General features: G+C 45.3%; 1 protein-coding gene and 1 pseudogene across 1 annotated transcript; one reads left to right on the top strand and one right to left on the bottom strand.

The window, feature by feature from the left end:
* Positions 1-14,580: 14,580 nt before the first annotated feature.
* Positions 14,581-14,663, bottom strand: LOC120938708 (annotated as a pseudogene).
* A 25,923-nt stretch (positions 14,664-40,586) lies between these two features.
* On the top strand, positions 40,587-64,458 carry KLF11 (Kruppel like factor 11). Its single transcript, XM_040348613.1, has 4 exons — positions 40,587-40,854; positions 55,438-55,698; positions 60,446-61,394; positions 63,912-64,458. Exons 1-4 carry the CDS (start codon positions 40,825-40,827, stop codon positions 64,208-64,210), a joined length of 1,539 nt encoding a protein of 512 aa, XP_040204547.1. The 5' UTR covers positions 40,587-40,824; the 3' UTR covers positions 64,211-64,458.
* Positions 64,459-72,089: the final 7,631 nt, after the last annotated feature.

Below are 72,089 nucleotides of genomic sequence, written 5' to 3'. Positions count from 1 at the left end.
AGCATTACAAGTTAAACAGCAATTCTAATGTCATTTTACACTATTTTCACTGCCATATTCTTCCCTCTAATTAGAACCCCCAAACATTATATATATTTTTTATCCTAACACCCTAGAGAATAAAATAGCGATCATTGCAATACTTTCTGTTACGCCGTATTTGCGCAGCGGTCTTACAAGCGCACTTTTTTGGGAAAAAATTACACTTTTTTTAATAAAAAAATAAGACAACAGTAAAGTTATCCCCATTTTTTTTAATATTATGAAAGATAATGTTACGCCGAGTAAATTCATACCCAACATGTTACGCTTCAAAATTGTGTCCGCTTGTGGAATGCCGACAAACTTTTTTACCCTTTAAAATCTTCATAGGCGACGTTTAAAAAAATCTACAGGTTGCATGTTTTGAGTTACAGAGGAGGTCTAGGGCTAGAATTATTGCTCTCACTCTACCAATCGCGGCGATACCTCACATGTGTGGTTTGAACACCGTTTACATATGCGGGCGCTGCTCACGTATGTGTTTGCTTCTGCGCGCAAGCTCGTCGGGATGGGGTGCGTTTTCTGGCTCCTAACTTTTTTAGCTGGCTCCTAGATTCCAAGCAAATTTGTCAAACCCTGACTTACACCAGTGCTGGTGATAATAATGCGCTCGCTGACACCAGTGCTGGGGGATAATAATGTGTTCGCTGACACCAGTACTGGGGGTTAATAATGTGTTCGCTGACACCAGTACTGTTGTTTTTGAAGTTTGAAAGTTTGCATGCGGCCCCCCATGGCATATGAAAACTTGTCTTGTGGCCCTCAGGTAATTTGAGTTTGAGACCCCTGCTTTAGAGTGTGATATGTTGGAGGATACAAGGTAATGATCACTGTAGAAGAGCTTTTGGATGATCACATTGCATCATCTATACATACAAATGGTTAATTGCAAACCTACTGTGGATTATCATTATATATGAGAAGCATATTTTTTAGCACTGGACTAACACGAATGACATTTTTTTTTTTTTTTGCTTATTTGTTATATTGCGCTTTTAATTTAAGGAACTTATACATTGCATGTTTGTTATATAATATATATCCTATATTGGGTGCTAAGAGCTTTTCCATATTGCACATTTTTCATAGATTTTTTATTTTTATTTTTTTAGAGCCATAAAACTTCTAGCGCAGTGTCTTTTTTTTTTTTTGGGCTTATGCGCATTCCAGGTCAGTATCTCAGAAAATATTAAAGCTGAAGGAAAATTCTAAAGTTAAATGCTCCTTTTTGTGTAAGGTAATCCTAAAAATAAATTGTACTTATCTTACTCCTCCATCCCTGACAACTGGTGCTCTGCTCTTCTCTCTGGCACTCTGGGTTGTGGGGGAACCACAGTGCCCTTACTAATAATATACAATGCCTTGAAAAAGTATTCATACCTGTCAGGTCACCCGTAGCCAGGTGACAAGTGCACCCTGTAGGGGTCAGGGATGCACCACAGGGAAGTGAATCCTATGGCCGACTACTGCTAGCAGAGACGAAGCGTGAACCTAAGATCACCCAGGGCGCGGAGTCTAAGACCCAGTCTTGTATTCACCAGAGCCTTTGATGGTAAGGATGGTCTTGGCCGCGACTGGGTCCAGGTCGCATCCCCGAGATTCCTCAAGTCACACTCCGAAGCAGTCAGCAAGACAAACAATGGTGATGGACAGGCCGAGGTCAGGGCAACAGGCAGACAAGGATAACCGTGGAACATGCAAATAGTCAGGGGCACGGGCAGACAGGGAAGTCGGGGACAAGCCAAAACGGTACACGGAAGATGATCGTAGCACTCTGCAACCAGGAACTAGCAATACACTGCAGACAGGAACTGAGCATAGGAACACTGTTGAACAGCACTGCAGACCTGTAGAGCAACGGTTAATATAGGCTTCCTGGGATGGACTAGGGTGGAGCCATACAGGAAGAGGAAGTGATAAAAAGGGAAACCAGAACAGGGTCAGCCTCTAATGGATACATGGAGATCAGGTAACCAGACAGACTTGATGCATATTCATGACAGTACCCTCCCTCTTAAGGCCCCTCCCCCTCCCCAGCCGGGAGCCAGGGCTAAAGGGGAATCCCAGAAGAAACCTCCTCGACAAATGGGGCGCAAAGATCTCAGAAGCAGAAATCCAAGACGCCTCCTCAGGACCAAATCCTCTCCAAAGCACAGGACCATCAGACTGGGCAGAGATCAGAGGAACCCTGAAGTCAGGTTGGTTAGAAGGTGACAGGGCACAGGAGTCAAGCTGGATAGCAGGGAAATTAGCAGAAGACAGAGAGCCCTGAAAACAAGGTAGAAAACCCCATTTGGCCGAATGAGGCAATCTATCCAAAGGATGGATTGAGCCCCTTAGACAGGTTGCAGGAGGGCCTGAACAAGAAAAGGTAGGAGACTCACTGGGCATGGGCCGACCTGGCATAGCTGATGCAGAGGCTGATTGAATAGCATAGTCAGGTGTAGTGATTACCCGAATCGCATCACAAGGCGTAGTGACTGCAGAACTCGCAGACAAGTTAGTCTGGCTGTGCGTTTTAGGGACAGTCAACGGTAAACTGGAGTGAATGATCGGCTCAGGTTCACAGACGGGCTCCTCATCCAGAGTGCTACATTGGCTAGAAAATGCATCAGCCTGACTATTGCAGGACACATTCCGGACACCACTACATGTGGTAGGACGAGCAAAAGATTCTGAAATGGTGGCAACAGGAAGTTTCTCTTTTGGGGCAACCTTGGGTAGGCAAGACGTGGAACAGGAGGGACCCCAAGCCAGGATCTGTCCGGCAGTCCAGTCAATGTGAGGAGAATGGAGTCTTAACCAAGGAAGACCCAAAACGATAGGAGCTGAGGTCTTAGGTAGAACAAGGAAGGATATCCACTCCTGGTGAAGTGTACCTACTGACATCTTAACAGGGACTGTCTGGAAGCGAATAGGACCCCCCGGGAGAACAGTGCCATCAATCGCCGAGACCACCAATGGTGTGGTGAGGGGCAAAAGGGTAAGTCTCATGGACGATGCGATTTCCCAGTCTATGAAATTGCCAGCGGCTCCGGAATCCAGATATGCCGAGACCGAATGAGAAGAAGCACCAAAATGAAGGGACACAGGAAGAAAAAGACGAGAAGGTGAAGGAGATATTTCTGGATCCAATACTCCACCTTCCAGATGTATTGAACCTGAGCGTTTTTCGGGGCGAAGAGGGCAAGTGTCACGAAAATGACTTTTGCCCCCACAGTATAGACACAGGCCTAGAGTTCTGCGCCTGGCACGTTCCTCAGGGGATAGCCTGGTCCGACCCAGCTGCATGGGTTCCTCAGTTGGCAAGGGATGCTCCACGGGTCGAAAAGAGGGGAGCTCAGGCTGACTAAGGGCCAAGGGATGTTGGCGTCGCTTTTCTAGGGTCCTTTCCTGAAAGCGAATATCGATCTGATTACACAAGGAGATCACTCCATCCAGATCAGTGGGGATGGTTCTTCCTGCTAGTTCATCCTTCACTCTATCAGATAGGCCATGCAAAAAGGTTGCGACTAAGGCCTCATTGTTCCAGCTCAGTTCAGCTGAGTGGATACGGAACTGAAGAGAATATTGTCCCACTGAACGGGATTCTTGGCGGAGACGTAAAAGGGCGCTGGCTGCTGAAGAGACACGAGCCGGTTCTTCAAAGATATTCCGAAAAAGTTTTAAGAAAACAGGCAGGCTAGAAACCACTGGATCATTCAATTCCCACAGAGGGGCAGCCCAGGCTAAGGCTTCCCCGGAGAGGAGAGAAATGATATAGGCTATCTTGGCCCGATCAGACAAGAAGTACTGGGGCAGGAGCTCAAAATGAATAGTGCATTGGCTAAGGAATCCCCTGCAGGCTTTGGAGTCTCCAGAAAAACGCATTGGAGGTGATAACTTCAGTGAATGCGACTCTGCGACTGGTGCAACAGGTGCAGCTGCTGGTTGTACTTGGGGTTGCGGATTCGGGGTTCCCAGCGAGGTCTGAAGCTGATCAAAGCGGGAAGCCAGATCCTGAAGGAAACGCATCACCTGATCCTGATTAGCTTCATGCGTCTGGAGTCTGCGAACAATGCACTGTAATGGATCGTCTGCGGGGAGCGGCATGTCGGCCGGATTCATGGCTGTTCAAACTGTCAGGTCACCCGTAGCCAGGTGACAAGTGCACCCTGTAGGGGTCAGGGATGCACCACAGGGAAGTGAATCCTATGGCCGACTACTGCTAGCAGAGACGAAGCGTGAACCTAAGATCACCCAGGGCGCGGAGTCTAAGACCCAGTCTTGTATTCACCAGAGCCTTTGATGGTAAGGATGGTCTTGGCCGCGACTGGGTCCAGGTCGCATCCCCGAGATTCCTCAAGTCACACTCCGAAGCAGTCAGCAAGACAAACAATGGTGATGGACAGGCCGAGGTCAGGGCAACAGGCAGACAAGGATAACCGTGGAACATGCAAATAGTCAGGGGCACGGGCAGACAGGGAAGTCGGGGACAAGCCAAAACGGTACACGGAAGATGATCGTAGCACTCTGCAACCAGGAACTAGCAATACACTGCAGACAGGAACTGAGCATAGGAACACTGTTGAACAGCACTGCAGACCTGTAGAGCAACGGTTAATATAGGCTTCCTGGGATGGACTAGGGTGGAGCCATACAGGAAGAGGAAGTGATAAAAAGGGAAACCAGAACAGGGTCAGCCTCTAATGGATACATGGAGATCAGGTAACCAGACAGACTTGATGCATATTCATGACAATACCCCTTGAAATTTTCCACATTTTGTCATGTTACAACCAAAAACGTAAATGTATTTTGTTGGGATTTTATGTGATAGACCAACACAAAGTGGTATATAATTGTGAAGTGGAAGAAAAATAAATAAATGTTTTTAAAAATGTTTTACAAATAAATATTTGAAAAGTGTGGTGTATTTGTATTCAGCCCCCTTTACTCTAATACCCCTAACAAAAATCTAGTGGAACCAATTGCCTTCAGAAGTCACCTAATTTTTAAATAGAGTCCACCTGTGTGTAATTTAATCTCAGTATAAATACAGCTGTTCTGTGAAGCCCTCAGAGGTTTGTTAGAGAACCTTCGTGAGCAAACAGCATCATGGCCAAGGAACACGCCAGATAGGTCAGGGATAAAGTTGTTGAGAAGTTTTAAGCAGGGTTGGGTTTTAAAAAACATATCCCAAGCTTTTAACATCTCATAGAGCACTGTTCAATCTATCATCCGAAAATGGAAAGAGTATGGCACAACTGCAAACCTACCAAGACATGGCCGTCCACCTAAACTGACAGGAGAGCCGGAAAAGGAGAGCATTAATCAGAGAAGCAACCAAGAGGCCCATGGTAACTCTGGAGGATCTGCAGAGATCCACAGCTCACGGTGCTGTCAGATGTTTTTTCACCTTAATGCATAGGATGCATTAAGGTGAAAAAACATTTACCTTTACAACCCCTTTAACTTTTTGGCTTAAAAGCAAAATGCTTTGTGTGGCAGAAAACTAACATTGCACATCACCCTGAACACACTGGGGTGGATTCAGTAGGCAATTCCGTCTGCGTATCCATAGTTACGCAGCGCAATTGCTTAGTTGCGCCGGCGTAACGACTTTTCTGTATTCAGAAAGCTTGTTACGCCGACTGCAGCCTAAGATATGACTGGCATAAGGCTCTTATGCCGTCGTATCGTAGGCTGCATTCTTACGATGGCCGCTAGGTGGCGTTCCCGTAGTGGTCAGCGTAGAGTATGCAAATTGCATACTCACGCCGATTCACAACCCTACGCGCGCCTGGCGTTCGCATTTTACGTTGTTTGCGTTCGTCGGGTTCCGCGTAAGGCTGCTCCTGCTATTAGCTATTAGTTCCCGCGTCGCGATGTTTGAAAATTACGTCGTTTGCGTAAATGAATCTGCAAAGCTGGGAGAGACATACCCAAAAAGACTTGCAGCTGTAATTGCAGGGAAAGGTGGTTCTAAAAATGATTGACTGAGGGGGGCTGAATACAAATGCACACCACACTTTTCAGATTTTTTTCCCCAAAAATGATTGAAAACCATTTATCATTTTCCTTCCACTTCACAATTATGTGCCACTTTGTATTGGTCTATCACATGAAATCCTAATAAAATACATTTCAAGGCACTGTAGGACTGAGCGCCAAAGAGAAGTGGCTTCGAAGGGGGGGAGGGGACACATCTAGAGGAGAAAGCCTGCGGGAGTAAGGAATAAGGTAAATAAAACTCAGTTCAAAGGTACTCTTGACAAAAGCTGGTATTGGAGTGCAAGCAAGAGCCCCACTACAAGGGTAGTTTCCAATTTTCCCCAGAGTTCAGATTTAAATGCCAAGTTCACCTTCCTTTAAGAAAAAATAAATGTGCATATTTTTGCAGGAGCTTGTAAAGCATTGCACCTGCGATCAGTGTAGCTCAGGGGGTGAGGGTTGGGGTGCTTAGTGGCATATTACATTGTACACCTTAAATATGGGTATAACAGGTAACGTATAGCTAAAGGTAGAGACAGCCTTTACAGCTAGTGTGTGCCAGGCAACTAGCATTGCCAGAAGGGCAGCATCCCTAATGCCGCGTACACACGATCATTTTTCGACATGAAAAAAAAAAACGTTTTTCAAAAACGTCATTTAACCACTTAAGGACCGCCTCCTGCACATATACGTCAGCAGAATGGCGCGGCTGGACACATGCACGTACAGGTACGTCCTGTACTAGTACCCAGCCGTGTGTCGCAGGCGCGTGCCCGCGGTGCGCTACCGCGACCCGGTCCGAAGCTCCGTGACCGGGACCCCGCGGACCCGATCGCCGCTGGAGTCCCGCGATCGGGCCCCGGAGCTGAAGGACGGGGAGAACCGTGTGTAAACACGGCTTCCTCGTTCTTCACTGTGGCGGCTGCATCAATCGTGTCATCCCTTTTATAGGGGGACACAATCGATGACGTCACACCTACAGCCACACCCCCCTACAGTTGTAAACACACTTCAGGGAAAACATAACCCCAACAGCGCCCCCTGTGGTTAACTCCCAAACTGCAACTGTCATTTCCACAGTAAACAATGCATTTTAAATGCATTTTTTGCTGTGAAAATGACAATGGTCCCAAAAATGTGTCAAAATTGTCCGATGTGTCAGCCATAATGTTGCAGTCACGAAAAAAAATCGCTAATCGCCGCCATTAGTAGTAAAAAAAAAAAAAAATAATAAAAATGCAATAAAACTATCCCCTATTTTGTAAACGCTATAAATTTTGCGCAAACCAACCGATAAGTGCTTATTGCGATTTTTTTTATCAAAAATAGGTAGAAGAATACGTATTGCCCTAAACTGAGGAAAAAAAATGTTTTTATATATTTTTGGGGGATATTTATTATAACAAAAAGTAAAAAATATTGAATTTTTTTCATAATTGTCGCTCTATTTTTGTTTATAGCGCAAAAAATAAAAACCGCAGAGGTGATCAAATGCCACCAAAAGAAAGCTCTATTTGTGGGGAAAAAAGGACGCCAATTTTGTTTGGGAGCCACGTCGCACGACCGCGCAATTGTCAGTTAAAGCGACGCAGTGCCGAATCGCAAAAAAGGGCAAGGTCCTTTAGCTGCATTTTGGTCCGGGTCTTAAGTGGTTAAAATGATCGTGTGTGGGCTACACATCATTTTTCAGGTTCTGAAAAACGACAAAAAAAAAAAAATCGAACATGCTGCATTTTTTAACCTAGTTTGGTTGTAAGGTTGTAAAAAATGATCGTGTGTGGGCTAAAACGGCGTAAAAAACCCGCGCATGCTCAGAAGCAAGTTATGAGACGGGAGCGCTCGTTCTGGTAAAAATACCGTTCATAATGGAGTAAGCACATTCATCACGCTGTAACAGACAGAAAAGCGCGAATCGTCTTTTACTAACATGGAATCAGCTAAAGCAGCCCAAAGGCGAATGGAACTTCCCCTTTATAGTGCCGTCGTACGTGTTGTACGTCACCGCGCTTTGCTAGATCATTTTTTAAAAACGATGGTGTGTGGGCAACGTCATTTAATGATGAAGTTGGGAAAACGTAGTTTTTTGGACATGCTGAAAAACAAAGTTTTTTTTCATGCTGAAAAATGATCGTGTGTACGCGACATGATTCTACATCTCCCCCAATAGGACACCTACCACTTCTCAAACTACAGAAAGAGTTTAGGTATATTTTAAAGGTTTTGGGCGATACAAGGTTTTTTATAGAATTATTTTTTCATGTGGTTAAAATTGATTGACTTTTCTCAGCCTAGCTATGGGATCATCTAAAGAAATGATTATTACAACATACATCATACTTGTATAACCTGTATGTTCCCTATTGATGCATGTGACATTGTTTTCCACTAGCTAGAACATTTCTACTGCTCTTACATTCCCAGCTCAGCCAGAACTGATTTGTTCAAAATCCCTATTTGTAAAATAACTTATTGTCCATAAAGAGGCGTAACTAGAAACTTTGTGGCCTTGGTGCAAGAAACCACGATGGGCCCCCCCCCCCGGGCCACCTTCCTGCCGTCTTGGGGTCCCCCCAAGCTGGCGGAACGCTAGAGACCAGTTGCAAATGTGACCTTTGCGACCCTGGGATTTCAGCCACTGGTGTCAGTCCTTTTTTATTTTTGTGGTATTTATTTTTTTTATTTTTTTTACAGTTTTATTTAATAAAACATTTTTTACAATTTAATTTTTTATTATTTTTTTACATATTTTTTAGAACCCCCATTGGGGAGCTTTGGTGAAATATCAGGAGTCTAAACAGATCCCTGATGTCTCACTTTTGAGAAAGAGAAAGGGGCTGAGAACAGATTCTCTACAGTCTCAGCTGCACAGAATGAATAAACAGGAATAGCTCTGTACAGAGCTTCCCGTTCATTCATAAAATGAGGCATAGTAAACACAGTTTACTATGCCCCAGCTATGAATGAAAAAAAAGAGTCAGTGATCAGTACCAATCACTGATGCTATTCATTGAGACAAGGAAGGAGCCGGTAAGTTACACATTTACCAGCCCCTTCCCGCTCTCCATCTTCCATCCGGAAGCCCGGCACCACTGGGGGGGGGGGGGTGTCGAAGAAACAAACAGGGGCCCAGGGCAGCAGGACAGGAATGGGAAAGTGGCAGGAGGGGCATGTGGAGGAACGATTCACTCCATTTCCCTCATGCAGCCGCTGAATGTCTGCAGGAGGGAGAGGAGGAGAAGCGGGCACTCAGTGGCTGCATGGAGGGATCCTATCAAGGCTTACAGGGGGGCCGCATGGGACCCCTGCAGCATGGGGCTAGGTCGCAATGGTGACTCCTACTACCCCTCTACGAACCCCCCTGTTCCATATACTGCCTACTATATAGATACCCATGATGGAGGTATAAGCATAGCCTGGGCTGGGACCATACCTAGAAACTTCCTGGAATTGACCTGGTAATGCCCAAATTTTGATCGGGTTGCTGAGTCATGTAAAACATAACCAAGCGTAGTGGGCATGTTCCACAGGCACTGCATCTGCAGTATTTGTAAACATACAGGCAGTGCCGGTCATTCTTGAGATTCACACATGCTGTGCTCCACAATCACTGAAAGGACAGGAGGGAGAGGTTTTGTGCAAGGGCAGAACAGTCCGGCGGAGGGCGGGAGCAGCTTGAGGTCTCTTGGAGCGTGGCCAACAGTGACCCTTCCTGAAGGGGGAGAGTAGGGGCATGGCCAGCAACAATGTTTGAGCCCAACAGATGAGGGACACCACTGTAGCCCAGGGGATGGCCATAGTGGGTATTGGGCAAGTGGAAGACTAGCTTGGCCAGCGAGGGACCCAGGGAAATATATTACATACATGGTGAGTGCCAGATACATGAAAAGTTTCACCATACTCAATAAAATAAGATTGAACTAAAAGTTTCAGCAAAATGGAAGGAGTTGGTAGATGTGAACCAAGATGCACTGTCAGTGTCACTGGAATGGTGGCCACAGAGTTCCCCCGGCTCCCACCTATTCACCATTTCAGCTTCACTGACAGTGCACCTGACTGCCACCTACAGGTATCAGTTTCCATTGTTTTTTTGCTTCTGGGTCACATATGAGCAGTTCAATTTTTAACGAACGAGAAACACATTAACCTTTAAATATAAGGTCCAATTAGCAGAAGTTTTCAAAATTTTCTTTTGATTCTTTGGCTCAAAAACATCACAACTGATTTTCGATTTGTGCCTATTAATTAGATGAAAAACAAACAAACTGTTCAAATGATAGATTTTTGAATGATTTTTCGTCTAGTGTATGGGCACAATTACCTCTGCCCCCTACTCAGCCCCCAATATCAGGAATTCAAGATTACAAAAGTTCCCAGGTATGGCTAGGATGGAGAAGGCCTCTCTATTCTGTAGCTCACCTTCTATGCCTCTTTATAGACTTTAGGTTATCCTCTTGTTGATCATAAAAATGCATATGTGTGGTGGCAGGGAGGGTGGGCTTAATCCCCATATGCTGCAAATAGGCTTCGATGGTGGTTGATGCTTCTGTGCTGAGAGTGTGCTCAGTGCGCGCTCCCAGCACAGTGACTGAACTGTGACAGTCAGCTCCCAGGCTCCGATTATGATTGAGATCCGATAGGACTGGCTTACGATCATATACCCACTTTTTTCTTTTTGAAAAGCCTATGGCGTGCAAAACACACCCAAAAACTCCACCCAGTGCCCAAAAAATGTGCACACACATCAAGAGTGAAACATAAAAACGTGCAACGGGTGCTACGTCTATCCTCCATAAAGAAGGACCTGACCCTGATCCCCCGGGGCGTTAGGCTCCAGACGGGGACTGAGGTACTTCACATGGTCCGAGCAGCCGAAGCCGACACGGACCCCATTCTTTGGAGGGTCTGCCGAAACAGAAGGGAGACCCCATGAGAGCAGGCAAACTAAGCCAGAGGCCATGTCCACCCAATCCCAAGACGTTCAGGGCTGGCCCAAGGACCGGCACCCTACTAATCACACTGTGACAAACGTGACACCAAACAAAAAAAATACATAAAAGTGACAACACAGGGGTAAATAAAAAGAAAGTGGGGGAGAAGAAAGATGAGGGAGAGTGAAAGTGACCATCGTGCGATACGATGGCCGGCCCTCTGGCCAGGTAACAAAAATTCCTCTGGTCCTAGCCAAAAGGCTCGGCCCTAGAGGCAGGTGTAAAAAAAAGTGTGTATATGGTGAAGTGACCGTGGTGCCCAAAAGCAAAAGTGCTAAGAAAACACTAGTGCAAATAAGGCACCCCTGAACTGCCACTCCAGGGGCACATTCACCATAGGCTTTTCTCACAACCCTGACCAACAGCCCGGACAGTCACAGCCCCCTTCCCTACCAGGAAGAAACGGGAGCTCCGGAAGCTCATGGAGAGAGCTCAATCAAAGAAACTCTCCCCTTCACCTCTTTCGCTCCCCATCTAATTATATCCGAGAGGTACAAGCCTGAAAAATGACCTCCCCTTAACAGTAGGGTAGGGTCGACGTTCCCTCTCGAGAAACTGGCAGGTTTGGGAACTGCATCAAATCCAGGCCAGAAGGCCAGGGACCCGACCCTTCAGCTTTGACCACATGTTTCTCCGTCCCGATCAGAAGGCTTTCACCTCCACGCCAGCAGGTTCTGCATCTGCCACCAGTGGCGGCCCGTCCATAGGGGCGCCGGGCGCCGCCCCCCATCACACAGTCAGTAAAAAAAAAAAAAAAAAAATTTTTTTTTTTAAATCTGTCCCTTTAAGAAAACATTTTTTCCCAAAAAAGGGCCTTATGTCCGCGCGCCGGACGCCGGGAACAGTCCTTTAGGAGTAGCGCCACGTCTGTGCAATCACGGGATTGCAGACGCGGCGCTACATTGGCACAAAAAATATGCCTTTGTGGCGCTCTCCATCGCGCCACTTGCTTCTGGCGCGATGGAGTGTATTGTTATGGCCGGGCGGGTGCATACACTGTCTGTGTGCACCCGCCCGTCTCTGTGCTCGTTCTGACGTCACTGGAAAAACCGGAAGTGACGTCGGGTCAGCTCGAGCTCACTGCGCCCGACCGAGGAACAGGTAAGCCTGCCTGTCTCTACATCGGCTGCCGCTTCACAGCAGCATCCAACCCCTCCCGCGATTGCCACTATCGTATTTCGGCGGCACCCCCCCCCCCGCTTATTCATAGTCTTTTTTGCATTTAATATTCGTCGGCCCCCCCCCCACTTATTCAAAGTCTTTTTTTTATCTAATATTCGGCGGCTGGCATCCACCATCCACCCCCCCTGCTTAATCCAATTTCTTTTTTATATATTTTTTAATATTTTTTTAAAATATCTTTTTAATATTTAATATTCAGCGAAAATAATGCCAGGCAACAACCCCCCCCCCCCCCAAATCAATGTTTTTTTTTTATTTAATATTAGTTTAATATATTAAGATTATTAACAGTTTATTTTTTATATTTGATTCAATTTAACATTAAGTATAAAAAAAGTTTTTTTTTTAATAACTGGGGGTGGGGGGGGGTGGTCTGGTGGGGTAGTGTTACCGCCCGCTGTAGTGTTACTTGTGCTGTAATGAATTTTTACATAGAAAATAAATGTTGTTAATAAATGGGTAAATGAATTATAAAAAAAAGATTTTTCCAATAACGGTTATTAAAAAAATCTTTTTTTTATAATTCATTTACCCATTTATTAACAACATTTATTTTCTATGTAAAAATTCATTACAGCACAAATAGCGGGCGGTAACACTACCCCACCAGACCACCCCCCCCCCCCCCCAGTTATTAAAAAAAAAACTTTTTTTATACTTAATGTGCAGGGAAAATATCGGCCATCAACACCACCCCACCCCCCGCTTGCAAATTGTCCTGCGACTTGGGACTGGAAAGTTGCAGGATAAGTTGGACCCGATGATTTCCAATGAGAACTGTTCATATCTGTGCAACTTTGAAGTAGTCCCTGCATTACTTTTGTCCCACCTTGATGTGACTTGAGGTCCATAGACCTCCAGAATACATAGGCATTGCTTCAAGTCGCTGCAAAATCGCACCAAAAAATTGTGGCAGAATCTTGCGACTTTCAGGCTAATGCAGTCTGAAAGTTGCACAATTCTACTGCAATTCTGATGTGACTTAAAGCAATGCCTGTGTATTCTGGAGGTCTATGGACCTCAAGTTGCATCAATGTGGGAGCAAAGTAATGCAGGGACTACTTTGAAGTCGCACAGATATGAACGGTTCTCATTGGAAATCATGGGGTACGACTTGTCATGCAACATTTAAGTCCCAAGTCGCAGGACAAGTAATTCCTGCAGTCTCTGGTAATCTTGTGCAGTATGTCCGCAGTCTCTGGTAATCTTGTGTAGTATGTCCGCAGTCTCTGGTAATCTCCTGCAGTATGTCCGCAGTCTCTGGTAATCTTGTGCAGTATGTCCGCAGTCTCTGGTAATCTTGTGCAGTATGTCCGCAGTCTCTGGTAATCTTGTGCAGTATGTCCGCAGTCTCTGGTAATCTCCTGCAGTATGTCCGCAGTCTCTGGTAATCTCCTGCTGTATGTCCGCAGTCTCTGGTAATCTTTTGCAGTATGTCCGCAGTCTCTGGTAATCTCCTGCAGTATGTCCGCAGTCTCTGGTAATCTCCTGCAGTATGTCCGCAGTCTCTGGTAATCTTCTGCAGTATGTCCGCAGTCTCTGGTACTCTTGTGCAGTATGTCCGCAGTCTCTGGTAATCTTGTGCAGTATGTCCGCAGTCTCTGGTAATCCTGTGCAGTATGTCCGCAGTCGCTGGTAATCCTGTGCAGTATGTCCGCAGTCTCTGGTAATCTTGTGCAGTATGTCCGCAGTCTCTGGTAATCCTGTGCAGTATGTCCGCAGTCTCTGGTAATCCTGTGCAGTATGTCCGCAGTCTCTGGTAATCCTGTGCAGTATGTCCGCAGTCTCTGGTAATCCTGTGCAGTATGTCCGCAGTCTCTGGTAATCTTGTGCAGTATGTCCGCAGTCTCTGGTAATCCTGTGCAGTATGTCCGCAGTCTCTGGTAATCCTGTGCAGTATGTCCGCAGTCTCTGGTAATCTTGTGCAGTATGTCCGCAGTCTCTGGTAATCCTGTGCAGTATGTCCGCAGTCTCTGGTAATCCTGTGCAGTATGTCCGCAGTCTCTGGTAATCCTGTGCAGTATGTCCGCAGTCTCTGGTAATCTTGTGCAGTATGTCCGCAGTCTGGTAATCTCCTGCCCATTTCGAGTCCTTCATTACTAACAGTGTCATATTTTAGTTTGTTTGCACCGATCTGTAAGGCTGCGCTATATACCATGATTTGTGATGCTGGGGCTATATACTCTGTGCTGTGACGCTGAGCTGTATACTCCTGACATTGAGTGGAAGCAAGTGGAATACAGGGGACGGAGTGGTGGATTCTATAAGGGGTGTGGCTTATGAGAAGTGGGAGGGACCAAATGTGGAAGGGCGGGGTATTGCGCCCCCCATCATAAAACTTCACCAGCCGCCACTGTCTGCCACCACCATCCCTTTCCACCTCGCCGTGTACTAGGGACGGTTAGCATAGTGCCACCTCCTGGCAACTGATAAGAACAGATACTACACTTGATCTTAGCCAAAAGGCAGAGAAACGATCATATACCCACTGTAACAGTCACCCACAGTGATCAGAAGATCTGTCCTGCCTCCTGGCATTAAAACGAAGTTAAAGGGCCACCAGAGGAAGACAGGAAGGAGTTATAGTGATTGTAAGTGTCAAAACAGGACCCAGAAGACTTTCAGTCCCTCCCAAAAAATGAGAATGAAAATGAGAGCTGCTATTGTTTATAAAAGTGCCAGCTCCAGGCTGATTCTGCCTTCATTTCCTAAAGAAGGGGTAGGCAACCTTAAAGAGGTGGAGATCTACCTGAACAACATAGGAGAAATAAAAAGATCAACGGGCACAGTGTCTCCTCACACCTGATTTAAACCTCTAATTACCATACTACCATATCACAATCACGTGCATTGCATGGCAATCATGGGTTTAAATCTTGTGGTTCACCAAACCTTCATGATATAATAGAAGTCTATGGCAATTGGCCAAGCTCAGGAAAGCTGCAGGTACACTGCCCTGCACCTGTGATGTGGGAAAACTGCAGCACATCAGTATGAAAGCAGCCCTATACTATTATGCCCAGTGTATTGCTTCACACTGACCTGAAGATCTCTTCATTCCCGCTGCTGTCACCACTCTGGAGACCGATAGCCGGGATAAGAGGTGGAGCGCAGTTGGTATCACTCCGCATAGGACAGGAGGCAGCACTACAGAGGAGGTATCGCCTTATGCGGCTCTTGCTCCCTTCTCCAACTTTACAAGTAGTCCCTCGGCAGTGCACTCTGTTTGATGCCCTGGGATGGCGAGTCAGCAAGCCTGGACTGCGATCTACCAGTCACCTGGCCGCAATCTACTAGTAGATCGTGACCAGGGCTGGTACAAGGATTTTTCACACCCAAGGTGAAACCTAATTTTGACTCCACCCCCTTTGCCCTACCCCATCTTTTAAAAACAGCACCCATAAAATGCAGCCTCACCAGCGCCCATAAAATGCAGCCTCACCAGCGCCCATAAAATGCAGCCTTACCAGTGCCCATCAAATGCCACCAGTGCCCATCAAATGCAGCCTACCAGCGCCCATCAAATGCAGCCTACCAGCGCCCATCAAATGCAGCTTACCAGTGCCCATAAAATGCAGCCTTACCAGTGCCCATCAAATGCCACCAGTGCCCATCAAATGCAGCCTATCAGCGCCCATCAAATGCAGCTTACCAGTGCCCATCAATGCAGACTAACAGTGCCCATCAATAAATGTTTGTTTGCTTCCATTCAATCTGGGGGCCAGACACAGACACAGTCCTCCACCCCCGCTGTGCCTCTGACGCTATGTGTGAACGGAGCAGTGGCTGCCTGCTGATGTTGAGACTTAGTTGCTTGCTACAGAGAGAAGAGCGTTTGAACACCAGTGGCCGGGCGACCTACGCAGCAGATAGTGCAGCGCTAAAAGTCCAATATTAGAAAGTCCATAAAAGAATCTTCTCTAAAGTGACTGGTGATAAGTAAAATCATGCAGGTGCTGTAGCGTGGAATAAAGCAGAAACACCTCCACCGATGGTAGCAATGGCCGCTCACCTCACAGATATGACCCTCTGTTAGATTAGGTCATATACAGCATTCCCATAAGGGTATCTCCAATAGCAAGGAAAATCCAGCAATGATAAAAAGGTCTCCAAACGGATGGTCAGCAATGAAGCATCCAATCCAAATATAAAAGAAAAAGGCACATAGTGTTTCTCCGTGGAGACAAGGCAATAAAATTTAATAGGTAAAAAAATGCACTTACAGAGCAGGGCACTTAGTCCAGTGCCAAGAAACCTTCAGGTGACTTGAAAAATAAGTCAATGAAGTGGGACATGACAAAAAAACATCCCGAATATGTCCAGGAACCAGGAGACAGACTGAGCAGGTAGGAAGAAATCAGGCTGCAGGATCAGGGTCAGAGTCCAGGAACAGGAGAAGGGATGAAGGCTGTAGGCTGCAGGAACACAGATCAGGGCACAAGGAGAACATACCAAGGCCTTGGTATGTTCTCCTTGTGCCCTGATTTCTTCCTACCTGCTCAGTCTGTCTCCTGGTTCCTGGACATATTCGGGATGTTTTTTTGTCATGTCCCACTTCATTGACTTATTTTTCAAGTCACCTGAAGGTTTCTTGGCACTGGACTAAGTGCCCTGCTCTGTAAGTGCATTTTTTTACCTATTAAATTTTATTGCCTTGTCTCCACGGAGAAACACTATGTGCCTTTTTCTTTTATATTTGGATTGGATGCTTCATTGCTGACCATCCGTTTGGAGACCTTTTTATCATTGCTGGATTTTCCTTGCTATTGGAGATACCCTTATGGGAATGCTGTATATGACCTAATCTAACAGAGGGTCATATCTGTGAGGTGAGCGGCCATTGCTACCATCGGTGGAGGTGTTTCTGCTTTATTCCACGCTACAGCACCTGCATGATTTTACTTATCACCAGTCACTTTAGAGAAGATTCTTTTATGGACTTTCTAATATTGGACTTTTAGCGCTGCACTATCTACTTATATTTACTTTCAGGAATTTTATCAATTGAATCCTAGTGTTCAGCTGCTTGCTTTATGTGTGTTTTATTGCGCTGATTATATTTTTTACATTTATAGACCTACGCAGCAGTGTGCCCTAGGCAGCTGCCTAGTTTGCCTAGCGGTAGCACCGGCCATAATCATGACCTACAGGTTGCCGACCCCCGTCCTAGAGAGTCATCAACACAAAAGAACAAACATGCAGGATGGGAGTACAGACACTTCAGATTTTACTGGCCACATGCTTGTTTTGTGTCAGTAATAAGATCAGAAGACAGCAGCAGAGGGGTAGATTCACAGAGAATTTACGCCGGCGTATCCATAGATACGCCGCGTAAATTCAAATCTGCGCCGGCGTATCTACTTTCTGTATTCAGAAAGCTAGATACGCCGACTTTAGCCTAAGATACGACTGGCATAAGTCTCTTACGCCGTCGTATCTTAGGGTGCATTCTGACGCTGGCCGCTAGGGGCGCTTCCATTGTTGTCGGCGTAGAATATGTTAATTTCATAGATACGCCGATTCACAAACGTACGTGCGCCCGGCGTTTGTTTTTTTACGTCGTTTGCTTTAAGGCTTTTTCAGCGTAACGTTGTTCCTGCTATTAGGAGGCGCAGCCAATGTTAAGTATGGACGTCGTTCCCGCTTCAAAATTTGCATTTTTTATGTCGTTTGCGTAAGTCGTTCGCGAATAGGGCTGGACGTAATTTACGTTCACGTCGAAACCAATACGTCGTTGCGCCGTACTTGGAAGCAATGCACACTGGGATATGTACACGGACGGCGCATGACCGTCAATCACGTCAGGTTATCATACATTTACATAAAACACGCCCCCCCATTCCACATTTGAATTACGCACGCTTACGCCGGCCCCATTTACGCTATGCCGCCACGACTTACGGAGCAAGTGCTTTGTGAATAAATACAATACGCTGCGCCGCTGTATCATTGTGCGCCCCTACGAGAATCTACCCCAGAGTGTGTACTTTTAAAGCTAATGATCTAGTGATCCAGTGTAAAACTTTTCCTCTGTGCGGGAGCTTTCTGTAATAAAGACCAGTCAATGCTGCTCTCTGTCCCTGTGCAGGGTGACTGGTCTTGTCTCCGCCCCCTTCTATAGTTTTTAGCATCTATCCTGTAGTGGCTGGAGCTGATAGACCCCGTCCACAGCCCTGCTCTCCGTACAACACAGTGATGACGTCACTGCTACTTTTACAAGGTAATACTCAAGTTTTTAAATGCATTTAGTGCACACAAAGTGGCTTTATAGCCTTTGTGACCATCAAGGAATTATTAAAATAAAAGTCTGTGTGCCCGGAGTTCAGCTTTAAAAGGAATTAGCAGCTTCTGTATTAGTGGATGTTTTGGCGGAGGGGGCCACAAAGCATAATTGCGGTTAGCTTGTTGTTCATATAACAAATCAGAATGTAACAGTTTGAGAAAAGGAACAAAACATGTTATTCTCCAAGGAAGTGAATTATTATTATGACTAGAAGAATACAATAGATCGTCATCACAATGCATTAGCATCTTGTGCGGTTAGTTGAATGTGTTTTGTGCTTTTACATATGACAGGCGGGGAGATTTGCTGTCTCATGTCTTGTTTGTGCAGAGTGATGATCAGGAGGTGTTCCCGACTGCAAGGTGTTTATAAAGCACATGATCCCAATGCATCATAAGTGTGACTCATAAAAACATCCAGCGGAGGACTGTCTGCCTTGTTTATGACGGGTCCTCTGCCATTCTACACCCTACGCTTCTATTGTACCCACAATACAGCTGATGTACTTTGTATCCAATCTATTCCATTCACTTTGTGCAGATATAGATCCATGCTGAATGGAGCCTCAAGTGACAACACAGAAAGCAATGAAGTAAGGACAGTAATCAGGGCCGCTGATGGGGGGGGGGGGCACCAGTCCTCCTGTAGGGGGCCCAGGCACAAAGGGGGATCCAAACAGCAGGGGGGAATTAGTGTGGGCAGTTACAGAAGGATGCCCTGTGCGGCTCTCTGCAGCAGCTGAAAGCCAGTTTCTTCCCCTCCTGCCAGCTTTCAGCTGCTGTAGGGAGAGACACAGACACATGGCATCATTCCTGTAATTTCTTCCCCAACACTGATTCCCCTCCATGCTCTGCCTGCTTCTGACCCCACCCCCACCCTGTGTGCCCCCTTGTGACTGTGAATAAAAAAAATGTATGTAAAAAAACAAATATAAAAGGGCTAATTCACAGGTTCTCTGTTATGTTTGTGTCCACTAATAATGATTTTAGTGTATTTTTTGTGAAAATATGGTCTTGATATATTGGGGGGGCCCTGCCAGGTAAGCTGTACAGGGCCCTGTGATTTCTAACAGCAGCCCTGACAGTAACATATATATTCTAATTGTGACTGTCCTATCATCCTGGACCACAAACCTTCCTCACTGTGCTATATGTATTCTGCTGTACCATTGGCATGGTTATGTCTTCTTAGTCCTCTCCATAAAATTATCAGAACTTTGGGCCAGATTCACAACCAGCGGGCGCAACGTAACTTTTCCGATTTAAGTTACACCGCCACAAATTGCCCAAGTTAGTGCCCGATCCACAAAGCACTTACCTGGAAATTTGCGGCAGTGTATCCTAAATCAGTCCGGCGCAAGGCGGGCCAATTCAAATGGGGCGAGTCCCATTTAAATTAGGCGCGCTCCCGCGCCGGACGTACTGCGCATGCTCCCGACGCTATTTTCCCGGCGTGCTTTGCGCAAAGTTACGTTGCACCGAGTTTTGTGAATCGCGACGGGTAAAAAAGAGTTGCGGCGGGAAAAATAAAAGATTTGAAAAAAATTCAAAACCGACGTGGGAACGATGGGTATACTTTTGCATGGTAGAGTACCTTTACACTTTTGTAAAGGTACCCTATCTTTGCGACGGCAAACTAACACTTACGGCGACTTAACAAAGGGAAAAAGCTTTGTGGATCTCCGTAAGTGCTAATTTGCATACCCGACGCTGGTTTACGACGAGAACTCCCCCCAGCGGCGGCCGCGGTACTGCATCCTAAGATCCGACAGTGTAAGTCCATTACACCTGTTGTATCTTAGGGCTAGCTATGCTTAACTGATTCTATGAATCAGCCGCATAGTTAGAAACAGAGATACGACGGCGTATCATTAGATACGCCGTCGTATCTTTTTTGTGAATCTGGCCCTTTGTGCTTAAAGTAGAACTATAGGCAACACTTTTTTTTTTCATTATGGATAGAGTAAGGGAGGGTTATAGCCCCTGTCAGTTTATTTTTTACCATCCCTGTCCCATTACAGAGATTTCCCTTCACTTCCTGCCCCATAGCCAAACAGGAATTGAGAGGAAATCTATGCAAATAAAGGAAATCCATTGCAATCCCCCTCCCAGGCCCTCCAGACTAGTGTCCCCACTCAAAAATTGTAGGGCGGGTCTTAAATAGCAAAATACACTACTGTTCCCTTGACGTACAGTTCTATAGCCAAAACAGGAGGTGAAAGGAAATCTCTTCCAAGTGAGGGAATCCCTGGTTGTCACCATCATCAGAACCAGTGTCCCCATGGAAAGATTTCCCCTCTAATACTGTTCTAGGGACAATCCAAAATTTGGGATTTTCTTTGATCTTCACTTTTGGTAATAGCGATAAACAGGACAAATAGACAGGGTGAATCTCCCTAACGGGCACAGACAAGTATAAAAACCTGAGAGGGGTTCTAATTAGTGGTGAACCGAAATAAAAATGTGGGTGCCGAAACCAAAAATACAGGACGCAGTTGCCCGAAAACAGACAGTTATTTTATAATAAAAATTTTTTTTAACTAATGTGGCTGGTGTTTTTGCATTGAAGTCAATGAGACATGATTTTGCGTTGAAGTCATTGGAATGCGATTTTGCATTGAAGTCAAAAGAACGCGACTTTGCATTGAAATCAATGGTTTGCCATTAGATATTGCAAATCGCTTATAACCCTCTTTTCAGCCGATAATTTTTGGGGGCCAATATATTGGTGCATCCCAGGTTTTAATCCATCTCCACTCTATCTGAAAAAAAAGTTTGGCCTTTATTATACTTTAGGAGGACCTAGCATCTGGTATATTTATTTCAGATACTGGCATGCATGTTATATTTAGGTGTAACACTTGCAGGTACTGTATTTATCGGCGTATACCGTGCATACCGTGCACTTTTTCCCCCTTAAAATAAGGGGGAAATCGTGGGTGCGCGATATACGCTGATGCCCGCTTCCCGCGCTCAGTTTGAATGCCTGCGTCGACATATACCGAGTGCAGTACACTCGGCTACATGCAGCCAGGCTCGGCTTCGCTCGTGCTCACGCATAAACGTCACAGAGCGTGAGCACGAGCGAAGCCGAGCCTGGCCAAATGTAGCCGAGTGTACTGTACTCGGTATATGTCGGCGCAGGCATTCAAACTGAGCGCGGGAAGCGGCGATTCAACGAGGAGACAGCGCGGGAGAAGCCGGGAGGACACCACCGAAGCCGCAGACAGACCCGACGAGGCCGCCGATGGACGCCGCGCAAGACACCAAAACTGTAAGTACTAAAATGTTTTTTTTACAGGAATTGCGGGTCCACATTAGGGGTGCGCACTATACGCCGGAGCGCGCAATACCCTGATAAATACGGTATATTTTTAATGTCATTAAAAACGATTGTGTGTGGGCTCCAGAGTATTTTTCACAACGTGAAAAATGGACATTAAAAATTTAGAACATGCTCTATTTTTTCGCGTCATTTTTCATTTTGTCGTTTTTCACGTAGTGAAAACCGGTGGTGTGTGGGCTTTAACGACATGAAAAAAACGCACATGCTCAGAAGCAAGTTTTGAGACGGGAGCGCTCGTTCTGGTAAAACTAGCGCTCGTAATGGAGATAGCTCATTCGTCACGCTGTAACAGACAGAAAAGCACAAAGACTGAAAAGCGCGAATCGTCTCTCACCAAACTTTTACTAACACAAAATCAGCAAAAGCAGCCCCAAGGGTGGCGCCATCCGATTGGAACTTCCCCTTTATAGTGCCGTTGTACGTGTTGTACGTCACTGCGCTTTGCTCAAGCATTTTTCTTTCACGATCGTGTGTAGGCAAGGCAGGCTTGACAAGAATCGGGTTGAAAAAAAAATTGTTTTTTCTAGACCATTAACCCTCCTGGCGGTATCCCCGAGCGTGACTCGTGGTTGATTTTTTCTACCAAAATCGGTAACCCCGAGTCACGCTCGGGGTAGCTATGCAGAGCCTGCAGCGTGCGCTGGCTTACCTTGTCCTGGATCCAGCGATGTCACCACGCTGTGTGAGCGAGCGGGACCTCGCTCGATTCACACAGCGTCCTCCTGTGCCGCCGATCTCCGTTCCCTGCGACGTTACGACGCACGGGAGCGGAGGTCGGCGCCAAATTAAAAAAAGTAAACAAACACTATACATACAGTATACTGTAATCTTATAGATTACAGTACTGTATGTAAAAAAAAACACACCCCCCCTTGTCCCTAGTGGTCTGCCCAGTGCCCTGCATGTACTTTTATATAATAAAAACCTTTCTTTCTGCCTAAAAAATGTAGATTGTCCATAGCAACCAAAAGTGTCTTTTTATGTCAAAAATGGTTTTAGATCAGCTAGAAAACAGCGATAATAAATTATAATCACTTTTGTGCGATAGCGATTTGCGGGGAAATTCGTCATAAAAAAAAAATAATAATGACAGCAACAATTCTGCAACTGAGCAAATTTCAGTGATTTTGAGTTGATTACATTATTGAATAATTTTTATTTTTATTATATTATTACTTGCTATAATTATTTATAATTATTTATTATATTATAATTTAAAATGTTGTTTTTAAAAAAATGTCATACCTTGGATGCCTATTAGATTCTTGTTTGGTCAGATTTAAGTGAGTTATTCCTAAAAATCACAGGCCTACAGTATAAAACACCACATTTCCTTGCAAATAATTGTACCGCTTTCAGCATGTTTTTTTCTGAAAGAATCATACCGCCAGGGAGGTTAAAAATGGTCGTGTGTACGCGGCATAAGCCTCAGCTCTAAAAACACCCAACAAGACAAATCCCGTTCATTTCAATGGTCCCTGTACACATCTGAGCATCCTGTCACCTAAAGCAAAACGCCCGTCGCTCAAAAAAGTACAGGAGCTTCTCTTTTGGCAGATTACAGGCATGTTTTATTCTTTCACATTGGTGACCTTTTATCCTTGAAAATGCCTGTACAAGAACTCTAAACAAAGAAAAAGCCGCGCCACAACTAACAGTCCATTAATGTACACAGTCTATGAGGGTGTAGTAAGTCCGTATTACATGGAATGATGCTTATATAATGATAAAAAGGTCCGGACCGATCCTAACTGTGATGGCTCCTCCAATCCGCAACCCAGTACCACTATACACAGAATGACCATCCCCTGGAAAAAAGACAAGAAAAGCCGCTTACCAGAAGGCAAGCGGTTAGGGCAGATGGCTATAACCCAGCCTAGGCCTTTTATCCTTGAGGTTTGCACCAGGAAGCCCTCCGTCCTCTGAATATGTTGTCCTCAGCTCCACCGTATTTATATGCAAATAAAACAGAGAGCACACATAGCGTGATACTGGGACAAATTCCTAGCAATAGTGTCTAAGGTCCACACCACCTAGTGACAACTTCGCATAAGTGACCCTCCACCAATTACAGAAGCCGCTTACCAGAAGGTGAATGGTTAAGGCGAATGGCTATGACCCAGCCCAGGCCTTTCTCCTTATAGTAGGGGGTCCTTCCTCCCCTCTGCGTGATGTCCTGGAAATGGTTAATGCATGCAGTCCACACCACCCAGTGAACCTATCAGTGAAGTGACCCTCCACCAGCCAGAGAGGCTGCTTACCAGAAAAAGACCGTTTCAGGCAGATGGCTATGACCCAGCCTAGGTCTTTGGCTCCTTGTGGTGGGAAGTCCTCCGTCCCCTAAGTGTTAGGTTTTCAACTCCCCCGTTTAAGATGTATAAATGAAGAGAAAAACGCACATAGCGTAACTCTGGGAAGCTGCAGGCCAACGACAAGGCACTCTCTCAGAGTGCACCGCCTGAAAAACTCCTCAATGTGAAAGGGGCCTTACACTGCACATTACCCTGAATACACCATCCCCACCGTGAAACATGGTGGTGGCAGCATTATGTTGTGGGGATGCTTTTCTTCAGCAGGGACAAATGTTCGCTCTGCAAACGGACAAACTTTTCGACAAAATCCTATCGTGTGTACAGAAGCACATCGGACTTTTGTCCAAAGTACAAACACGCATGCTCAGAACCAATGTTAAAATCAACCAACAATAGCATAAGTTGACCAAAGGGTGGCAGTAAAGAGCAGAAAAGAGCAGAAAAACCATGTGATTTTGGGTAAGTTTGCTGAAAAAGTCCTGCCGTGTGTATGCATACCATGTTCATGGCCAAAATCCTTTGAACCAAAATCCACGGAAAAGTTTGTTTGAAGTCAGGGCTAAGCATAAGCTGTGAATCTGGGTCAGGGTTCAGTGAGTCAGGGTTGGATGCCTCATCCTGACAGCTCCTCCAGTGCCTCTCCCTGTTTCTGGGACACTGGAGAATGTTCTAGAGCTAGTGGGTGGAGGTTAGGAGGAGCTGTCTTGAATATTTATGGGCTCGGCCAATCCCCAGGAGCTGGCTGGAAGGGGGATGAGATCACTCCATAAATTGACATGAACCATGCATGCAGAAGGAAGATGGGGATATAGTGCTGAGGAGGCTGTCGTGGCCCTTAAGGGTGCCTTCCAGTCTGGGGGGGGGTGGGGGGGGGTTCCGGCATGGGACGGGGCTTGGGTGCTGGAATGGAGGAAGCCCTTCCGGGAGGCACAGGAATAAGAGAGAGGACTGTGACTGTGCAACAAACTATTCTGTTAGCCTGTTCTATGCCCCCTCTTCTCCCCACTTTCTCAAAGCAAAAACCGCATAGAATGCCCACAAGGAAACTGTGCTGTCGCAGCCGAACCAGCACACAGCAAGTAACTGGATGCATTTGACGGCTAAAACTGAATAGACTACCAGGATCTATGTTAGCTTAAAGTAAAACCAAAGGAACTAGACTAACAACTGAGTTTCTCCATAGTGTGGAGGGTGGGTGGCAAGGTTTTTGCCCCCCCCCCCCCCCCCCCCTCCAGTCTGGTCTGTTTTTTGTTTTTTCTTTTAGTGTCCTATGTGGCAGATGGTACTATACTCGGTAGGTGATAATCTAAAAGAGTCTGTGTCCTCCAATGAACAAAAGGGGAAATGGCGTCATACTTTGTTATAAATTGAGCATGCAGTATGAAGGGTACTGAAAAATCCAATGACTGCAGAAATAAATACATTTTAAAGGTGATTTGTGGCCTTTACAGCTATAAAGAAAATTGCTGAATTTCTCAAATAATTCTGGGAGGCAGGTCATATTTTTAGGAAGCCATATGTATGTGGGCAGGGCCTACTGTGCTCGTTCACATGGGGGTATCTTATTTCTCCTCTCAAGTATGTGCTCATCAATGCCCGGGACTATGCGGGGCCCCGTTCACATGAAAGTTCAGACTGAACCCCAGCTTAGAAATGAGCTATAAAACCACTTTTTGGGAGGGACTTTGTTGAGCCCAGGCCCTCTCCACCAGTCCAGTGTACCTTTCCCAGTAGGGTTCCGCTGTGCACTTGCACAGGCCTCATGCCTGCATTTGATTATCTCCTACCACTCTTCCATACCATGCCGCTAGGTACATGGGGTCTCCATACTGAGGGTTCAGTCCCAGTTGCTTTTGGGGAACCAATCATTACATCAACCCTCTCGCTACTGGAGGACTTGTCGTCTACGCCAGGTACTACGCTTTGTTGACTGGCTGCTATAGATCCCCACCAGTTTATATTTACCCCTGACAACTACTCTCTTCCTCCGACTTTTCTGCAGAGTTTATCCTTTTTGTGTTGACCTTCCTCTTCCACCCTAACTGTGCTTTACAGACCCTGGTTATTCTGATACTCCCTGTACCACCATGCACCCCTTTGAACAGGGCTGGACTGGGACAAAAATTTGGCCCTGGACTTCATCCAGACTGGCCCACTTTGATAGGTCTCTCCTATGGCGGCCGGACAACTCCCGCCCCCAGCCACTCAAGCCCCCTCTCCCCCTTCACTAGCCACTAGCCGTTCTACTTTAGTAAAACGGCTGGCACTGATACTCTTATAGGCAGTACCAGTGGGGAAGCTAGACATTATTTCACCCGGGCAAAGAATCAGTTCGGTGCCCCCCCCCACCCATGGGACAAGATTAGGCAGAAGTGAGAAACTCCCAGGCCATAGCTGTTGAGTCAGCTGTCTGTCCCCTCCCCCGTGCTCCTTCTGTTCCCCCCCATGCTCCTCTGTCATCCCCCTGCTCCTCTGGTCCTCCCCCAGGTGAGCGCTGCGGGGAGGGAGAGGAGGTGCAGGGAGGGAGAGACAGAGGAGCGGAGGGGGGCAGCAGTCCGCTGTCACTGAGGCCGGCCCACTAAGCCATCAGCCCACCGGGAAACTCCCTGTAGTCCCAATGGCCAGTCCATCTCTGCCTTTGAATAACTTCAGACCAGGCTTAGAGTAGGGTGGTAGTCAAGAATTGCTCCAGGCTAAATCTTCTCCTCAAACTGGACCTTCTTGCTTCCCATGCGGTCCCGCTTGAGCCCCCAAGCCCGGACTTCATCCTTTTTTATACAGACCAGGGTGGAGTGCAGGACCCAAAATGCAGATCCCAAATTAATCCTTCCCCTATCTGGGCAAATTTAAACAAACTCAAAATTTGTAAACACCTGTCTACACGTAGGCTGACATTCATTACATTGTTTAGAAAATACTAACTGCTTGCCTGACTTCAATACTATCCCTGATTCAGGCAGGACACACATGCATTTTCATGCTTGTTATGTATAAGTGGCCAAGATAATATTAAAGCTAGAGGAACAGCATGAGAACCGGACACCTACATTTTCAGAAGAAGGTCCACAATGTCAGCCTACATGTGGCCAACACAGTCTTCCTTTAAATGATGCTATACTTGTTTTTATAGAATTACTGTATATACTCAAGCATAAGCCGACCCGAATATATAAGCCTAGGGTGGGGAATGCAGCAGTTACTGGTACAGTAAATTTCAAAAATTAAAATAGATACCAATAAAATAAAATCCCCCATCAGTAGTCTCCCCATCATGAGTGTCCCCCATCATCAGAGTGTGCCCCATCGTCCCCATCATCAGAGTGTCCCCCATCATCAGTGTCCCCCATTATCAGAGTGTCTCCCATTATCAGAGTGTCCCCAATCATCAAAGTGCCCCCCATCATCAGAGTGTCCCCCGTCGTCCCCATTATCAGAGTGTCCCCATTATCGGAGTGTCCCCATTATCAGAGTGTCCCCCATCATCAGAGTGTCCCCATTATCAGAATGTCTCCCTTTATCAGAGTGTCTCCCATCATCAGAGTGTCCCCAATCATCAAAGTGCCCCCCATCATCAGAGTGTTTCCCCTGTCGTCCCCATCATCAGTGTCCCCATTATCAGAGTGTCCCCCATCATCAGAGTGTCCCCATTATCAGAGTGTCTTCCATTATCAGAGTGTCCCCTATCATCAGAGTGTCCCCAATCATCAAAGTGCCCCCCATCATCAGAGTGTCCCCCGTCGTCCCCATCATCAGAGTGTCCCCATTATCAGAGTGTCCTCATTATCAGAGTATCTTCCATTATCAGAGTGTCCCCCATCATCAGAGTGTCCCCAATCATCAAAGTGCCCCCCATCATCAGAGTGTCCCTTGTTGTCCCCATCATCAGAGTGTCCCCCATTATCAGAGTGTCCCCCATCATCAGAGTGTCCCCCATCATCAGAGTGTCCCCATTATCAGAGTGTCCCCCATCATCAAAGTGCCCCCCATCATCAGAGTGTCCCCCGTCGTCCCCATTATCAGAGTGTCCCGATTATCAGAGTGTCCCCTATCATCATAGTGTCCCCCGTATCAGAGTGTCCAGATTATCAGAGTGTCCCCCATCATCAACGTGCCCCCCATCATCAGGGTGTCCCTTGTTGTCCCCATCATCAGAGTGTCCCCCATTATCAGAGTGTCCCCCATTATCAGAGTGTCCCCCATCATCAAAGTGTCCCCCATCATCAGAGTGTCCCCATTATCAGAGTGTCTCCCTTTATCAGAGTGTCTCCCATCATCAGAGTGTCCCCAATCATCAAAGTGCCCCCCATCATCAGAGTGTTTCCCCTGTCGTCCCCATCATCAGTGTCCCCATTATCAGAGTGTCCCCCATCATCAGAGTGTCTTCCATTATCAGAGTGTCCCCTATCATCAGAGTGTCCCCAATCATCAAAGTGCCCCCCATCATCAGAGTGTCCCCCGTCGTTCCCATCATCAGAGTGTCCCCATCATCAGAGTGTCCCCCGTCATTCCCATCATCAGAGTGTCCCCATCATCAGAGTGTCCCCATTATCAGAGTGTCTTCCATCATCAGTGTGTCCCCCATTAGCTGTGTACTATACATGTACGGTACATCTTCAGCACTTGCCTGAGTACTAGAGCTCTCCTGCATCTCCCGCCTGCTGCTAGACACGCAGAAGGCTCTTTAATAGAAACAGCGGGCGAGTAGCCGGGAGGTGCCGCGCCAATGACATCAATGGCTGCTAGGACATCGGCAGTTCCAGCATCCAATCTTAACGCAGAGTGATGGGAGCGGCTTTATCTGTCTGCAGGACCTGGCAGCTGCAGGCGGGCTGGGAAAAGACACAAGTGGGCCGGCGGAGAGCAGCAAGTGGGACCTGACTGGAGTATAAGCCGAGGGGGGATTTTCAGCACAAAAAAATGTGCTGAAAAACTCAGCTTATACTTGAGTATATACGGTAATTATTTGGCGCATCTCCTCTCAATATCTCAGACTGATAATCTTTTGAGAACGCCAATGTGCTCTTATCTCTCCTGTCTAGGTTTCATATTAGCAAGGCAGGAGTTGCTTTTTCCTGGAAAATGGGTATGGTCCTCATATCTAAAAGTCAAACAGAGGGAAGCCATAAAAGATCAGATCTGGAACTGTAATTAATATTAACTTTTTCCATCATCGAGAACACTTTATCAGGATAGCAACATGTTGTATAAACCCTGTGACTCCAGAGTGTTTATGACTCGCACGTACAATCCTTGTGATAGTAAAAATGCGTTTTTTTTTTCATTAAGGACTGTGCTCACTGTGCAGAGAAGGTGTAGAGACCAAAGTACGCAGGGGGAGAAGTTACGAAATCTGAAGCAGTGTAAAAAATTCTGCTCCCAGAAACCAGTCACATTCTTCTTTTGTGAAAAGCAACATAGTTACATAGTTACATAGTTAGTCAGGTTGAAAAAAGACACAAGTCCATCCATGCATGAGCGCAAACTGGGAAGCATGACCCAAATGGTCTGATCTGATTTATTATGTACAATAAAACAATCACAGCAGTTAGCCTTCAGTGCCCATTCAAATGGGCTAAAAAATTATTGGATGATTTTTAGTCTAGGTTCACATCCATGTGGTTGCGGTCGATTTTTTCAGGCATGTCTTGCGGTGCATTTTGCATTTTTAAACCTGTGTTTTTGATGCGATTTGCATGCATTTTGTGTTTTGTTTTTGTTCCCTTTAACCACTTAAGACCCGGACCAATATGCAGGTAAAGGACCAGGCCCCTTTTTGCGATTCAGCACTGCGTCGCTTTAACTGACAATTGCGCGGTCGTGCGACGTGGCTCCCAAACAAAATTTGCGTCCTTTTTTTCCCAGAACCTCTGCGGTTTTTCTTTTTTGCGCTATAAACAAAATAAGAGCTTGTTGCTATAATAAATATCCCCCAAAAATATATATATAAAAAAAATATGTTTTCCTCAGTTTAGGCCAATACATATACTTCTACCTATTTTTGGAGAAAAAAAAAATCGCAATTAGCGTTTATTGATTGGTTTGCGCAAAATTTATAGCGTTTACAAAATAGGGGATAGTTTTAGTGCATTTTTATTAATATTTTTTTTTTTACTACTAATGGTGGCGATCAGCGATTTTTTTTCGTGACTGCGACATTATGGCGGACACATCGGACAATGTTGACACATTTTTGGGACCATTGTCATTTTCACAGCAAAAAATGCTATAAAAATTCATTGTTTACTGTGAAAATGACAATTGCAGTGTGGGAGTTAACCACAGGGGGCGCTGAAGGGGTTAAGTGTGACCTCATATGTGCACGCCCACGACCCACGGCTGGGCATTTAACAATCACATACAGGTACGTGATTGTGCCCAGCCGTGCCATTCTGCCGACGTATATCGGCGTTAGGCTTTCCTTAAGTGGTTAAAAACACTGTATATAGCTGTTTGCTAAGGGGCAGGCCGGAAAGACAGGTATTTGCACCCACTTCCGGGAGTCCTCACCGCGGGGAGTCTGCAGGTAGCGCTTCACTTCCTGATTCCCTCACCGAGGATGGCGGTGGGGGCAGCAGAGTGACGAGCGATCGCTCGTCCTCTACTGCCGACGGTGCTGGACTTCAGGACAGGTAAGTGTCCTAATATTAAAAGTCAGCAGCTGCAGTATTTGAAGCTGCTGGCTTTTAATTTTTTTTTTTCGGCAGGAAATCCGCTATAACAACCGATGAGCCATTAACTCAATTTAAAAAAAAAGGATTGCTGGCTAAAAAATGCAAGAAGAAACAGCGTGGGGTCCCCTCCAATCCATACCCTAGGCTGTGGTTGTGGGGGTCTGCAGTAGGGGGCTAATCCGAATCTGAAAGGTCCCCAGATCCTGCCCCCCAAACTACAAGTACAAAGTGCACTTTAAATTGCACTGAAAGTGCACTTGGAAGTGCAGTCGCTGTAGATCCGAGGGGGACATAAAATAATGAATGGACAGCAACATCATTGGGGCCTTGGCATTGTGTTGCTGCTCCCAAGTCCCGCGCGGTGGACTTGGGCTAAACCAATGTGAGGTGGATGTGGTGTGTGTGAGCTAGGGACCACAGTGGTGTGCATGCGTGCATTGTCCGTGTGCCATGATGAATGTGTGTGTTTAACATGCAAAGATGCGTTCGACGAGGCAACTCCTGGCTGCTGTTCCTTCAGCACACGGGGTAGCCTCAGGCAGGGGGGGACTGTGTGGCTCGGGGGTCAGGTCATCACATATGTCAATCTCCAGGCCCTTTCTCATGGCGTAGTTGTGCAGCACGCAACATGCACGGATGATCTGGCATACAAAGTTTGGGGAATACAACAGGGCCCCCCCGGACTTATCCAGGCATCGGAAACGGGACTTCAGGATGCCAAATGTGTGCTCCACCACTGCACGGGTGCGTATGTGTACAGCATTGTATCTTCTCTGGCCTCTGGTTTGGGGATTCCGGGATGGAGTCAGGAGATGGGGCCCAAGTGCATATGCAGAGTCACCTGGAAGGGAAAAGACAGGAAGATGTTAGCCGTGCATGTGCCCTTCGTGATGTCTGCATCATCGGGGGGGACAGTCATGCCTGACTCCCATGTCACTCACCAACCAGCCAGCTGTCCCTAAACACGTTCTGTTCGAATTCCATTGGGATGGTGCTTTGACGGTATATGTAGCTGTCGTGGCTGGCCCCTGGGTGTTTGGCACGGATGTGCCATATGAGGCATTGGGCATCGGCTATCACCTGTACGTTGATGGAATGCCACTGCTTACGATTGCGGTATATGTGCTCTGTGGCACGGGGGGCCGTAGTGCCACATGTGTGCAATCAATGGCCCCCACGGTGCATGGGAATCCGGCAATTCTGTAGAAATCCTGCATTGCCTTTTGCAGCAGATGCTCATGAGTCGGTTTGATGATGTGGTGGGACATGCGTGTGAGGATTGCGGTGACAACCTGGTGCACACATCTGCTCATGGTGGATTGTGACATCCCAGACACGACTCCACTTGTACGTTGGAAAGATCCACTGGCGAGGAAATGCTGTGTTGCCAGTACCATGACCAGTGGCTGCACTGCATGTGAGCGTTCTGTCTGGCTGGTGATTTCATCATGCAGGGCTGTGGCTAATTCCAGGATGGCATCAGGGCTGAATCTGAAGATGCGGTACACCTCCGATTCCCCCATGCCAAAGACGTTCATGAGCGTTCGGTATATCCTCTCCTGTGCCCTCCTCCGTGCCTGTGGACGCAGTAGTGCTATGACCATGGCTGCTCCTGACATGTTGGCATACAGATGTGTTGTCCTGCAAGTGTAGTTGCTCAGCTCGTCCGTAACGATGCTGCTGCAGCTGCTCTCCAGCTGACCTGTGCACGTCTGTTGTCGGGTTGCACCTCCTTTATGGGGAATAACTTTGCGCCGGATTTGCATATTTGAATGCCTAATCAATGGGAGAAGCAACATGCGTCCAGCCCATATTTGCGCCCACGTTACGCCGGCGTGTGCAAGATACGTCGGCGTAGGGTGGCCAGTTTTTAGGCGAATATTGGTTTGTGACTCTGGCGCACACATACGCCGGCGCACATTTGCACTTATGTCGGCGTAACGTGATTTACGTTGGCGTAAGTGCTTTGTGAATCTGGGCCAAAGACAGTTTTTTACAATTCCTTAAAGCGGATGTTCACCCTAAAACATCTATATACCATTAAATCCAGCATACTTCCGACATGTACAGTATGCTGGTATTTTTTTTTTTTTTGGTGTACATACCGTCTTATAGTTCTTTTTCACCCGGCTTCCGGGTTCTCACTACCGCCAGGAGTAGGCGTTCCTATGAAGAGGTGTAGATGATTGACGTGCGGCTAAGGCGCGTCACGAGCTCCGAAAATATCCAAACTGGGACTCGGCCCTATACGGCGCCTGCGCAGTCATCTCTACACGGCTCCCAGTCTGTGCTCAAGCGCCGTATAGAGCCGAGTCCCAGTTCGGATTATTTTCGGAATGCGTGACGCGCCTTAGCCACACGTCAATCATCCCCGCGGGAGTGAGAAAAGAAAAAGAACTATAAAACGGTATGTACAGCGAAAAAAAAATAATACCAGCATACTGTACATGTCGGAGGTATGCTGGATTTAATGGTATATAGATGTTTTTTAGGGTGAACCTCCGCTTTAATTCAAAATCTAAAAATAATGTCCCCGGATGTATATCCAATGTCAATCACACTGCCCGCCACACCCAAAAAAAAAAGTGCCGCACCTGTTGAAGGCTAACCGCCGACTGCCCGCTCCTCTATTCTTAAACAGGTAAGGGGCAGGGCCACCCGGTGATGTCACTTGGTGGGCCCGCCCTCTTGTGACAAGACCGACCCACCGCTTGCTCATCCTCTCCCTTTATTGACCTGTGGGGCTGCATTCTCAGATAAGGGTCTGGTATTGATTTTTTTTTTTGGCGTGGGGGTCCCCTTCAAATCTATACCAGACCCCAAGGGCCTGGTATGGATTTGGGTGGGGGGCCCCACATCATTTTGTTTCTTTTTTTACATTCCGGGGAACCCTGCTAACAGCTCACGACTCATCGGTTGGCCCGCTCCTTAGCAACTAGCTATATACAGTGTTTTTAAAGGAGGGAAAAAATGCATCAAATGCAAAACGCAATCTGCTGCGGGAAAAAGTCCCGACCTGAAATGCACCAACTGAAAAATGCATAGATGTGATATGTACCATAGAAAACCATGTTAAATGGACTGTAGTTCATTTCTATAAAATGGAAAAGACACAAAAAAGGTCATAGGTGTGAACATAGAATTAAGAAAAACTCAGTTTTAATGAGGAGATACAGTCTCCTAACCCAAATTGTAATAAAAGTATCTTCTTGATTCTCATGACTTGCAGCATTTAATTTGGATATTCCAATAACTGTCCACATTGTATGTACTTGCCAAATCTGTTATTTCTTCTCTCCTCCCAGAATCCTAGCAGCGGCCATTGCAGATGTGGGCAACTGAAGCCTGCTCCTTTGCATTTCTGGGATTCTGTGCAGCTGGCTACCAAGCATGCACCTCCCGTTCCCGCGCCTGCACAGTAATGACGCTGCGCAGCGCACTGTATTGAGCTTACATTGCCCAAAGACTCCTGGGATCAATGACACAGATATCCCAGGAGTCAACAGGACAGGCTGATTATGTGAAATATAAAAACAACACGTAAATTATATATTAAATACAGCTGATGTGAATAAAAATTAAAATGAGTGAGCACCAGAAGCAATCAAATAGTCCAAAGCGTCCAAATATAAGATGAATAAATTGTAATAAATTGTACAATAAATTGTAATGTGAATATTTCACTATGACAGCTAGTTTATCTGCTTTACGACCGCTCCATAACAGATTTACTGCTATAGGTGAGCTGCTCTGTGCAGAATTACGTATCTATATGCGATTCTGCACTTCCAGGTTTTGGGCACAAGCCTGCACCGCCGCCGGCTCGCTCCCATTGTGATCGTTCGTTACTCTGACAAAATGACAGTCTGCCTATGTAAACAAGGCAGACTGTCATTCTGTGAGTACTGAAGACATGGATCCTGTGTTTCTGTAAAGCAGAAACACAGATCCATGTCTTCCAGTAATAAAAGTACCTCCATCACAGTTAGTAAGTAGGGATGAGCCAAACACCACCCCGTTCGGTTCGCACCAGAACCTTCGAACGGACCGATCATTCGCGCGAACGTTAGAACCCCATTGAAGTCTATGGGACTCGAACGTTCGAAATCAAAAGTGCTGATTTTAAAGGCTAATATGCAAGTTATTGTCATAAAACGGGGTTGGGGACCCGGGTCTTGCCCCAGGGAACATGTATCAATGGAAAAAAAAGTTTTAAAAACTGAAGTTTTTTCGGGGGCAGTAATTTTAATGATGCTTAAAGTGAAAAAAAAAAATGAAAAATTCCTTTAACCACTAGCCGACCGCCCACCGCCGTTATACGTCGGCAAGTTGGCTCGGCTGGGCGAGAGCACGTAGTATAACGTCCTCTCTCCCAGCCGCCACTAGGGGCGCGCCCCCCGCTCGCCCCCGACTCCCGTGCGTGTGCCCGGCGGGCGCGATCGCCGCCGGGCACACGCGATCGCTCGGTACAGAGCGGGGACCTGGAGCTGTGTGTGTAAACACACAGCTCCCGGTCCTGTCAGCAGGGGAAATGCTGATCTTCGGTTCATACAATGTATGAACCGAGGATCAGTGTTTCCCCTAGTGAAGCCACCCCCCCCCCCCTACAGTAAGAACACACCCAGGCATACTTAACCCCTTCCCCGCCCCCTAGTGTTAACCCCATCACTGCCAGTGGCATTTTTATAGTAATCCAATGCATTTTTATAGCACTGATCGCTATAAAAATGCCAATGGTCCCAAAAATGTGTCAAAAGTGTCCGAAGTGTCCGCCATAATGTCGCAGTACCGAAAAAAAAAATCGCTGATCGCCGCCATTACTAGTAAAAAAAATATAATAAAAATGACATAAAAATACCCCCTATTTTGTAAACGCTATAACTTTTGCGCAAACCAATCAATAAACGCTTATTGCGATTTTTTTTTACGAAAAATATGTAGAAGAAAACGTATCGGCCTAATCTGAGGAAAAAAAATGTTTTTTTTATATATTTTTGGGGGATATTTATTATAGCAAAATGTAAAAAATATTCACATTTTTCAAAATTGTCGCTCTATTTTTGTTTATAGCGCAAAAACTAAAAACCGCAGAGGTGATCAAATACCACCAAAAGAAAGCTCTATTTGTGGGAAAAAAAGGACGCCAATTTTGTTTGGGAGCCACGTCGCACGACCGCGCAATTGTCTGTTAAAGCGACGCAGTCCCGAATCGCAAAAAGTACTCTGGTCTTTGGGCAGCAATATGGTCCGGGGGGTAAGTGGTTAAATATCGTACCTGCTGGGTGTCTATAGTATGCCTGTGAAGTGGCACGTGTTTAGAACTTTCCCTGCACAAAATTACATTACTATAAGAAAAAAGTCATTTAAAACTGCTTGTGGCTTTAATGTAATGCCTGGTCCCTGCAATATGGATAAAAATCACAGAGAAAAATAGCATGGGTTTCCCCGCCCCCCTCCCCCCAGGTCATTACCAGCCCCTTTGGCCCTATATACTTTCAACAGCAGTATACAGGCGGTGCAAACAAGACAGGGACTGTATGTTTGTTGTTAAGTAGAATCTGTTTGTAATTTTGAACTGGTACTTTTTTAAAGTATAGCTCCAGCCAAAAAATCTATTTTAAGCTTTTTGGAAAACATAGAGAAGGGTTATCACCCCTGTAACATTTGTTTTGCTGTCTGTGCGCATCTGTTCAGAAGATTGCAATTCACTTTCTGTCCCAATGACAAATGTTATTTTGAAAATGTTTTTTTTTTTTAGTGAAACAAGGATTGGTGATAAAGCATCAGTGGAGAGGAGACACCTCTTACAGAAGAGAATTTCCCTTCCTATGGGTAGATTTCCTCTCACTTCCTGTTGTCTCTTTCCGTTTGCAAGTAGGAGTCGTTTGTAAGTTGGATGTTTGAAAGTAGGGGCCTGCCGTATATACTCTGCAGAAATTTGGGCCCTAGGTGTTGGTGGTGCCACAACACTGTAAGCCCATCGCAGTTAGTCTTGGTGGGCGCTGAAACGCCCTGCTGAGTGAACTATTATATAAAAAATTGTTATTACATGCCATTGTTGAACAGTGGTAGAAAATTTGGGTCTTTGGTGCTGGCGCCACAACACTGTAAGTCCTCACAGTTACTCTTGGTGGGCGCAGGAATGGGCCCTGCTGTGAAATATTGGATCAAGAATTGTAATTACTAGCCCCTGTTGAACAGGGGCAGAGAAATTGGGCCTTAGGCACTGGTTCCACAACACAGCAACCCCTCACAGATACTCTAGTTGGAGCTAATACTCTGTGGTATTAATATGAGAACAACAGCAATTGTATTCACGTAGCTTTAGGTGCACACTGTGCAGAGGACACAGTACACCAAGGGAAAATACTTGCAGATCCCTGCCTGTGGTATTAATATGAGAACACCAGCAAATGTATTGATGTAGCTTTAGGTGCACACTGTGCAGAGGACACAGTACACCAAGTGAAAATACTTGCTGATCAGCCACTGCCTGTGGTATTAATATGACAACAACAGCAATTGTATTCACGTGGCTTTAGCATAGCTCCCAACTGTCCCTGATTTTGAGGGACTGTCCCTGATTTGGAGCAATGTCCCTCTGTCCCTCATTCCTCCTCATTTGTCCCTCATTTTGGTCTGATCTATATAGATGTATATAAAATGCACTTTTTATTTATCAAAAAGTGTTTCCCAGTGATAAACCTTTCATCCAAATTCTAAATTGTTGCATTTGTAAATGCCAAAAGTCAAAATAAAGGAATAGTAGTGGTAAAAAAAGCACTTGTGGGTTTAACCAATCTTGTTTTTTTTTTACAATTCTCCTTCAAGGGGGCGTGGCAAGGTGTGTGTCCTATGCCTGCATGCTTTTACTGATAGGTGTCCCTCATTTCCATCTCAAAAAGTTGGGAGGTATGGCTTCAGGTGCACACTGTGCAGAGGACACAGTACACCAAGTGGAAATACTTGCTGATCAGCCACTGCCTGTGGTATTAACATGAGAACAACAGCAATTGTTATCATGTAGCTTTAGGCGAACACTGTGCAGAGGACACAGTACACCAAGTGAAAATACTTGCTGATCAGTCACTGCCTGTGGTATTTATATGACAACAACAGCAATTGTATTCACGTGGCTTTAGGTGCACACTGTGCAGAGGACACAGTACACCAAGTGAGAATACTTGCTGATCAGCCACTGCCTGTGGTATTAATATGAGAACAACAGCAATTGTATTCACGTAGCTTTAGGTGCACACTGTGCAGAGGACAAAGTACACCAAGTGATTAATACTTGCAGATCCCTGCCTGTGGTATTAATATGAGAACACCAGCAAATATATTGATGTAGCTTTAGGTGCACACTGTGCAGAGGCCACAGTACACCAAGTGAAAATACTTGCTGATCAGCCACTGCCTGTGGTATTAATATGAGAACAACAGCAATTGTATTCACGTGGCTTTAGGTGCACACTGTGCAGAGGACACAGTACACCAAGTGAAAATACTTGCTGATCAGCCACTGCCTGTGGTATTAATATGAGAACAACAGCAATTGTATTTGTGCAGAGGACACAGTACACCAAGTGAAAATACTTGCTGATCAGCCACTGCCTGTGGTATTAATATGAGAACAACAGCAATTGTATTCACGTGGCTTTAGGTGCATACTGTGCAGAGGACACAGTACACCAAGTGAAAATACTTGCTGATCAGCCACTGCCTGTGGTATTAATATGAGAACAACAGCAATTGTATTCACGTGGCTTTTGGTGCACACTGTGCAGAGGACACAGTACACCAAGTGAGAATACTTGCCGATCAGCCATGGCCTGTGGTATTAATATGAGAACAACAGCAATTGTATTCACGTAGCTTTAGGTGCACACTGTGCAGAGGACACAGTACACCAATTGAAAATACTCTCACAGAAGAGATGTCTATGTCTCTTCTGCAATAAAATACATCTGCCTACCTACCTGCCTGGTCGCTGCTTGTTGTGGCATGTAAATTGAGCTGTGCTTGTGCGGGCAGCTTATATCACCGGCACAGTCCCTGTATCGGGATCACTGAATTCTGCGCCCATGCAGGACTTACGTCATCACGTATCGGCCTATACAGTATAACTACATGAAGACCTGGGAGAAGATGCTGGCTAGGGACACCTAACAGAGAGGAGGTAAGTAGAGTGACTTTTGCCTAGGTTCACACTTGTGTGTTGCAGGATATCACGCATACCTCCCAACATTTTGAGATGGGAATGAGGAACTCCTACTAGAAAATGTATGAAGGCATAGGACACACCCCCTGCCACACCCCCTTAAAACAGAATTAACCCAAAAACACGTTTAATTCACAAGGGTTTTATTTTACCACTACTATTCCTATTTTATTGGCTTTTAAAATGTACAAATGCAGCAATTTAGAAATCAGATGAAAGGTTTAGCGCTGGGAAACACTTTTTGAAAGATAAAAAAATGCATTTTATATACAACTCTATGGATCAGACCAAAATGAGGGACAAATGAGGAGAATGAGGGACATTGCTCCAAATCAGGGACAGTCCCTCGAAATCAGGGACCCTTGGGAGCTATGCATTATGTGATTTGCACAGAAATCGCACCACATTCCCATGCACATCACATGCGATGTCCGTGTGATGCGATTTGAGCCCTACATTTTGTAGGGCTCAAATGGCATCAGCACCAAAATGGTACAGGACCCTTTTTTCTGCACCTGAACCACATCCATGCGATGCGATCCTGGCAATCGCACTGCGTTTTGTGAGCTGTTTCCGGGTTTCGTTAACACAACTCTGACTCCCGCACCAGATCACATGGATCCTGTTAGATTGCAATGCAGGAAACGCACAGGGTTCTCTGCGTTTCCCAGGCTCCTTTCACACCTTTGCCAGTGACAGCTGCTGCAGCTTGTTTTTCAAGCTTTTTTTAGTTGAGCGTTTTTAGAGCGGCACAATTCATTTGAATGGGTCTTCCTCCACTCTAAAAGAAGCTCACGTACCAAATCTCGGTATGCGGATGCAATTTTAGCTGCAATTATGGAGCATTTTGATGATCCACAATCGCAGAAAAATTGCACCACGTTTGGGGTGCCATTAAGAAATAATGGCATCGCGAACGCGTTCCGCCGTGATCCCGAACGCTCAGCTGTGAATGGCGCCTTAGTGTGGAGCAGGGCTTAGTTCTGCTTTATTGGAATGTGGTGAAGCTCGAAGCTGATTGGTTACCATAGCTGATCCAGATGGTGCCTGTTGTTTCAGTATATAGTAGCGGTGTAGACAGTACAGGACTGACAGGTCCTCTTTATGAACAGTCTGCTGTCACTGTGCACTCCGCCTGAACTGTGTAGTTTGTAAACATGTATAGTTCCCCTGTGGGCGTGTCAGTGGGCGGGTACAAGGCGCCTATGTGAGCCCAGCTCAGCATTCCACTGCCCCCCCCAGCACTGCACAGCATTGTACTGTATTGCAGTCTTGGCCTGGCATCTCTCACCCCCCAGGGGAGCCAAGCCGAGTACACAGGCGGCTCCCTCCGTGTATTTGTCTGAGCCGGCAGGGCGGGGCTTCCTCGGTGACAGACCGCGTCTCTCTTCTCCAGACACGCCCCCTCCGCCGCGCGACCTTTCCCCTACTTTCCAAGCTCTCGCACACTCAGCCCTGAGCTGCATGCCTTCAACACGAGCTGATCACGCTCCCGGCTCGGCCGCCATTGGCTGAGAGGAGGCCGAGGCGAGCGCCGATTGGCCCGCGGCTCTGCCCCCCCCCCCTCTCTGGGTTGTGCAATGAGTGCGATGTCCTCACCTTGCCTTCCGCGCCTCCCCTCCCCGCTGTGTGTTGGTGTGCACGCCGGAGCCGGGCCCTCCCATGAAACATGACGACGAGGTAACATCCCCAATGCAAAGGAGGCGAGCTTGTTATTGCTGATGAGCAGCCCCGGCTCTGGCAGGCGGTACCACGTCCTGCTACCGACACCGCTCCATCCTTTGTTACCCTGGACCGGCCTGACACCATGATCAACGTAACCACCACCGACAGGGCTGTAAGTCACCAACTCGCCATTGTGTCCTGGGATGGGGGGGGATAGGTGGGCAGACAAAGGGGATGGCACAGGAATGTTTCACCAGGGACCCCCCATGGTATACAGATTATCCCCTATACACTCCAGTGTATTATTATTTTATATTGTTATATATACAGGGGATCTGTGATTTGTCCTTACAGGTGGATGGACCATCACTGGAGGAGGATCTGTCATTGTGTCTCATCACTCTGTATAGACATCCTCACTGTATATTATACTAATCTAAGTACCATCATCTGTATATACATCTTCACTGTATATATCATCTATATACCACCATAGTGTCATCACTCTGTATAGATATCCTCACTGTATATTATACTAATCTAAGTACCATCATCTGTATATACATCTTCACTGTATATATCATCTATATACCACCATAGTGTCATCACTCTGTATATACCATCATCTGTATATACATCAAGTGTCATCACTCTGTATAGATATCCTCACTGTATATTATACTAATCTAAGTACCATCATCCTCACTGTATATATCATCATCATCTATCTATATACCACCATAGTCTCATCACTCTGTATATACATCAAGTGTCATCACTCTGTATAGACATCCTCTGTATATATCATCATCTATATACCACCATAATCTCATCACTCTGTATATAGTGGACTCTATGGGGCTGTCACTGGCAGGGGTGGATGTAGGATGTCCTCCTGGGGGGGATTCATAATGATAACTCTGCTCTCTGGGCAGATTTAATGATTTGTATGGGCACAGTGCTCCCATCAATGTACAGTGACCATATAATACTGTATATAAGATCACTATGCCTTATATACAAATATTTATGATCACAGCACAGAGCCCATACCATATGTGGGCTCAGGGCTGTGATCATAGTATGCAGGTTCAATGCTATTGTATACAGTGATGTAAGGGCTTTGTGCTCTTTTATATACAGTATTATATGGTCTCAGTACTGTGATCAGACATATATAGTATAGGTTACTTTCGGTGGTCCTATAGGTGCTCTGTTCAGTCAGTCCTATGTACAGAATGCTATGGGCTCAGTGTTGTGATCATGTAAAGTATGAAATGGGATCAGTGCCCTATTCAGTCTTTTGGTAAGGGTTCAGTGTTTTTTTTTTTACATAACATGGTGTGTGTGTGTGTGTGTGTGTGTGTGTGTGTGTGTGTATATATATATATATGTATATATATATATATATATATATATATATATATAATATTGCTCTTCTATACTGTATTTTGTATGGGTTCAGTGCCCCTATATATGGTAATTGATGGGCTCAGTGCTCTTCTATACTCTATTTCGTATAGGATCAGTGCCCCTATATGTGTATAATATGGGCTTGGTGCTTTTATATGCAGAATGTAGTGGTATGAGTCCTGTGTTCATATACAGTGCTGTGCATTGCATAATATGGGAGATGTCAGTGGTGCTGTGTATGTTCATCATATATAGACTGTATTGTATGGGAGATGTCAGTGGTGCTGTGTTCATCATATATAGACTGTATTGTAGAGTATACACTGAGCCCATAGATGTCAGTGGTGCTGTGTTCTTGTATAGGAGATGTGAGTGGTGCTGTGTATGTTCTCATATATAGACTGTATTGTATAGTATGGGAGATGTCAGTGGTGCTGTGTTCATCATATATAGACTGTATTGTATAGTATGGCAGATGTCAGTGGTGCTGTGTTCTTGTATTGTATAGTATGTGAGTGGTGCTGTGTTCATCATATATAGATTGTATTGTATGGGAGATGTGAGTGGTGCAGAGTCTCGCCCCAGGAAATGGAGTTCTGTGTGGTTGTGTTGGGTGCGGGGTATCCTGTAACCCCTTAGATGCCGGAGGTTGCTCTCTCTATATAAAGGGGCTTAAATGACAACCGCCCTGCCTGTTTTCTTTTTGGATGGTTTTTTGAACGCAGGCCCCGCCCACCGGCTCCACTGTCGCGCCCATGTCGTTTCCTATCCCGCCCCCGCCCGGCCCCCTCACATGGCTATTTTAATGGATGACGTATTGGAGGGCTATATTTGGATCGCGCGGCCCCGCCCTCTGGGCTGGCCGAGAGGGGCGGGGCTCGCAGTTGTTGCCCGCTTGTCTCTGGGTTGGCCAACGCTATGCTAAGTTCTCATTGTCCGCGATAGGCTCCGCCCACACAATCTGCAAAACAACTCCGTCCACGGGGGATGACAGCTGATCGGCACTGCCAGGGTGGGGCTTATATCAAGCATCCGATGATTGCGAGCTCTGCAGACAAGGACTCGTTTGTGATCTCTGCGATTGTGTTCTGTACAGCATTGGATACAATGTTATCGTTCTATATGGAATAGTGTTGCAGACGAGACGATTAACCCTTTGTAGAACCTCTTGAGGATTTCCTGTGACCAGCGACCAATCACAGCCATAAAACTTCCACCAGATCCTCTGAGGGGGGGTCTACTAAGACTTAAGCATGGCAACCAATCAGCTTCCACTTTCCATTTTCAAAGCTAAACAGAACACGCTTAAGCTAGAAGCTGATTGGTTGCCGGTCTTATTAAATTCCAATGTACATTAGAATAAAGGGAGGTGTATGTTGGCATTGTTTGATGTGTGCTTCCAGGGATTGTTACACCTTTAGAGAGCCGGCCATACACTGTACAGTCTATGTAAGATTTACAGAAACTGTAATAGGAGGACACATCCAAACAATCCATTTTAATTTTTACCAAATCCAATAGGTCTTTGAAAAGGATCTAAAGAAGATTGTACAATCAGATTGTAAGGTGCGTGGTGATCCTACATCCTACATTATACAATCTGATCATACAAGTGTTTTATAATGCACATTTTCCAACACTGTAATAAACAGACTCTTCTATATTACATCCCAGCAGTGAATTCCTATCGCGCATGCACGAATAGCTGTAAATGGGCCGCACTCTTCTGGGACTTTTTAAAAGTGGGTACCCGTCAAACCATGTTCCCGCATCGCATCCGACTCGCGCGGCGGTTCATACTGCCATATGCGAACTGCTGGTGAGTGTCATGTTAACGACACCCCCATTTCAGCTCGCATATCGCACTGCTAACTGACAGTTCGGACATGAATCGGATCACATAGGTGTGAACACACATGCAATCCGATTCTGGTCCGAACAGAAAAAGGGTCCTGTGTGTGTTTGGACCCAATGCAATATCAGCCATACTATCTGTATGACTAAAATCGCACCGCACAGACATCGCATGTAATGGGAACAGCAGTGCGCTGCAAATTACATGCACTGTCTGGCATCGCACATGTGTGAACCGGGCCTTGGGCTAGGTTCACATTGCTGAAAACTGACTTTGATCCAATTTTCAGTGCGATTATGTGATGTCACTTTGAGGTTTGCATGTTCTATGGGGCCGAAATCGCACTGCAATTGTACCAAAGTAGCACAAAATCACTCCTTGCCGAGTCACATTGATGTAAACAGACACTATAGAAAACAATGTCTTACAATTCTGTGCGACTCAAGTTGTATTTGAAATTGCACTAATGTGACCGGAGCCTTAGATCTAACAACTATGTTGTTGGAGGAGCTGAATGTAAGCTTTAGGTAGGTTATATACAGTACAGGAGATTCCTCTGGTTGAGCCTGCAGTGATCCCGTCCAATCAGATGGGTGTTGTATACAGTACAGGAGATTCCTCTGGTTGAGCCTGCAGTGACCCCGTCCAATCAGATGGGTTATATACAGTACAGGAGATTCCTCTGGTTGAGCCTGCAGTGACCCCATCCAATCAGATGGGTTATATACAGTACAGGAGATTCCTCTGGTTGAGCCTGCAGTGACCCCGTCCAATCAGATGGGTTGTATACAGTACAGGAGATTCCTCTGGTTGAGCCTGCAGTGACCCCATCCAATCAGATGGGTTGTATACAGTACAGGAGATTCCTCTGGTTGAGCCTGCAGTGACCCCATCCAATCAGATGGGTTGTATACAGTACAGGAGATTCCTCTGGTTGAGCCTGCAGTGACCCCGTCCAATCAGATGGGTTGTATACAGTACAGGAGATTCCTCTGGTTGAGCCTGCAGTGACCCCATCCAATCAGATGGGTTGTATACAGTACAGGAGATTCCTCTGGTTGAGCCTGCAGTGACCCCATCCAATCAGATGGGTTGTATACAGTACAGGAGATTCCTCTGGTTGAGCCTGTAGTGATCCCGTCCAATCCGATGGGTGTTTGTATACAGTACAGGAGATTCCTCTGGTTGAGCCTGTAGTGATCCCGTCCAATCCGATGGGTGTTTGTATACAGTACAGGAGATTCCTCTGGTTGAGCCTGCAGTGACCCCGTCCAATCAGATGGGTTGTATACAGTACAGGAGATTCCTCTGGTTGAGCCTGCAGTGACCCCATCCAATCAGATGGGTTGTATACAGTACAGGAGATTCCTCTGGTTGAGCCTGCAGTGACCCCATCCAATCAGATGGGTTGTATACAGTACAGGAGATTCCTCTGGTTGAGCCTGCAGTGACCCCGTCCAATCAGATGGGTTGTATACAGTACAGGAGATTCCTCTGGTTGAGCCTGCAGTGACCCCATCCAATCAGATGGGTTGTATACAGTACAGGAGATTCCTCTGGTTGAGCCTGCAGTGACCCCATCCAATCAGATGGGTTGTATACAGTACAGGAGATTCCTCTGGTTGAGCCTGTAGTGATCCCGTCCAATCCGATGGGTGTTTGTATACAGTACAGGAGATTCCTCTGGTTGAGCCTGCAGTGACCCCGTCCAATCAGATGGGTTGTATACAGTACAGGAGATTCCTCTGGTTGAGCCTGCAGCTATATATGTCTGAGTGGCCTAATAACAAACAGCTGTACACAGGGAGCAGGTTGGGACATGCCCCGTGTTCAGCTTCTATTACTCATCATAATTCAGGCTGATGGTGAGAAGTGACCTGACTGCTGTAGGTCAGCCATCCGCTGTGGAGACAACACAGGAAATGAGCTCAGCAGTTTGATGAATGATGAGTTCCTCCTTAACGGGGAACTTCACCGGGCTAATGCAAAATACAACGTCAGCAGATACAAATTGTGCAGACTGCTAATACCGACCGTCCAACCTTTGGAGTCCGGCGCTGTGTTCCCTGCAACTGAACCGTCTCAACACTGACATGTTAAATCGTATGCCAAATCGGCAGCTAATGGCACCATCTGAAATGGTGCGACTTTGCGGCGCAGCATTGATTCACTTTACGGCGCCGCATTGATTCCCAAAAGTGGTTTCTTTACTACTTTTGGCGACCTTTGGGGTGCGATTTGTATAGACATCTGTGCGGGTTGCTGCACAGATGTCTCAGAAATCACCCCCGAAGTCGGACTGACATGTGGGAATGAAATCGTGTGAATTCAGCTGAACTCGCACGATTTCAATCCCGCTGTCAGTGTGAACCTGGGTTTACAGACCAAAGTTCATTCCTGTTGATCCAATAGGACAAAGTGTTACAATGTTTCTCTTTATCTCAGTCTAAGCGATGTTGTCATAAACGTGGCAGGCTGCCTGGTGTGTGGCTTTTTTTTTTTTGTGAGCTATGAGCAGAGAACTCTGCATAGAGTCGGGAAAATGCCGTGTTAAGATCGCGAGGGGGGAGAATCGCAATCCTGATTCTTTAATGATTAATCGTGCAGCTCTAATGCACACATAAAGGCATTGGAAGGCCCCCTTTCACACTTGTGAAACTTGAAAATCACGCAATTTTTGCCACGACTTGAAGCAATGCCTGTGTAATCTTGAGGTTTATAGGTCTCAAGTCGCATCAACGTTGGACCAAAGTAGTGGAGGGACTACTTTGAAGTCACACGGATATGAATGGTACCAATTGGAAATAATTGGGTACAACTTGTCATGCGGTTAGCTCTGCTAGCAAGAACCTGCATTCTGTGCAGGACCTAAGCATATGCTGTGTAAATGAAGCTCATCACAGGTGGGTGGGGTGATATCATCCTCACCTAGGTCAAGAACGAGGAAGTGGGTGCAGGTACCGCCGAAAAAAGATACTTTCCCTTTAAATAGCTGCTCAGCCATTCACACAAAGCCTTGCATTTTTATTAATGAATACAAGGCTTCCTCTGATTGGCTGAGGTGGAGATCGTGACCCCATCCGCCCACCTCAGTCAATCAGGAGGAAGCTTTGTATTTGCTGGTAGAACACAGTGCTTCCTGTGAATGATGGGTTAGTTCTGAGCCAAGTTTGATTTTGTTCCAGCTGTAGACGGGAAGTCCCTGTACTGCAGGAACACAGCGCTGTGTGTAGCCGATGACACAGTTTATAAAGCACTGACCATTACTGCAGCAGTTTTGTAAAATTTTCTTTGAGTCTATTTGGTCCCAAGAAACTCTTTGAAGTGAAAGTAAACCTGGAGTTAGGTGTGCAGAGACGCAGGGAAATCCTTTCAGGGCCAGTTCACACCACATGCAGTCCAGTGCATTTTTTTTATGCATCAAAAACGCATAGAAAGTAGGTTATGCATTTTTTTTTTTTTTTTTTTTTTTTTTATGGCATAGTTTACCAGTGCTTGCAGTTTCAGTGAAGTCCAGAAAAAAAAACCTTCTGCATTTTTCCTGCACTGTAAAACGCATCAAACATGCACTGGAACACACATGGCCTTATTTAAGGTTAAGAAAAAGAGGGGGGAAAATGCACTGGAACGCATCAAAAACGCTCATGCAGAAAAGCATCTGGATCGGATCTGGACTGCGTTTCTATGGTGTGAACTGGACCTCAGTGGGTTAATTTTCAGTAGTGTCTCTTTAAAGACCCTTGTGTGGCTGGTTACATCAATCGCCTGTTAAAGTGGAACTAAAGTCAGTGACTTGCCTTCTCGCTAAGGTCCAAAGTTCTCAAGGGGGTCTCATTTGGCACTGGCATCTTCTCCCAGAGTGCCGATCTTTCAAGCCTGTTCATTGGCTGACACAAGATGATGAAACTCCTGCGTAGGGCTGCACAATCGTTACAAAATCGTGATCTCGATTTAAACCCCCCCCCCCCCCCCCCCGATCTCCAATGCAGTTTGCCGATTCTTTCATATAATGAGTGGAGAGACTTATCTGATCACTCAGCTGTCAAAATATCGGGCAGTCTGCCAAGTTATTTTTAACAGGAAACGTGTAACTAATGCTTCCTTCTTAGATCAAAGGGATAAACTTCTTTGTGTGTGTAAAGTAAAAATCTGGGCAGTCTGCCGAGTTTGTAACAACATGAAACATTGTAACTAACTTCCTTCTTAGAGCAAACCTGTGTGTAAATACAGGAAGTTTAACCACTTGGGTTCACACTGCAGCTCTGCAAATTTGTTCCTTTTTTTTTTTTTTTTGTCCTGTGTGAGGTGTGAATTTACTGCGAATTTCAGGAGTTGGACATTCTGCAATTAATGTTCTAGTCAATGGAATCATAATGTTAAAGAAAAAAGTGTTCACTTCCTGTGTATTTCCTGTTTTTTGTGGAGAGTAGTGTGGTTGAATTCCCACATATGTGAACCATCAATGCGATTCAAGAACGATTTACATTGCTGTCTATGGACACTGAATTCGCAACGCAGCGCTGTAAGACTTTTTTTTTTTTTTTTCTTTATCGCATTTGTAGAGGAATCGCAACGCATGTATGTGAACGATTGTCATTAAAAACAATGACTTTATGGATGACATGCGTCAAAAACATTCTAAATTCGCATCACATTCATTATAAACTCGCATCAGTGTGAACTGGGCCTTAAAGTCCAAATCTTTTTCTGACACTTGTTTTCTTAAGTTTAAACCAGAACTAAAGACATTTTCATCACCCTTGCAGCCAATTTATTGAAGACTAAGGATGAGCTCTGGCGTGTTCGCATAGAACAGGTGCAGAGCCTGCCAGGAAGTGTGCACGGCGCTGTGCTAATCACAGCCAGGGAGACATTGTCCCGATGCTCTGCTGCAGAGATCGGGAAATGTCTCCCTGGCTGTTATTAGCGCAGCGCCGTGCACACTTCCTGGCGGGCTCTGCACGTGTTCTATGTGAACACGCCAGAGCTCATCCTTAGTCTTCTTCAATAAATTGGCTGCAAGGGTGATGAAAATGTCTTTAGTTCTGGTTTAACCTTTTTGTTGCCCTGGCTTAAAAGCTTGTCAGTTTTTTTTTTTTTTTTTTTTTTTTTTTAGCTGTGCACCAAAGATGCAGCATGCAGGACTTGGTGAACTTTCAGAAAACGCACCAAAAAACATGGGACACAATGGAGGTCTATGGAAAACTGTGGGTAACCTGCACATTGCAATGCAGCCAAACTGCTGAAAAGTGCCCTTCAAGTGGCTCATAGCAACCAATCAAAAATCATGTTATTTGAGCAAATTTCAGCCAGTTCCTGATGAGCCCATTGAAATTCGCTTCACAGGTGGCCCTATTGGCATCCTTCTCCTCCAAAATTTGAAAGAAGCTGGGTGAAAAATTGTTCCCTTAGCAGTCGTAGCATCCAATCAGATCCAGCCACTCTTTGGGTAATCTGCCAGTCACAATATAGTAACCAGTACTGCGGACTCATCCAATAACGCTGTATAGTATGTATGGCCGGCGGTGCTTTTCATCATTGTTCTGTGTGAGGGGCTGATTTACAATGCTGAATAAAAAGCGAGTAACCATACTTCGTTCTCTGGTACATGAAACCAGAAAAGTGGTTGGTGCGGGCAGTACATCCCACATCCCCCTCATGGTTTTATACAGGGACAAATGGAAAGGTACAAAGTGCAGTCACCTTTCCTTGATCTGATTTGCGCCGGATGTGGTTGCCATGGGATACTGTTCATCAAAGCGCCTTGCACTGCCTAATAGAAATTGAGGGAAATATTCTCAAAACGGGTGCAGCCAGAATCGTGGCAACCAATCATTTTAGCCCCTTTCATACTGGGGCGGTGGGGGCGTTGGCGGTAAAGCACCGCTATTTTCATTGCTGCTTTACCATCGTTTTTGTGGCGCTATTCTGCCACTAGCGGGGCGCTTTTAACCTTCGCTAGCGGTTCGAGAGGGTTAAAACCGCCTGCAAAGCACCGCTCTAGGAGCTGTGTATTCACCGCTCCTACAGCACCTCAAAGATGCTGCTAGCAGAACTTTTTTTTTACTGTCCTGCTGTCCTCAGGCTTTCACACTGGAGTGAATGGCGACGCTCTTTCAGGGCGCTTTGCAGACGCTATTTTAAGCATTATAGCGTCTGCAAAGCACCTCAGTGTGAAAGGGATCTTTGTGTCTTCCATTTTCAAAGCTTAATTGTAACAAGCTGAAGCTAGAAGCTGATTGGTTGCTGTGCACAGCTGCTCCACTTATGATAAATGTCGCCATTAAGTATTGTGTTTGGCTGACTGTGTGTTTTTCTCTGGTCAATGATTGTGAGTGATAAGCAGACGGTCGGGTCCAATTTAGCCTGTGAGGAGAGTACTGTGACACTTCTCATCTCCACGTTGGCTCAGGTTATCTGAGGACATGGAGAACGGCGCGATTCTCTCTCACACACACACACACTGCACAGGCAGCGCTGAGGAAGGATTTTCTTTTTCCTTTCTTGAAATTGTTGTCACGTTTCACCAAATGACCCCATATTAAGGGGTGCACCCTGCGTGTGCTGGTGTGCCCGATGACAGGACGGGGGCATTCAGTCTGATGTGATCCTGCAGGAGAGCATTAGGAACAACGCCAGTATTGATGTCTCCCCCCTCCTACAAGCACTTCGATGAATGCTGAATGAGAAGCTGATATGGGAAATTTCATGAAATGAGTGCCGGGGGCCCCAACACAGTGATTACATCTTCATAGAGATGAATTTCTTCACAGCGATCGATTAAAGACGTCTCCACAATTGGCTTATAACATCTACATGGGAATAATGTTATGTAAGCTGGGGTTGGGAAGAATGAACGGACACATTTAGGGCCCTTTTATATTTGTGCTGTAATGGTTGTTATGTCACAGTTCAGTGTATGTTGCAGCCCATAAAAAATAATGCAAATGCCACAAAATGTACGTAATGCTACACAGCATGGTGCATTGGCATTTGTAGTTCATTGCAGTGTGTGTTACCTCATTACCTTTTGGGTGCTTTTCAAGACGAATGGACCTGCAACTCATCAGCTTATGTAACGTGCTGCTGTAACACATTGATGTAAATGGACCCTTAAAGTTTATGTTCACCTTTTTACAGAACATCTATGAGGTGAACTTTACACTGGACCCCCTTCCCCAGTACCTGAGGCCAGCGATCTCCCGCACTGACATCGTATAGCCGCTTTACCCGTCCGGGGATTAGAAATCCCCACGTCTTTCTCTCTTCTCCAGCGCTGACAGGACAGGCTACACGGGTTCTGATTGGTCGGTGCCAACCAATTAGATTGCCACCTATATGTACCTTTTACAAAGTATGTTTAGCCTTGGTTCACATTGATGCTACTTTGAAATTGCGCCCACTTCACTCGATTTCAAAGTAGCAAGGTCAGCACGATTTCAGGCGCTACCTGAGACTTGTGTGGCTTCATGCACAGATGTCTATTGAAGTCGCTCCTGAAATCAGCAAAAGTATTGCAGGAACTATTTCTGCAAATCTGTACAGCACTGCAAAATTGGGGTTGCACCGATTGGAGCAGTGTCATTGCCTCCAATAGGATGCGACTGGTCATGCGATTTGATCTCTTAAATCGCATGACAAATCGCTCCAATGTGAAAGATTAAATCCTGGGGGATTTCTGCTCCCTGGACCAGTAAAGCCGATTTACCATGTGTCAGTGCGGGAGATTGCTGGCTTCAGGTACTGCGGGGCCGGGTGCGATGGGCAAGGGAGTCCAGTGTAAGTTCACCTTACAGATTTTTCTGTAAAGGTGAACTTGCCCTTTAAAGCAGGAGTCTCAAACTGGCGGCCCTCCAGCTGTTGTGAAACTACAAGTCCCATGGGAGTTCTTCCCCCTCCCCCCCACTCCAAAACGCTTGAAGCCTGAAGCTCCAAAACGCCTGGAGCTCAAAGAAGTTCTGGAACTTTTTTAGGCAGATTACAGGCGTTCTTCAGCCTTTTACATTGGTGACCTGTACAAAATCGCATGACTTTCTGCCTAAAAACGTTACGTTCAGGTGTGAATGGGACCTTGAGTGCACTGCGTAAAATTGCATCCGGTCCTACTTTTTTTTTTTTTTTTTTTTTTTTCATTGCACACTGATGCAGCGTGTTTGTGTGAACTGAAACAATAGGACATGTGGCAGATTGCCTTCTCTATGCATTGGGCAACACTGTGTGGGGCCTTAAAAATTGCTATTTAAAATGCTGTCTGGATGCTGTCAGAGGGGACATGGTAGTCTCCTCCCACCAGTCTGGGCGCTGTCGGAGGGGGGGGGGACGTAGTAGTCTCCTCCCACCAGTCTGGGCGCAATCGGAGGGGGACGACGACGTAGTAGTCTCCCACCAGTCTGGGTGCTGTCAGAGGGAGGGGACGGTGTAGTCTCCTCCCACCAGATGCACATCAGAGATGAGGGCTGTGGTTTTGTGGTCATCAGACCACATAGAAAATTAAAGTGGATGTCACAATGTAGAGAATAAGATTTCCTATCATCTGTGCCCAGTCTTGCCACACAGTTAATCCAGCTCTGAGCAATCCAATTTTATTCAGTGAAAATGAACAGACTTCCAGATAAAAACATGCCTAAATAAAAAGTCCTTTCCGTCCCCTTGCTTCGAGTGACAGGGTTTTTACATATCTTGTGCACTAGCTTGGACACATGCACATTCCTGGATGTTGATCATAATATGGGGGGTGATCCACAGTTCATTGTGACAGGTAATGTATGTCACTCGAAGCAAGGGGACGGAAAGGACTTTTTATTTAGACAGGTTTTTATCTGGAAGTCTGTTAATTTTCACTGAACAATAAGAGGATTGCTCAGAGCTGGGTTTACATCCACTTTAAGCAACAACAAAAAAAGATACTAGCACTGCAATTTGTGCTTCATTGTATGCAGTGGGCTGAGCTGCATTTTACCAGTAGATGTTATAGCGATGAAACTTCTACTTTGTAACGATTTTAGTATTTATACTTTTACCTTTTCCATTTTAGATGGAGTAAAGGAAGGTTTATAATCCTTGTCAGTGTTTTATTGCTATGTATCTGCCATTGGGGCGATTGCCCTTCACTTCCTGTCCCATAGCCAAACCAGGAAGTGAGAGGGAATCCCTTGAGGCTCCTCAGCTCATCAGAATGAGTGAACTTATTAAAAGATTTCCCATCTTTTTTTTATTTGGGGGGGACAACTCAAAACTTTGGAATTTATTTTACTTTCGTTGTAAGCAGAGAGGGTGTATCTCCCTGGTGTGGGCACAGACCCCCCCCCCCCCCCCAAAAAAAAAAAAAACACCTAATGGGTTCTATACCCTCTCCAGTCTATCCAAGGAGGGAGGCACAGCTCTAGTCCTTGCATGCAAGGGTGGCTCCATAGGATGCTGCCCTAAAACAAGAAACCCGGGGTGCAGTGGTCATGGCACCAGCTTGAACAGGAACATGGGCAAGGGTTATAAATTGGAAAAGCTGCATATTTAGTAAGTGACTACATCAGCTGCTGAGAGATCTTTACAAACTGATATCCCTTTAATACATCTTTAAATGTATTTTTTTAAATGCAATGCAAGTACCAAATTTTGACCTGGAGTCATCGTATTCTACTGTACAGCACAAGGAGCTGGTCATATTTGTTGCGTAAGGAGAATACCGATGGCAGGAGAGTGACAGATGTTGTATTTCCTTTCACTGTCCAATCACAGGGTGGGGGTGGGTAGAGGACCTGTAAGTGAAAGTAAAACTACAGTAAAGGAAGATGCTAGATATGGATGCGCTATGGAGCAGAATTGTTAGGCAGCCCATGTACAGTGCACGTTTCTTTCCTACAGCCACCGATTTCCCCATCATTACAGACGGGAATTCCTCCTGCCAAGCAATTGTCTTCTCCCGCTGGGGGAGGCCATCCCTGCTGGGAGAAGATGGTGATGGTTGTTGGTAGATATAGCAGCCGTTAGCGTTTAATAAGAGCATCCAGCAGGCTGGTTGTACCCAAGTTGGTTGATCGATTTACTTGGTACATTCAGCCTGCCCATTGACTGTTCAAATCACGGCCTGTTCCTGCTGAGATTCATACCTTGTATGGCCAGCTTAGTCTCAGCAGTGGATGGCCAGAAATACAAATCTGTTGGCAGGCAAAGCAGCTCTTGTATGTGTATTTCATCTGTAATCTCACTTCTTTTCTATTGCCCAGTGAACTGAATGCCTGAATAAAAAGCTTGGCATCAGCTCCGTGTCTGTGATACTAAAGACCTTCTTCTCCTTGACCACAATATGTTCCGCTCAGACCTGGAAATGGGCTGCTTGGCGTGGAGCAGTGCATCATGGGAGAAGGAGGAGGTCCAATCGGCTGTCCTGTTTAGAAATATTGGGTATTGACATGGGCTCTGGATGGTGAAAGGTGACTGACTGTAGTGTGGGCAAGGCAAGTATTAGTAGCAGAGGGGGTAGACTATGAAGAGAACCTGGTACTTTGCCCTGTATGACATGTCGGACTAACCTTTAACCACTTCAATACCAGGCACTCCGCCCCCCCAATCCTGCCCAGGCCAATTTTCAGCTTTCAGCGCTGTCACGGTCATGCTACACTGTACCCAAACAGTTTTTTTTTTTTTTATATAATTTTGTTCCCACAAATGGAGCTTTCTTTTGGTGGTACTTGATCACCTCTGCTGTTATTTTTTGCTAAACAAAAAGACCGAAAATTTTGAAAAAGTAAACCTTTTTTCTTTATTTCTGATATAAAATCTTGTAAATAAGTACATTTTCTCCTTCACCGAAGAGGCGGCACTGGCAGGCATTGCTGTCATGGGCACTGGCATCTGCCTGGGCACTGATTGGCATACCTGGTGGTCCTGGGCAGGCATCCGCGGGGGGGCTGCACTGATAAACAATCGGCGCAAACCCACCCCCAAGTCAGGAGAGCCTGACTCTGTCAGACGCGAGTGAGGAAATGCCAATAAACCTCTCTTCTTGTTTACACTGAGATCAGCTGTGATTGGACATGGCTGATCACGTGGTATAGAGCCCTTCCGTCAGAGGCTCTTTACCGAGATCGGTGTTGCGGTGTATCAGACTGACACACCATGCCACCGATTGTCGCGATGCGGCTTATCCTGCTGGACATCTTCTGACGCCCAGTCAGGATAACTAAACCACTGCCCGGCCGTCATTTTGCTATTTGTGATGTGAAAGGGGAACCAAGGACACTGATGTACAGGAGGGACTATGATGTGAAGAGTAGGCTGAAGACACTGATGTACAGGGGGCACTATGATGTGAAAGGGGAACTGAAGAGACTGATGTACAGGGGGCACTATGGAGTGAAGAGTAGACTGAAGACACTGATGTACAGGAAGGACTATGTTGTTATTTTATTGTGACCAAATCCACAGGTGGTGTTTAATATAGTGTGCCATTCTTATTGATCAAGTTGCCCATTTACTTTGTCTCCATAGGTTGACTTCATGGACATCTGTGAGTCGATCCTGGAAAGGAAGAGACATGACAGCGAACGTTCCTCCTGCAGCACACTGGAGCAGAATGACTTTGAGGCGGTGGAAGCTCTGGTGTGTATGAGCTCCTGGGGTCAGCGATCTCACAAAGGGGAAGTGCTGAAGATGAGGCCACTGACTCCAGCTTCTGACTCCTCTGATTGCCTACTACAATTCGAGTCGTCCTCGTCCATATCGAAAGATTTCCACTCTCTGGCCACCCTGGTAAGAATGAACACATTTACCACCAGTGTTCAAGAATAGCATTCATTATAAGCATTAATGACACCAGTGCTAAACGCAGCTACGTGTGACATTCAGTGCCATAGACTTAAAGCGGGAGTTCACCCATTTCTAAATTTTTTTTTTTTCTTCCCCTAGATTCCTGCTCGTTCGGTCTAGGGGAATCGGCTATTTGTATTAAAATAGGTGCAGTACTTACCCGTTTTCGAGCTGCATCTTCTTCCGTCGCTTCCGGGTATGGTCTTCGGGAGCGGGCGTTCCTTCTTGATTGACATTCTTCCGAGAGGCTTCCGACGGTCGCATCCATCGCGTCACTCGTAGCCGAAAGAAGCCGAACGTCGGTGCGGCTCTATACTGCGCCTGCGCACCGACGTTCGGCTTCTTTCGGAAAATCGTGACGCGATGGATGCGACCGTCGGAAGCCTCTCGGAAACCTGTCAATCAAGAAGGAACGCCCATTCCCGAAGCCCATACCCGGAAGCGACGGAGAGGATGCGTCTCGTAAACGGGTAAGTACTGCACATATTTTAAAATAAATAGCCGATTCCCCTAGTAATAACGAGCAGGAAGCGAAGGGGGAAAAGTGCCCTCTAAGGGTGAACCCCCGCTTTAAAGGAGTTGGTTTACTAAAACTGGAGAATTCAAAATCGGGTGCAGCTCTGCATAGAAGCCAATCAGCTTCCAGGGTTTTTTTTTTTTGTCAGTTTTATTGAAAAAGCTGAAGTTAGAAGCTGGATGTCTACCATGCACAGCTGCACCAGATTTTGCACTCTACTTTTAGTAAATCGGCCCCAAAGTGATTTCGTATTCACTCTTTTGGCTTATAGAGATGTCAACCTAGAGCGATTCGGTCCCAATCTTTCACAAGTCCTTTTCCCAAACTTTCACAGCCCACAGTTGAAGCCCAACTTCACTGCTCATTTTGTCTGGGGGAGAGGGAAAACACTTTACAACTGTTGAATGCAGAACTACTTTGACCCTGCTTTGGTCTAGATGTCTGCATTCCTAACTGTAGGGGAGAAGATGCTGCCGGGAAAAGTGGAGGATCTGGTACTTTAGTGGAGACTCTGGAGAATTAAATGGCGGTAGTTCCAATCTGCAATCACACAGTATTTGAGTGGAAATTGTCAGTAAAAAACATACACAACATTTTATTTGAGGGCACGCAAATGCAATATATTACCCAATTTTTAGGTTAAAGCGAATGTAAAGATAAATAAAAGTGTAGTTCTCTTTTTTTCTCTTTCTCTCTCGTTTTCTCTCTATCGTTTTCTCTCTATCGTTTTCTCTCTATCGTTTTCTCTCTATCGTTTTCTCTCTATCGTTTTCTCTCTATCGTTTTCTCTCTATCGTTTTCTCTCTATCGTTTCCTCTCTATCGTTTCCTCTCTATCGTTTCCTCTCTATCGTTTCCTCTCTATCGTTTCCTCTCTATCGTTTCCTCTCTATCGTTTCCTCTCTATCGTTTCCTCTCTCGTTTCCTCTCTCGTTTCCTCTCTATCGTTTCCTCTCTCGTTTCCTCTCTATCGTTTCCTCTCTCGTTTCCTCTCTCGTTTCCTCTCTCGTTTCCTCTCTCGTTTCCTCTCTCGTTTCCTCTCTCGTTTCCTCTCTCGTTTCCTCTCTCGTTTCCTCTCTCGTTTCCTCTCTCGTTTCCTCTCTCGTTTTCTCTCTTTCTATATAATATTTGTTTTTGGGTGTAGGTAAGCTTTAAGTATAAATTCAGCATCGGGCTTGAGTAATGTTATGGCGACAGCGACGCACACGCTCTCTCCAAACCCCCCCCCCGGACCTGTGCACTGTTACTACATAATCAGACTATTTCTATGGATTCCTGTTGTTCTGCCGGTAGGCACAGGCCAGTTTGCAGAGCTTATGTACAGCGTGTACTTGCTGCCTTCTGTTTCTGTAATTCCTTCTAATATGCTGCAAACCGCTCTTACATTTTGTAGTTAATTAATCGGGCATGAAAACACAGGACAGAGATGTGGGACCTGGAACTGTATGTTATTAAAGCTGGCACATGATTGTTTTGTTTAGATGTCTTCCCTTCTCTATGGCTACCTCCCTTATGGAAAAGGGCCCGAGAGTCCTGGGTCTCAGCTGGGAGGAGAGTTAGGAGTGAACACGGTTATGTAGCTCTGCGTTTGTTGACCTTTTGATGCATAGCAGTCTGTTCGGGAGCAATGGACTTAAATTGTGTCGACTTAAGGAGCGCAAGTAACCGCTGTTTATGCGTTGCCTACAGCTGACCATAGCTAAGCTCAAGGATTGGACAGTAAAATCAAAATGCTTGTCAATTTTTTTTTTTTTAGGTTTGCATAGACATGGCTGGCTACAATATTCACATATATTGTGTGTGTGTGTGTGTGTGTGTGTGTGTGTGTGTGTGTATATATATATAGATAGATAGATAGATAGATAGATAGATAGATAGATAGATAGATATAGATATATAGAATTTCTCCACAATGCCTATAGCTGCAGAGGTGAGAATGGGGATTCGTTTAACCACTTGCCCACCGCAGTACGAGAAAATACGTCCTCTGTTTGTGCGGTGATATCTGAATGATGGGTGCAGCTACAGGCATCATTCAGATATCACCGTCTTCAGCCGGCGATTCTGTGCACAATAAGAATGATCAAAGCGGCAGTTCCGCCGCTTGATCGTTCTTATAGGCAGCGGGAGGGGACGTCTTGACCCCCCCCCTCTCGCCGCCATCCGGTGCTTCTCCGGGCTCTCCCGTGCCATCGGAGCAAATCGGCCGGCGCTGGCTGGGGAAGCATAGAGGTGACTGGTGACCAGTCATCTCTATGACCATCGGAGGCCTGGGCGCAATGTTATGACGTCACGCCCGGTACCCAGAAGTAAACAAAGCCGCAATCGCGGCTGTCAATGTGAGATCGGTGAATGTTTTTTTTTTTTTCACCGATTTCATGCTTGTAAGCCTGGAGGAGAGATGTGGGGTCTTATTGACCCCACATCTCTCCATAAAGAGGACCTTTCACACTGATTCCTATTACAAGGGATGTTTACATTCCTTGTAATAGGAATAAAAGTGATAAAAAAAAAAAAAAAGTGTAAAAATGAAGTAAAATGAAAGAATTATTTTTTTTAAACGCCCCCATCACCGGTAGCTCGCGCTCAGAAGCGAACACGCATTCAAGTCCCGCCGACATATGTAAACGCTGTTCAAACCCTACCTATGAGGTATCGTCGCGTGCGTTAGAGCGCGTGCAACAATTCTAGCACTAGAACTCATCTGTAACTTGAAAATAGTAACCTGTAAAAAAAATTAAAGCGTCGCCTATGGAGATTTTGAAGTACCGAAGTTTGGCGCCATTCCATGAGTGTGCGCAATTTTAAAGCGTGACATGTTAGGTATCTATTTACTCGGCGTAACATCATCATCTTTCACATTATACAAAAAAATTGGGTTAACTTTACTGTTTTGCTATTTTTTAATCCAAAAGTTGTTTGAAAAATTATTGCGCAAATACCGTGCGAGGGGAAAAAAAGTTGCAATGATTGGCATTTTATTCCCTAGGATGTCTGCTAAAATATATATATATATATATAATGTTTGGGGGTTCCGATTAATTTTCTAGCAAAAAAATTGTGATTTTTTTACATGAAGGAGAGAAGTGCCAGAATAGGCCCGGTGGTCAAGTGGTTAAAGTGTTCACATATTCTGAACAGGCAGAAAAAGCACTTCAAATGTGCATAGTATGGACACAGGTTCACATTAGGTGTCTTTTGCAAGCATCTTTTTTTCAGGGCACAGTAAGGCTGGGTTCACACTACGGTTTTCCCGTCCGTCAGCCGCATACGATTTCAGTATTGAAAACGTACGGGCCCGGACGGGAAAACATAGAGATAGACAATGCATTGCAAATCGTATGCACTCGGATGCATCCGGGTGCGTACGATTTGCTGGCAAAACGTTTTTTAAACGTACGCAAAACCGTGTTCAACCACGGTTTTGCGGTCGTTTTTAAAACAGTATGGCAACCGCATACGTTTTCCTTTAACATTAATGTTAATGGAAAACGCACATATGTGCGGTGCCATACGTTCCCGTCCGTTTCAGCCGCATACGTTTTTTCATATAAATCGTATGCGGCTGACGGACGGGAAAACCGTAGTGTGAACCCAGCCTAACCCTAGTGCAGTGATCTCCAAACTGCGTCCCGGGGGCCGGCTGTGGCCCTTTGCTTGCCTTTATCTGGCCGTTGGGGCAATATTCCACCAATGATGGGGCACCATTCCCCCCACTGCTACTGACACCATCGATGGAGTATGATTCTACTAATTGATATCAACAATGGGTCATTATTTCTCTCATTAAAACCAATGATGGGGCACTGATGCCAGGGCATTTTCTACTCTCACTGGGCACAGTCCGGCCCCCCTAAAGCCTTAAGGACAGTAAACTGGCCCTTTGCTTAAAAAGTTTGGAGACCCCTGCCCTAGTGGATCAGTAAGCCTAAACATTTAAGTTTTTGTATTAAAATTTTTTTACTTTGTAAAAGTCTTATTTTAATTCCTTGTGCGTGTTTCATGGTCCATTAACTTTAGTAAAACTGAAAATATTTTTTTTAGACATTTAAAATGCAGAATGAATAAATTCAAGTGTATTCAGTGCAGACAAGTCCTTGCATGGTCATCGCACCATTACACTAAATTTCATGACGCCATTTATCTTATGCTTGTTTTGTTTTTTGCTTTCCAGTGCATGACTCCGCCACACAGTCCAGAATTTACTGAGCCTTGTACAACACTCCCTCCTGCCTGCCAAGTGACCTATTCCAAGCCAGTGACTGTCATGTCCAGCAGTTCTCATTGTTCTGTTTCGTCTTCTAATGCGTCCAAGCCTTTTACTCCAGCAGTCCACAGCTTGTCCTCGCAGAGCTGTGAGACGTCAGAAAGGTCACAGCCCTGCAGGGCAATGGTCACAAGTGTCATACGTCACACAGCTGACACATCTGCCTTCCACCACCTCCCCCAATCCCTACCTAAAGCACCAACAGCCGGATCCTCCCGAAACTGTGATGTCAAACATTCCAAGCTCACCAAAGAGACTCCTGTCCAAGAGGACCTGTCCAGAAGCAACTCCCCTATGTACCTTCCACAGACTGAAATTCCCTGTGCAAATGTAAACACTGGGAGACCACAAACTGCCAGTGTACAGACACAGGAGCCAGTGAAATGTGAAAATGAACACTCAAACGAGACCAATCCGTTGCTTTCCGTTCCGGCTTCTAGTTCCCCTGTTCTCTGCCAGATGATTCCAGTAAACGGGCAACCTGGTGTTATCTCCGCTTTTATTAAGCCACCTTCTCAACCCATGTGCAATACCATTAAACCCATTTTGCCCCAAACCACCTCCCTTTCACAGCAAGTTCTTATGGGCACACCAATGTCTCCAGGGACTGTTATGTTCGTCCTCCCTCAAGCATCTGTCACCCAGCCATCTCATCAGTGTCCACAGACTCTAATGACAGTCGGAAACACAAAGCTATTGCCTCTTGCTCCAGCTCCTGTATTTATTACTTCTGGGCAGACTAGCCCCCCACAAATGGACTTTTCCCGAAGGCGCAACTACGTCTGCAATTTCACTGGGTGCAGGAAGACCTACTTCAAAAGCTCCCACCTCAAAGCACACCTTCGAACCCACACAGGTGAGGCTTTTTTTTTTGTCAATCAATCTGTCCAGTTTTTTCACAATCATTTTTTTACTGTAATGTTATTTAATAAAAGGTTTGAAGTAATTTCAGTACTTATGAATGTAATTTGTTTGCAAAATTAAGAGGTATGAGTTTCAGGGTAAAATTATACCCCCCTAGGTGGATACAGCCTCGGTCTGATGCTGTATCTGTCCCACACCACTTCTAAGACTGAGAGATCAAAGACTGCTGATCAGTCACTGAGTTCTTAGCCTTCAGAGAGTAGAGAGACTGTGACTGTCAGTCACCAGCTCTCTGCCCTGCCCCTCCAGCACTCACTGGAGCTCTAGGCTGTGGAGGGGGCCGGAGAGGCTGGCCCAGGCTCCAAGTGGCTCACTGAAAGGCTGAGTCAGCTGCCGGTCCAGGGATCTGGGTGGGTCCTAACCATAAGCTTGGTATCTTTTCAGAGCCTGGACTCCGACATCAGCCAACAGCAGGCTTTAGCTTGCTGTTGGCTGAAAACAAGTCACAAGGGTGCAGAACAAATTGCAGCTTTGGCCCTATTTCTCCTTTTTTTTTTTTTTTTTTTAAATGGTTCCCTAAATTCACTGTTCGTCTGGGAAATTAAAAGAGGTATGGGGTTCTGAAAAATATACTCCCCTAGGTACATGCAGCATCAGGCCGATGATGCATCTGTCCCCCACCACTTCTAAGACTCCAGACTGGTTCAAGCATCTGGCTGGATCCTAACCATATGGTTGGGATCTTTTTAGAGCCTGGGCCAGCTCTGTGACCTCAGCCGACAGTGGACTTTAGCCAACTCTTAGCTGGAACCAAGTCGCAAGAGTGCGAATTTCACTTCTGTGACCTACAGGGAAAGTACAGCCAAAATGGCTTTGGCTATACTTGTCCTTTTAAGACAGTAAATGGTGCCCTAAATTCACTTTTCGGTCATTTGATCTTCTTCAGACTATATGAAGATTAGTATCCCTATAAATGTCTGTAGCGATAATTCGTTTTGTACCCAGAACTGGAGCAGCGTGGACCTCAATCTTTATCCGATCGTCAGCTAAGTTTGTCTAGTGACGTTTTTAGTGGACCTAAATATTGTGATGCAGTTTTAATTTACAAGCCGAAGTAAAAAGAAGCATTTTTTGTTTTTTTCCATTTTAAATTTGAAGTGAAACTAAACTGCAATACTTGCCTCCCATCCAATGTCTGTGAGGTCCCTTCTTGGTACCGGCATCTTCTGGGTGCTGGGTCTTCCGCCTTCTTGATTCTGCCATGCTGAAAATGTATCGCATTGTACATGGTTTTCTTCTTTTGTGTGTGTGTGTGTGTGTGTGTGTGTGTGTGTGTGTGTGTGTGTGTGTGTGTGTGTGTGTGTGTGTTTTTTTGTTTTTTTTCGTGTGTGTTTTTTTTTTATTTTTTCTTGCATATGATTGGGTATTCTTTGCTAAGCATTTACTAAGCTCTGGCGCAACTGCACTCGCAGGGGGTAAATGCACTTTGTAGAGTGCAGTCTTTCTGCCTTTTATTACATCAATCCTATATCCTGTCTTTTTTACAGTAAATGTTTTTGCCAGTTTTTTTTTTTTTTTTTTTTTTTTTTTTTTAATGTAGGTTTCCCCCCCGCCATTAAACATATTTGAAAAAGTCAGTTTGCTAGTGTTGCAAGTTGCTGGTTTCCATTTTTAAAAAAACAACTGTTTGAAACAAAATAGGATTAAAAAAATAAAAAAATATATTTAGTGGCAACTGTTAGACTTGCGCGGCTTCATTTGTCAAAGTGTCTTAAAGTCGGCCCGTGTTTTGTGTTGCCCACAGCTACCAATAGACTATAAAGGGATAATCTGATCACTTACTGTTGATGGCACAGAGCATTCTTTTAGACAGTTTATAAATGTCTTGGGTCACAGAGCTCTCACGTAACATTGAGCCTTTTTTATCAGAGTGCCTTTAAGACCGGTGTTGCCATAGCAGCAAATCGGATTCTCTGCTTTTTTCTTTTATTTGCGGTTAGCAAATGAAAAGGGGAGATGGAATGATTGCTTTGGGCAACACCGATGGCGATTCCAAGCACTTTGTGGGGCACTGATATTTTAGTAATAGACAATGCTGTGAATGAGAACATATGTAGACTTTAGGCCCCTTTCACACAGGCTTTCCGATCAGGTCAATCTGTCAGTTTTTTCAGGCGGACCTGATCGGACGCTCCATTCACTTCTATAGAGCCGTGGATTTCAGCGGTGACATGTCCGCTGCTATCCGATCCTGTCTGTGAAATCCGAAAGGATGGTGACCCTATTTTCCATCTGTCTGGATGATCGGCGCGGATGAAAATGGGCAGTCTGTTTTCATCTGATCTTCCCATAGAAGAGAGCAGGACTCTGAGAGGTCAGTCTTGGCACAGTGAGCCAGCGGGGATCAGCGATGTGAAAGGACCCCTAGTAATTGAGCTTGATGGTAACTCATTTCTGAAATGCTCCACAGCTGGATTGTAATTTTTCTTTTCTTTTTTTTCTTTTGCAGGAGAAAAACCTTTCAGCTGTAACTGGGAGGGATGTGATAAAAAGTTTGCCAGATCAGACGAACTGTCTCGGCACCGCAGAACCCACACGGGCGAGAAGAAATTTGCCTGTCCTTTGTGCGACCGACGATTCATGCGCAGCGATCACCTGACCAAGCACGCCCGACGACACATGACCACAAAAAAAGTTCCCTCCTGGCAGGCAGAGGTTGGAAAGCTAAACAGAATAACGACGTCCGAGCAGACAATAAACCCGGGACCGTCTTTAAGTATGCTGGTGTCCATGTCCCCCCCAGTATAAGAGTGACTGATCAAATACGTTGAAATCAAATGAAGCCTTTTTGATTCCCGCACTGAATCACCCAGAGACCTAAAACACAAAAACTCACAGTGCTTATCTTTGTTACGTCGTCTTGGGCTGTGTCCAGTTTTATGATATTGATTTGTACCCTTTATGAGTGATATAAATATATTATATAAATATATATGAATCTTACCTACCAGCATTTTTACACAAGAAAATAAAAAAAACTATTGTATTGGCAATAAGCTTTTTTTTTTTTTATGTCAAATTTTGTGTTCTGTAAAGCAGATCTAAAATTTTTCCCCCCTTTTCTTATACAAGGAATGGTATTTGTTTAGTTCCTTTTGTTGAGAAGGTTTATCACCCTAGAGTACAGCCCAGCTCAAAGTGACGCTTATGATCTGTAATAGAAGATGCTGTGTACCTACCTTTTTCAGTGGTTTGTGTCTCGGGACCCATGGCCACTGTAGATATTTTGTCCCTTCCACCGGCTCATACAGTGTAGGGTGGGATTGGGGATCAGGTATCGCATACCCTCCCGGGATCAGCAGAAAGGCATGTATAGATCATCATCTTTTACATCCTGGGATTAGCTTAATGAGAGACTTTGTAGGGACAGGGTCACTTTAATGCAAACTGGTACATGAGAAATTTGGAGGTTGCCATCGCTGACTCGCTTGCTAAAATGCTAATTGCTTGGCTGTCTCTGAATTAAGTCCTTTGAGCCACCGATTTGGCGATTCGTCATTCTGCGCCAAAAGTCAGAATTCCTGATCTGCATACCTGTTCCAAGTCAATGGGGATTATTTCCGAAAGGCAATCATCGTCGCAGCAACGGCGCGGCCCCACGTCACCGCGTATCGTGTCCGCGCGGATTTCTGTCTGATGTGTACAACCATCAGACAGAAATCCGGCAGCGGACAGTCCGTCCGTGTGTATGAGGCCTAAGGGGTAGATCTGAAATGGGGGGAAGCTCTGCTGATTTTATCATCCAATCATGTGCAAGCTAAAATGCTGTTTTTTATTTTCCCTGCATGCCCCCCTCGGATCTACAGCGACTGCACTTTCAGTGCAATTTCAAGTGCACTTGTAGTGCAAAGTGGATTTGCCTTTCGTAAATAACCCCCAATGTCTCAGAAAGCCCTGAAGACAATTGATCAGCATTACAGAAGCAACTAGCATTTTCAAAGTAAAAGATTTGTAAGTCTTAACTTTTTTTTTTTTTTTTTTGCTTTAAAATTAACCTGTTAACCGCTTGCTGACCACCGCACGAACATTTACGTCAGAATGGAACGGATGGGCAAATGGATATGTATATGTATGTGTGTATGTATGTATGTATGTATGTATGTATGTATGTATATATGTGTATATATATATATATATATATATATATATATATATATATATATATATATATATATATATATATATATATATATATATATATATATATATATATATATATATAGTCCCTTTTGAATTTTAAAAATTGTTCATATTTTTGTTTATAGCGCAAAAAAATAAAAACCGCGGGGTGATCAAATGCCACCAAAAGAAAGCTCTAACTGTGGGAAAAAAAGAATGTCCATTTTGTTTGCACAACCGCGCAATTGCCTGTTAAAGCGACGCAGTGCCGAATCGCAAAACGTACGCTGGTCTTTGGGCATCCAAATGGTCCGGGGCTGAAGTGGTTAAGCTTTTTGAACATTTGTAGCTAAAGGATTCCCTGCTTTGCACCTTTTTGATCTAGTTTCACTTTGTTACAAATGATTTTCCTGACTGTAGGGCAAAGTCTTACCCACCCGGTCTGTTAATGTGGACCTTGCATGAAAATGCAAGTTTTTGATTATTTTGGACCCTCTAAGGCCTCATTCACACGACGGACCGTTCGGGTCCGCCTGTCAGTTTTGATGGCGGACCTGAACGGCCGCTCCATGAATCCTATGGAGCGTCGGATGTCAGCGGAGACATGTTCGCTGACATCCGATCCGATCTGCTAAAAACAGACGTATGGGGGGCACGTCCCGATCCGTCCATGCGGATCGGATTGGGTAAGATCTGATGAAAACGGACATGCTGTCCGTTTTCATCAGATCGCTCCATAGGAGACAGCGGTGCCTGACAAGCCCCTCCCCGCTCAGTGAGCAGAGAGGAGCTTGTCATCTGCCAGCTCAGCGGAGATCTGCGGACTGATCTCCCGCTGAGCAGGCGGACTCCGTAGGAACGGAGTCCGCCTCGTGTGAATGGGGCCTTATATAAAAATGCATAATAACATTTAAATATCTGTACACCCCTTTTTAGAAGAAGAGAGAAAAATACTTACCTTGGACAACACGTTCTGCCTGTTTCATGAAGGTGTGGTGCCTCCTGGGAAGACGGTACCTGTAATCCCACGAGGGGTAAGGTCTAAGGGTAGAACCCAAAGTGCCTACAAGATCTTATATCAGCTAGAGTGGTAGTTCTGCAACAGCTGAAGGGCTGCCAGTTTGACACCTGTAGGCTAGACCATGCAGGCAGCATTTGGATTGCATAAAATGAAATGTAGCAAAGTGCTGGTATATCTTTTAGTTCTCTAGTTTTATAAGTTTGGAGCACTCAGTGGTTGCATTCAGCGCTCCCTCTAAACAAGGTCTATGTAGCAAAGAGATCATCACAAGTTGGCCAGCCGTGCATTTGAAGGCGGTGGTTCTCAGAATAAAAAGTTGTACATCATGTTTGACAATCTTTTTATATTGAATTAGTCTGTTTACAGTTTATATCATTATAGCTTGTTTAATATTTGTTTTATACTTAAAGGTTTATACTGCCCAAAACTGGTATTGTAGCATTTTGGTAGGGACCAGCACATTGGGCGCCTTTTTATTTTTTTTATACCCTTTCAGGGACTTTGGCAGCAAGATGACCCATGCAGAGTTCTAGGCTCTTTCCCTCCAATGCCTTGGAATCTCCCTTCTCCGTCCACATTCTCTGTATTTAGACGTGGATGATATCTTAAATGAGTTAGTAAAACACTAAATTGTTTCTGCATGTGGACAGAGTTGGATCCTAGGTGCAGAAATCTTACCACTAGGTTGCTTGAAAACTAGTGATGCAACTTGCTATCTTTTCCATCGAAATGCACCATCCAAAGTTAGTTTTTCTATGGAAGTTAATTAGATGTGCTTAAAGTTTTTACTAAAGTAAAAAAATATATATTAAAATAACATACATGTTGTGTACTCACCTGCTCTGTGCAGTTGTATTGCACAGAGCAGCCCTGATCCCTCTTCTCAAGACCCCAATGGTGTTCCTAGCTCCTGCTCTTTTTTTCTGTGTCCCCATAGCAAGCTGTTTGCTAGGGAGGCGCACAGTGTCTGCATGCTCCTGAGCTGTGTGTCTATGGAGCCGTGCTCCATAGCCTTTCTTTCTCTCGCCGGTCCTGAAGAGCTGCAGGCACGAGTTTTTAGGCGAGGCTTCGGCCTAGTCCGCGGCGTCCGGCCTCGCGGCCTTTTCCCAAGATTACGGCGGATTGACTTCTCTCCTGCACACCTCGGAGAGGCTATCAAGATAGGAGGGACACAGGAGGGTCGTTTTGAGTCTGCACCCGGTGATAGGAGGATTCTTAGTGCCGGTCCTGGGGGGGTGGGGGAGGGAATCGATTTTATTGAAAATATAAATCGATTTGACTTTTGCCAACTCGGTTTTTAAATCGAATCGATTTTTTTCCCAGCCCTAATATATAATTATATAGATTTATATTTTTCTATCAATCACACTTTTTTTTTTTAAACTGTTTATTCATGCAAGCAGTGCTTTTTAAGGTAAAAAAAAAAAGCATTTTTAGCTTTTAGTATCCCTTTTTTTTTTTTTTTTTTTTTAATGATGCCTCCCTTCAGTGACCCCAAAACTTGAGCTTTTTTTTTTTTTCTGCTGCAAGGCAAAAGTCATAATGCGCTAATATGCACCGCATATTAGCTCATTATGAAATACTTACCTCGGAACGAGGTTTGTAGCACTTACCTGGTCCACGCCGAGCAGGATGTCCTCTTGCCTGGCGTGTCTTCCGGGTATCGCCGCTCCAGCACTGTGATTGGCTGGAGCGGCGATGACGTCACTCGTGCGCGCGGCAGATTTAAATTCGGCAAGGTCCTTTCGCCGTAGATCTCCCCTGCGCATGCGGCGCATTGCGAGGGGAATATCTCCTAAACCGTGCAGGTTTAGGAGATATTCTCCTTACCCTTATTATAGGCTTACCTGTAGGTAAAAGTACAAAAAAAGGGTTTACAATCACTTTAACTGGGAAATCTACAAGTAGGTAAAGTAAACTGGGAGCAGCAAAAAGAGCACTGATGGTAGCAAGGTTCTATAGGCATTCATGTACGGCCTTCTGTTTATTGGATGATTGACTTTTCAGTATCTTTGTGTCCCTCAAGGTGTTGAGATTCCTGCCCCAGAATTCCTTATTTGCCCCAAATCGCTATTATGAAAGGGTCAACCTCCATTGGACTAAAGCCTTCATTCCACTTGATAAATCAACCCTTGTATTGGCCAGCTTTAGCCTGAATTTCCGCTCTGGATCAAAGCATTGCCAGGAAGCACCTTCTGACTGCATTATCAAAGGGAATACGATCTAGCGTGTCCATTATTTCTATTGCACTATACTTTTATATGTCTTCTTTTATCTTATTGTATTTGTGAAATTCCAGTAATTTTTACAGTAATATTTGCCCACAAAGCTGGAGTGAAAAGATTAAATGTTGAATTAATTGGATTTAAAGAGAGATGCAAGATCCTTGACCTAGACAACGCTTGGTCATCATTGACTTTACATGAAGGCATATTCTTTGCCTGACAATGATGTACGGTATTTATCTGGATAGACATATATTGGAAAAATGTGTTTCTGTATAAGCTGTAAACGTGACAATGCAAACATTTTAGTAAAAAAAACTAAAACATAAATTCACCTGTCTGAAGATTTTAAAAGAAAGTTTTCACCCACTTACTTTTTCATGTGCTTTGCTCCCTGCTGCCCTCTGGTGGAAAATTGACTGAATCTTTTCCCCTTCATTGATTCACTCGGTATGACCTAGTTCTTGCGTGTTTTGATGAGTCTTAAAGGCTAAGTTCACCTTTTTGTAGGAAAAAAAAAATTATAGATGCACATCTTTTTGCAGGTAAAAGAAAATTTTTTTGCTTTTTATTTTGCTAGGAGCATGTAAATCAACCGTTTGTGGGTGCAATGCAGGCTGTCGCTGTAAGATGTCTGCTTGTACCTCGTACAGGCAGCCAGTTACACACTGACGGGAAGCATCGATGAACTACCTAGAGCAATCAACAGTACCTTGGTAGTACATTGCGAACTACAAGCCTCTGAGTGAATGATGGGGCTGGGTGGGATGCTGCTGCAACAGTAATACACCCTGAATACGGTTGTAATATGTTACGAAGGGTGAACTTATCCATTAAGGGGAATGTCCTGTAAAGCAGAACACTGGAGAAACTTTAGCTGCGAACGAAGTTCCATTTAAGAATTTTTTTATTTATGAAATAAAAAAAAAAAAAAAGAAAAAAAAATTTATGAAATAAAAAAAAAAAGAATTTTTTATTTTTTTGGGCTGCATACCGCTTCCAGATTGGTGAATTCAGTGGGGTTGATTTACTAAAGGCAAATAAGACTGTGCACTTTGCAAAAGTGCTCCAGAGCTTGGTATGCGGTAAGGCTTCACGTTGCAAAGAATACCCAATTGCATACAAGGAGAATAAAAAAATGTATATGATTGGATGATGGAAGTCAGCAGAGCTTCTGCTCATTTCCAAGCTTTGGGGAAACGGCACTTTGCAAAGTGCACAGTCTATTTGTCTTTATTAAATCAATCCCAGGGCTATTGAAACGTGAACAGGTTTCATTAGAAAGGTTTGGAACTCGTACACAGTCCAGGAGTCAAAGAACATAAGGTACCACGTGAGGCACATACATATATGCCAGGATTAGGTGGAGTAGGACAAAGCGATACATTAAAGTGGCTGTAAACCCCATTTTTGTAAATTGAACCTGCAGGTAAGGCTAAATTAAGGCTTACCTGTAGGTGCAATAAATATCTCCTTAACCTACACCGTTAAGGAGAAATTTTCACAGAAATGGGAACCGCTGTCTACAGCGCATGTGCACTGAGCGGTGCCGTTTTTGTGAATGGCATTAACTGAGTTAATGCCGTGTTTTCGCGCATTGCGCGGGAGTGACGACATCGCCACTCCGGCCAATCACGGAGCCGTGATAACAGGAAATAGTTGAGGGGACATGGTGGCGGTCAACGGGACCGAGGCAGACTTCGATCTCAGGTAAGTGACAAATAATGAGCTAGTATGCTGTGCATACTAGCTCATTATGACTTTCTCTTGCAGGTGTAGTTTTAAAAATAAGGACAAACAGAGGGTTTAACTGCACTTCACACTGAGCTATAGCTTGAACGACTTGCATCTTCAAAGTGCAAGTTCCCAGCACCTGCTCCCTTCCAGCCAGCAGGTACAGTAAGGGGGGGGGGGTATTTGATCTCTCTGTTGATTTTGTACTTTAGCCCACTGACAAAGAAATGAACATGTCTATCATTTTAATGGTGGGTTTATTTTAACAGCGAGAGACAGAAAAACAACAAAAATATGCAGAAAAATTTTACTTTTACTTAATTTTTTTTATTGATTTGCATTTTAATGAGCATTTGGTTCCCCCCCCCCCTATCAATCAGCAAGATTTCTGGCTCCCAGGTGTCTACTATACAGGTAATGAGCTGAGATTAGGAGCACTCTTAAAAGGGAGTGCTCCTAATTTCTGCTTTTACCTATATAAAAGACGCCTGTCCACAGAAGCAATCAATCAGATTCCAATCTCTGCACCATGGCCAGGACCAAAGAGCTGTCCAAGGATGTCGGGGACAAGATTGTAGACCTACACAAGGCTGGAATGGGCTACAAGACCATCGCCAAGCAGCTTGGTGAGAGGGTGACAACAGTTGGTGCGATTATTCGCAAAAGGAAGAAACACAAAATAATTAAATTTCCCTCAGTCTGGGGCTCCATGCAAGATCTCAACTTGTGGAGTTTCAATGATCATGAAAATGATGAGGAATTGGCCCAGAACTACACAGGAGAATCGTGTCAATGATCTCAAGGCAGCTGGGACCATAGATAGCAAGAAAATATTTTGTAACACACTACGCCGTGAAGGACTTAAATCCTGCAGCACCCGCAAGGTCCCCCTGCGCAAGAAAGCACATGTACAGGCCTGTCTGACGTTTGCTAATGAACATCTAAATGATTCGGAGGAGAACTGGCAGAAAGTGTTGGGGTCAGATGAAACCAAAATCGAACATTTTGGCATCAACTCAACTTGCTGTGTTTGGAGGAGGAGGAGTGCTGCCTATGACCCCAAGAACACCATTCCCTCCATCAAACATGGAGGTGGAAACATTATGCTTTGGGGGTGTTTTTCCTCCAAGGGGATGATTGATGGATGAGGCCATGTACTGTCAAATTTTGGGTGAGAACCTCCTTCCCTCAGGCAGGGCATGATGAGTATTCCAGCATGACAAAGAACCAAGACAACAAAGGAGTGGCTCAAGAAGACGCACATTAAGGTCCTGGAGTGGCCTAGCCAGTCTCCAGACCTTAATCCTATCTAAAGTATGTTGAGTGAGCTGAAGGTTCAAGTTTCAGCCTTGAAACCTTGACTTGGAGAGAATCATTAGTGGGACAAAATCCTTCCTTAGGCCCCATACACACGAGAGGATTTATCCGCAGATACGGTCCAGCGGACCGTATCCGCGGATAAATCCTCTCAAAGATTTCAGAGGATTTCTATGCGATGGCGTGTACACACCATCGCATTGAAATCCGC

The sequence above is a fragment of the Rana temporaria genome, chromosome 4 (assembly GCF_905171775.1).
Source record: "Rana temporaria chromosome 4, aRanTem1.1, whole genome shotgun sequence".
Classification (NCBI taxonomy): domain Eukaryota; kingdom Metazoa; phylum Chordata; class Amphibia; order Anura; family Ranidae; genus Rana; species Rana temporaria.
The sequence above is the reverse complement of the archived record's forward strand: the minus strand, read 5'-3'. Positions and strand labels throughout refer to the sequence as shown.

Excerpts from the sequence above, each read along its gene's own strand:
- KLF11 (XM_040348613.1), top strand. The coding sequence starts at position 40,825 with ATGATCAACGTAACCACCACCGACAGGGCT. Across the intron at positions 55,699-60,445 it reads TCCACTCTCTGGCCACCCTG|TGCATGACTCCGCCACACAG; the intron begins GTAAGAATGAAC and ends TTTGCTTTCCAG. Across the intron at positions 61,395-63,911 it reads ACACCTTCGAACCCACACAG|GAGAAAAACCTTTCAGCTGT; the intron begins GTGAGGCTTTTT and ends TTTCTTTTGCAG.